This window comes from Vicia villosa, unplaced genomic scaffold (assembly GCF_029867415.1).
Source record: "Vicia villosa cultivar HV-30 ecotype Madison, WI unplaced genomic scaffold, Vvil1.0 ctg.000326F_1_1, whole genome shotgun sequence".
In the NCBI taxonomy this organism is placed as follows: Eukaryota; Viridiplantae; Streptophyta; class Magnoliopsida; order Fabales; family Fabaceae; genus Vicia; species Vicia villosa.
In genome coordinates, this window is record NW_026705146.1 from 1,038,350 (window position 1) to 1,110,438 (window position 72,089).

Below are 72,089 nucleotides of genomic sequence, written 5' to 3' on the forward strand. Positions count from 1 at the left end.
TAATATCATGACGACCATAGTGTATTACTTTACTTTGATCATCAATGACATATATATGCTTTTAATTATAAAAGTATATCATTGGACTTAAAAAAAAAAGTCTATTGATTTCTTAAATTATCTTTGATAAATTAATTGATCAAAATATCAATCTTAATCTCCACTTTACTAAGGTTTTTTTTTTATTACAGATTCCTATTAATTTTTTTATCTTTCCTCATCTACTTTTTCTTTTGTTGGATAAGTTAAATAAAAATTGAATAATGCAATTTTGAAAAATTAGGAAGTTTTTTTTGAATTTCCTTGAAATAGGTATCCGAAAAAATGAGAGGAAAGCGATGGGTGGCTATTAGGGGTGGAAATATGTTAGGTTATGTTAAGTTTTAGAAGATTTGAGTTTGATTTATGATAAATTTAAAAGGTCTGAGTTCGGTCTATAGTCTATTATATGTGTTTTTTTTACCAGGTTTTTTAAAAGTTGGGTCTGGCCTGAAAACCTAATTAAAAGCTTATTTCTCAGTAAGGTTTTTAATTAATTCACATTATTTAAGAAGCCTTATAGGACGACCTATTTAGCATTTGTTCTAATATGTATACATATATATAAGCCAACCTTAGCTTTTTTTCCCCTAATATATATACATATATAGGTCAACCTATTTAGCCTATTTTTAATATATATGAAAATATAGGTCGGTCTATAAGGCTTCATGGACATTTTTAATAGCTTAAACCTGGCCTATTTAAATAAATAGGGTTTTATAAAAGCTTAAGTCTGGCCTTTTTATTAAATAGGTCGAGTCTGGTCTGCCCGTAAATTGGCTGGACTATAGGCCCATGTAGGTCGGCCTGGCCTATTCCCATCCCTAGTGGCTATCTTTATCTGTTTTAATGGGTTTGGTTAGCAAAAAGCTCTAGGATCAAACTCGCTTCACTAATAAAAGTAAGGTCAAATACTATTTTACCCTTATCTTGTATTCGAAGTTTTGTCCCTTTATCTTTAAAAAAATTATTTGATCTCTTAACTTTTCAAAATCTATCACGTAGATATTTTCGTCTATTCTGTTAATCAAAGTTAATTCATAAGATCATGTGACACTACTAAGATATCACATAGCTTAGACTAATTTTATGATTGGTTTAGCGACGAAAAATTTTGTCACTAATTTTTTTTTTAGGTTTTGATTAAGGATGTTCATCTTCTTCTCCAATTTTGCTTGCACTATTTTTAAGGGTTCACTTCCTATGCAACATCTTCCAAACTATTAATATTGAATGCATATTTACAGAAGAATCAATGCTTTATTATTGAAATTACAATATTTTAATTATTTTTCTACTTCAAAATCAACATCCTCCAATTAATTTCAATTTCAATTCATTTGCATGGGCCACACCATTTTCATTACCATTATTCTGGGCATAATCATCCTGCTTCAAGTTACTCTTGTGAATACCACACTTCTTTGCTTTGGCATCCTCCCACCACCATCTTCCCATTTCTATTAAAGGAACATCTTCAACTTAAGAGTATTTTAACAGTGTAAACAACCATATTTTAACGGTGTAAACAGATTTTAAAAAATTAAATTTTATTTAAATACGAGAAAACCCTTTCTTGGTCCCCGACCCAAAGGACATGAAAGCAACTTTCAATGTATAATAATGATGTGGTGTACATCGCAAGTATACGAATCACGTCAGAGTAATACAAAAGATAATCATTTTCACAGAGACCAAATGTCAATCTATCGATTTCTATTAATAAGTTGTTTATCTAAGGCGGATCAAATTAATAATTGAGAACATATAATGAAAGAAAATAAAGAGATACGTAAATTCAGATAAGACGACAGACTTGAATGTAATTCACATCAGTCGGATACTACTCCATTAGTTTCTAAGTAGAACTACTTATGGGGCAATATTTTCTACTCTAAAAAAGAATCAACTTAACGGGAACTTGTCTTTTTCGCGTACTAAGAACCAAACTTACCCTCTAATTAATGTCTTTTATTGTCACTTATAAAAGGTGCTTATTGCGTTAAAGTAGTAAGCCTATTTTTAAGAAATTGATTTCTTGGCTTAGTAGAAATTTGTTTTAACTTGGAATATATAACTTAAAAGATGTTCATGGCTTTCGCTCAATGAACCGAATTTCAAACCTACTAACGCGTCCGAAAATAGTTTCAAAATCGTTTTCTAAAAGCGTTAAAGATTCCTAATTAACTAGCCAAAATGCTTTCGCCCTTTTTGAACATTTAAAAACTAACCAAGTTTAAATTTGAAAATTGGACGGCTTTTGATCTTACCCAAAACAGTTTAGTACATAAAACTTGTGTTAAAAATCAAAACAGCCCCTAAAGTATTTCTATAGATACAATATGCGGAGTACTATCGTGACTATGAACCTTACATTCTAAGCCTTAAAAGTTTAGCCAAACATGAAAACGGAAACGGACATGTTAGAGTAGATCATGGTAAAATAGCAATAAAGACAATTAAGATAGTAAATAAACTAAAACTTAGAACAAGACGAATAACAAGTAAAATACGAAAACTTTAAATATGGAACCTACTCCAAATCGAAGGCTTTATTTTTGTACAACTGAAAGTAAACTTGACTTGAATAAAAATGGCGGCAAGATTAAAAATAAAGTGCTCCAACCTAATAACACTAATGTGCAATAATCTCTTAATGTGAAGAATCATCACTTTTACAAATGGTAAGTATAGGCTTAGTGTTTTGAACTAAGTTGGATAATCAAATATGAAACAAAAACTCCTATTTATAGAGGAACTTCAAATCAGGGTTTTACAAGAGTGCCCTCCAACTTCTTTTGGGAGGGACGACCATTTTCAAAAATGACGGCCGCCACCCTTGCTCGGTGTCATACCCCAAAATTTGCCCATACCACTTCTCTTGTTCAAGGCACAATGTTCAAAGACACCCTCTCCTAAACAAGGTTCAAGAACTAGGGTTTTGTTGTTCTGAGGAAAAATCAATGGATCAAAAGCTCCAAGGCATCCCATATGATCTAGGATACTCCACACTACCTCCATAACAAATTTCAGGTCTCAATTCAAAAGAATGATTACTCAATTGCTCAGAAAGTCAATAGTCGACTGGTTTGACCTAAAAGTCAACTGAGGTCAAAGTACAGTCAAAACTCCTGATTTTTTGTCAACATCCTTATATTGAAGTATCATTCACCATTTGATCAAGAATTGATCATGGTTCATCAAGGAAAGATCAGAAGTCAACAATTCCAAAAGTTTCTAAATTAGGGTTTTCATAGGAGAAAGTCAACTGAACTTTGACCAGCCATAACTCCCACATGGAACATCAGAAATTTTCCACTCAAAGCTCATTTTGAAGGAAATTGAATTCTCTACAATTTTGTCTCTCACAAGCCAAGTCTAAAAATGCTTCGTTTGAGAGATATGGACCAAAACATTATAGGTCCTTTTCAAAAGTCAATCAAAAGTCATTTTTTTCAAAAGAACACGCAAGGAGAATGGAAAATCATTTTTACATGAGACCAAAGACATTGGTTAGAGGACTCTTCATGGTTTCTAAAAAGTCCTAGAACTCCTCCATACCTTTAAAATTGAGGGAGATATGCCTTGTCAAAGTTGGACAAATTTGAGAAGGAAAATGTGAGACAAGAAGCTTCAAAATGGATTTCTTTGCAAAGGGGCCCAATATCTTGTGATCCAAACTTGTTCCTCAAAGCACTAGGACTCTCCAAACCCAATCCTAAGATTATTTGATTTTTATTCTATTTTTATTGAATTTTTATTCATTTAAAAATATAATTTCAATCAAATAATTAAGAGAAAATATAAAAGATGTTATTCATTTTATTTCCAATCAATTTTAATCACCCAAATATCACATTTTTTATTCAAATTCGTTTTAATGGAAATTGGGAAGAAAAGATTGGATTTTGGCCAAGTTTAGAAGGTTTTGAAATCATATCCAAATCAACTTTCAAATCTTTGATTCAAGAGGATTTAGTTGAGTTTTGTTAACCTAATGGCTTGTACTATAAGTACAGAATACGCTCACAAGGTTTAGAGGGGGATTCACAGGTTTTCTGCAGACAAGAGAACCCTAGTCAAACTCCAAAATCCGCAGCCTTCAAGATACTTGAAGGTCAAGAATTCAATCGATCCAGGCCATTCTAAGGTTACCAAACGATTTCCCAGGGCCTTCTGAAGCTAATTGCACCACCTCCATTGATCAACGCACTCAGAACCAATACACTAAGGGTCACGGTTTGCCTCTTTCTTTTTTCTTTCGATTTCGATCATATGCATATCATAAACATGTTTAAATGATGCATTCATGATCGTGAGAACATATGTGAGGTTTCTGGATGATTTAATTGGATTTTAGTTGCAGAATGAAGTAGATGCCATTGTTAGGTTTTTTGAACCTTGATTTAGGGTTTCGTTAAATAGGCAAAATTAGGTGTAGAAATTGATGCCATTGAATTCAGAGGATGAATTACCATCGATCCCTGGTTTCACATTTGATTTCTATTGTGTATTGTGAGTTGCAGGACCTATCGCTACAGTATTTCTCCGTAGGTAGAAGAGAAAGGTCTAAAACAACGGTTGCAGTGGAGAAGAAGGGATGTGTCTGTTAGAACAAGATTTGTTCTGATCAATATTCTTAGTTTTGATGATAACAAGGATATGAATTTTGTGTGAGATAATGTGGTACTCTAATACATTGCAATTTCCCTTTCAGGAAATATATAAAGAGTATGCACAAATCAGCGCTCAGAAGCTTTGTCTCAGAAGGTTCAACATGCAACATCAGAACATGGTCTGGCAAGACATCAGAAGATGGTCAAAGCAGAATCAGAACATGGGTCTATGGAAGCATCAGAAGAACTTGAGATCAGAAGCAGAAGCACTGAAGTTCTCATGGTATCACGCTCAAAATCACTTCAAGGTCAGAAGACAAGAAGATGTTATGCACCAAGCTGTTTGACTCTGATGATATTCAAACGTTGTATACACAAACATCAGATCAGAAGAAAGTACAGGTGGCAGGCTACGCTGAATGACAAAAGGAACGTTGGAAGCTATTAAAGGCAACGTCAGTAGACACAGCGTGAACAAGGCTCGAGGTAGTTGACAAAAGCGTGAAACATTAAATGCAATGCTGTACGGAATACGCAAAGCATTAAATGCTCCCAACGGTCATCTTCTCAAATGCCTATAAATATGAAGTTCTGTTGAGAAGCAAGGTTAACCAATTCTGAACGAACTTATTCTGAAAAACTTGCTGAAACGCTGTTCAACTCAAAGCTCAGAAACTTCATCTTCATAAAAGCTCACTACATTGCTGTTGTAATATATTAGTGAGATTAAGCTTAAACGTTAAGAGAAATATCACTGTTGTGATTATAGCTTTTCAGAAGCATTTGTAATACTCTTAGAATTGATTACATTAATTTGTAAGTAACTAGAGTGATCAAGTGTTGATCAGGATACTCTAGGAAGTCTTAGCTTGTGTCTAAGCAGTTGTAATTAGAGTGATCACGTGGTGGTCAGGATACTCTAAGAAAGTCTTAGCTTGTGTCTAAGCATTTGTTCCTAGAGTGATCATGTTGTGATCAGGATACTCTAGAAGACTTAGTCGCGGACTAAGTGGAAAACCATTGTAATCTGTTGCGATTAGTGGATTAAATCCTCAGGTGAGGTAAATCACTCCGTGGGGGTGGACTGGAGTAGTTTAGTTAACAACGAACCAGGATAAAAATAACTGTGCAAATTGTTTTTATCGTCTAAGTTTTTAGACTACACTTATTCAAACCCCCCCTTTCTAAGTGTTTTTCTATCCTTCAATTGGCATCAGAGCGCCGGTTCTAAGGTGCAAGCACTTAACCGTGTTTAGAAAAGATTCAGGAAGAGAAAAACGCTTCAGTAAAAGATGGCTGGTGAAATTCCAACAGATCCACCCGCATCAACATCTGGCTCTGCTGAGCAATACAATGGTAACAATGGTTATACTAGACCACCAGTATTTGATGGTGAAAACTTTGAATACTGGAGAGATAAACTGGAAAGTTACTTTCTTGGTCTAGATGGTGAACTATGGGATCTTCTGATGGATGGTTACAAACATCCAGTGAAAGCTAGTGGCGTAAAGCTTACGAGGCAAGAAATGGATGATGATCAGAAGAAGCTTTTCAAGAATCATCATAAATGTAGGACTGTTTTGCTGAATGCTATCTCTCATGCTGAGTATGAGATGATATCTAACAGGGAAACTGCCCATGATATATATGAGTCATTGAAAATGACCCATGAGGGAAATGCTCAAGTCAAGGAGACTAAAGCTCTTGCTCTAATCCAGAAATATGAAGCCTTCAAGATGAAGGATGATGAAGATATTGAGAAGATGTTCTCAAGATTTCAAACTCTAACTGCTGGATTGAGAGTTCTGGATAAAGGCTACACCAAGGCTGACCATGTAAAGAAAATCATCAGAAGCTTACCCAGAAGATGGGGTCCAATGGTGACGGCATTCAAGATTGCCAAGAATCTGAATGAAGTTTCGTTGGAAGAGCTTATAAGTGCCTTGAGAAGCCATGAAATAGAGCTGGATGCAAACGAGCCTCAGAAGAAAGGTAAGTCTATTGCATTAAAATCCAATGTTAAAAAATGCACTAACGCTTTTCAGGCTAGAGAAGAAGATCCTGAAGAATTAGAATCTGAAGAAGAAGATGAACTGTCCATGATCTCCAGAAGGGTAAACAAACTCTGGAAGAGCAAGCAAAGGAAGTTCAGAGGCTTCAGAACTTCAAAGAGATTTGAACGAGGAGAATCTTCTGACAGAAGATCTGACAAGAAGAAGGCTTTCTGCTATGAGTGCAATGAGCCTGGACATTACAAGAACGAGTGTCCAAAACTTCAGAAGGAGAATCCCAAGAAGAAGTTTCATAAGAAGAAAGGTCTTATGGCAACATGGGATGATTCTGAATCAGAATCAGAATCAGACTCTGAAGAAGAGCAAGCCAACTTCACGCTGATGGCTACAGAAGATGATGGATCAGAATCTACATCAGAATCAGATTCTGAAGAGGTATTTTCTGAACTATCTAGAGAAGAGTTAGTTTCCAGTTTAACAGAACTTCTGGAACTCAAGGCCCATCTTAGTATCAAATACAAAAAGCTGAAAAAGCAGTTTGAATTTGAAACTAAGAAGCTGGAATTGGAAAATTCTGAACTGAAGGAAAAAGTTTTAAATCTATCCAAAGATAGTGGATCTCCTTCTGAAACAGAAAAATCCATTCCTAGCATGAATCATATTCTGAAAGAATATGACTCGAGCTTCAGAAAGTTCTTATCTAGAAGTATTGGCAGAAGTCATCTTGCTTCTATGATATATGGTGTTTCTGGAAACAGAAGGTTTGGTTTTGGCTATGAGGGTGATACCTCACATAAATTTGAACCTGTTGATGATCTGAAGATCACATACAAGCCATTGTATGATCAGTTCAAATATGGCCATGCTCATGATATTAGGCTCACTTCACATGCACAGAAGTTTAACACTGTTCACACCAAGAAGCATGTGACACATCCTAAGAAATATCATGCTGACAAACCTAAAGAATATCATGTTGTTCCTCCTGTTAAATATTTTGCTAAACCCAAGTTCAATCAGAACTTGAGGAGAACTAACAAGAAAGGACCCAAGAAATTGTGGGTACCTAAGGAGAAGATAATTTCTGTTGCAGATATCCTTGGCGGCAAAGAGGACAAAAAGCAAAATGTCATGGTACCTGGACTCTGGGTGCTCGCGACACATGACGGGAAGAAGGTCTACATTCCAAGACCTGGTGCTTAAACCAGGTGGAGAAGTCAAGTTTGGAGGAGATCAGAAGGGCAAAATCATTGGCTCTGGAACATAAGTCTTGGTAACTCTCCTTCCATAACTAATGTACTTCTTGTAGAAGGATTAACGCATAACTTATTGTCCATAAGTCAATTAAGTGACAATGGTTATGATATAATCTTCAATCAAAAGTCTTGCAAGGCTGTAAGTCAGAAGGATGGCTTAATCCTATTTACAGGCAAGAGAAAGAACAACATTTATAAGATTGATCTTTCTGATCTTGAGAAGCAGAAGGTGACTTGTCTTATGTCTGTTTCTGAGGAGCAATGGGTCTGGCACAGAAGATTAGGTCATGCTAGTTTGAGAAAGATTTCTCAGATTAACAAACTAAATCTGGTCAGAGGACTCCCAAATCTGAAATACAAATCAGATGCTCTTTGTGAAGCATGTCAGAAGGGCAAGTTCTCCAAACCTGCATTCAAGTCTAAGAATGTTGTTTTTTCCTCAAGGCCGTTAGAACTCTTGCACATTGATCTGTTTGGCCCAGTCAAAACAGCATCTGTCAGAGGGAAGAAATATGGATTAGTCATCGTAGATGATTATAGCCGCTGGACATGGGTAAAGTTCTTGAAACACAAGGATGAGTCTCATTCAGTGTTCTTTGAATTCTGCACTCAGATCCAATCTGAGAAAGAGTGCAAAATCATAAAGGTCAGAAGTGATCATGGTGGCGAATTTGAGAATAGATTCTTTGAGGAGTTCTTCAAAGAAAATGGTATTGCCCGTGATTTCTCTTGCCCTAGAACTCCACAGCAAAATGGAGTTGTAGAGCGAAAGAATAGGACTCTACAAGAAATGGCCAGAACCATGATCAATGAAACCAATATGGCTAAGCATTTCTGGGCAGAAGCAATAAACACTGCGTGTTATATTCAGAATAGAATCTCTATCAGACCTATTCTAAATAAGACTCCTTATGAATTGTGGAAGAACAGAAAGCCCAACATTTCATATTTCCATCCTTTTGGATGTGTATGTTTTATTCTGAATACTAAAGATCATCTTGGTAAGTTTGATTCTAAAGCACAAAAGTGTTTCCTTCTTGGATATTCTGAACGCTCTAAAGGCTACAGGGTATACAATACTGAAACATTGATTGTAGAAGAATCAATCAATATCAGGTTTGATGATAAGCTTGGTCTTGAAAAACCAAAGCAGTTTGAGAATTTTGCAGATTTTGATATTGATATATCAGAAGCAGTAGAACCAAGAAGCAAAGCTGCAGAAGCTGGCAGTCTCAGAAGCAATGGATCAGAAGATCAAGTTGCTGCATCTTTAGAGAATCTCAGGATTTCTGAAGAGCCAACAGTCAAAAGATCACCTAGACTTGCTTCAGCTCATTCAGAAGATGTGATCCTTGGGAAGAAAGATGATCCCATCAGAACAAGGGCATTCCTTAAGAACAATGCAGAATGTCAATTAGGTCTTGTTTCTTTGATCGAGCCAACTTCTGTTGATCAAGCTCTAGAAGATCCAGACTGGATAATTGCCATGCAAGAAGAACTCAATCAGTTTACAAGGAATGATGTATGGGACTTGGTTCCTAGACCAAAAGGTTTTAACATCATCGGCACTAAGTGGGTGTTCAGAAACAAGCTAAGCGAGAAGGGAGAAGTGGTAAGAAACAAAGCCAGACTGGTTGCTCAAGGTTATAGTCAGCAAGAAGGGATTGACTACACAGAAACCTTTGCACCAGTGGCCAGGTTAGAATCTATTCGTCTATTAATTTCTTTTGCCACTCAACATAACATCACTCTTTATCAGATGGATGTCAAGAGTGCCTTCTTAAATGGTTATATAGATGAAGAAGTTTATGTCCATCAACCTCCTGGTTTTGAAGACTCCAAGTCTCCAAATCATGTTTTTAAATTAAAGAAATCATTATACGGATTGAATCAAGCTCCGAGAGCTTGGTATGAACGTTTAAGTTCTTTCCTTCTGAAAAATGGTTTCACTAGAGGAAAAGTGGACACTACTCTCTTTTGTAAAACCTTTAAAAAGGATATTTTAATATGTCAAATATATGTTGATGATATCATCTTTGGAACATCTAATGCTACACTTGGAAAGGAGTTTGCTGAGTCTATGCAGGCTGAATTTGAAATGAGCATGATGGGAGAACTCAAGTATTTCCTTGGGATTCAAATCAACCAAACTTCTGATGGAACCTATGTTCATCAAACGAAGTATGTGAAAGAACTTCTGAAGAAGTTTAATCTTTCTGAAAGCAAAGAAGCCAAAACTCCTATGCATCCAACATGTGTCCTAGGTAAGGATGAGGTAAGTAAGCAGGTAGATCAGAAGTTGTACAGAGGTATGATTGGATCTCTTCTATACCTAACTGCTTCTAGACCTGACATTCTCTTCAGTGTTTGTTTGTGTGCTAGATTCCAATCAGATCCGAGAGAATCTCATTTAACTGCGGTTAAGAGAATTCTGAGGTATCTGAAAGGTACTACTAATGTTGGTTTAGTTTACAGAAGATCCAAAGATTACAACTTAGTAGGATTCTGTGATGCTGACTATGCTGGAGATAGAATAGAAAGGAAGAGCACTTCTGGAAGTTGTCAATTTCTTGGAAGTCATCTTATCTCATGGTACAGCAAGAAGCAAGCTACAATTGCCCTCTCAACAACAGAAGCAGAATATGTTGCTGCTGCTGGTTGTAGCACACAAATGCTCTGGATGAGAAGTCAGCTAGAAGATTATCAGATATATGAGAGTAACATTCCTATTTTCTGTGATAATACTTCTGCTATATGTTTATCTAAGAATCCTATCTTACATTCAAAAGCTAAACATATTGAGATTAAACATCATTTCATAAGGGACTATGTTCAGAAGGGTGTTATATCTTTAAACTTTGTGGATACAGACCATCAATGGGCTGATATCTTTACAAAACCCCTTGCTGAAGATAGGTTTAAGTTCATTCTGAAGAATATCAGTATGGATTTATGCCCAGAATGAGAAGATGAGAAGATCTTATGTATGAGTATCTTCTGAAATGAGATTGGATTAGTCTTTTATAAGAAGTTCTGATTGTGATCAATTAGAAGTAGTGATTCTGTTATTACTAACGTTTCATTGTCTAAGTTGACTCAGAATCTCTTTAAAAGTAAAACAGCTGTAACTGGCTATCCAGATGGTAAACACGTGTTCACTATTTCTGGACAAGCGTGCGTGCAGTTAAGGGGACGCCTACTTAGGTAACTGTGCTAATCACTTCTTTTGTCATTATTATCTCTCCTCACGTCATGTAACATTAAATGCTATCCATCATTTCCTTTTATTTTTTTTTCTTTTAATACTCTTCAAACGTCTCTTTTCCCTCTTATATTTCTCTCTCTTTCATTCAGTTTCTTTTTCGCTCTCTCTCTCTCTTTGCATTCATATCATAAACCCTAGCAGTTTTCATTGTCTGTAACTTTATCATGAATCCTTCGTCAAGTTCTGCAAATCAAGAATCTGATCGTAAACAAAAGAGAAAGGCAACTGATGAACCAGAAAACAAACCAAAAAGAGTAAGGATCACCTATGACCCTCTCAAGGTGAATCCCTTTGAAGCTATGTTGTCTGGAAACTACTCTAGACGTGTGTATCAACCCCTTGATGGTATCCCTCAATCACCTCCCTCTTCACAGACTTCCACCACCTCTTCCTCTTCTTTCACTTCTCTGGAACCATCATCTTCACCATCTGATATCCTTTCTCCTGCAACCCATCCCACAGATATCTCCTCATCTCTCTCACACCCTTTTCCCACCAGAACACCTAACCCCTACAGTTTTGTGTTTCCTGACTTCAGATTCATTGTCAACCCTCCAACACCTACCACTCATTCTTTTCTAGAGCTTTTACACTCAGATGTAAATAGCTGGTTGGAGATTATGGGTGCTGCTCACCTTAATCATCTGGATGAGTATGCTACCTGCAACCTCTGGGAAGCCTTTCGCCAGGATTTTCTGGTTAGGGCTACGGATGTCCAGAGAATGATCATGACTGAAGCACCTGGGGCTCGTGGTCTTCTCTTGGAAGTTGGTGAAAGCAGATATCACCATCTCATCAGGAACAGAAGAGTTCTTGAAGAGAGGATACCTGCAGATGAGATGGTAGAAGAAAATCCCTGCAGAGACATCGTGGTATGGAGACCAAGATATCTTGTGCTGACTGGTGATTTTCAATGGTTGTTTGATTGGTTCAGAATGAACCCTTCTGAAAGTGCTCCTCACATGGTCTTTCCAGAAGTGGTTTATCCTGCTGAAGTTGCTGGTCCTACTCCTCCAACAAACCTAGCAGCTATTCTTCAGGCGTTGGAAGTTGGAGCTTCTGAGTTGCCTGAACCAGAATATGCTGAGGCTGCTCCTGAGTCAGACTCAGATGTTGAGATGGAAGGTACAGAAGCTGAAGACCTCCCAGAAGATCGTCCTGCTGAGATTGCTGTCCCTGTTGGCAGAAATTCTGGTGCTTCCTCTTCTGGTGTACCCTCAGCTCTGATGGAGACCTTGGAAGCTCTGCATCAGAATCAAGCTATGCTGGCTTCTCGTTTGGATGCGCAAGAAGCAGCCAACGCTGAGTTTCGCTCCTTCATGGCTAGACAAACTGAGAACACCGCAGGGATTCATGATATGTTAGCTAAGATTATGTCTAAGCTAGGGTTGTAGTCCTTAAGTCCTTGTAGTTTTCTTTGTTTGATTGCATCTGTTATTCTGCATACATCTTTTGTAATCCTGCTTGTTTAATCAATGAAAAGTTTAATTTTGTTTCTTTCCTTTGTCGTTTTCTACATCTGAATCTTTTATATTCTTTTTGATGTTATGACAAAAAGGGGGAGAAAATATATGATAAATGATTTGATTAAATATTATCAGTTACCGGGTAAAAAGGCCCCACATTACTAACAGAACTTGCAAAGTTCTATGCTTTAAGTTGTGTTGTTGCAGGAATTGAAGATTCTCTTTAAAGATCAACATGAGAAGCAACAAGATGAATCAAGTTCTTGGATTCTTGAAGCAAGTTGAGTGCTATGAAGCTTTAGAATCAGAATCAGAAGCAAGAAGGAAGAATGTTCAGATATTCTGATGATAGAATATGATCTGATACATTATGTTTATTTGTTCTGATACATTCTATATGGCTCTGACACATATTATGTGTTCTGAAACATATTCTATGTTCTGACTCATTCATGCTGACTTTTGTCGTTTAGTTTTGTTCTGTAACATTTCAGGATGTAGAGATGCTCTGATGATGCTCTGGTACATTCAACAATGTTCTGATACATTCTAGCATGAAGTGATGAAAGAAGAAATTCAAGCTCTGAAGCTGTCCCAATGGAAGCAAGAATCAGAAGTTGTGGATGTTCTGAAGATCTAAAGAAATTCAAGTTTTGAAGCTGTCCGATGGAAGCAGAAGTCAGAAGCTGTGAATGTTCTGAAGATCAAAGAAATTCAAGTTCTGAAGCTGTCCGATGGAAGCAGAAGTCAGAAGCTGTGAATGTTCTGAGGATCTAAAGAAATTCAATGTTCTGAAGCTGTCCTATGGAAGCAGAAATCAGAAGTCATGAATGTTCTGAAGATCAAGCACTGTGAACGTCTCTACTGAAATACTCAGGGAAGTCTTTTATTATTAAAATTCTTCTAGTATTAATTTCAGGGGGAGATTATTCATCTCAGGGGGAGATTGTTAATCTCAGGGGGAGACATATTCACATGCTTATGCTATAGCTGTGTAAATTGTCTTTAGCCGTCTGCTCTTTCTGATCGCAAATTCATATCATTTATATATGTTTTTGTCATCATCAAAAAGGGGGAGATTGTTAGAACAAGATTTGTTCTGATCAATATTCTTAGTTTTGATGATAACAAGGATATGAATTTTGTGTGAGATAATGTGGTACTCTAATACATTGCAATTTCCCTTTCAGGAAATATATAAAGAGTATGCACAAATCAGCGCTCAGAAGCTTTGTCTCAGAAGGTTCAGCATGCAACATCAGAACATGGTCTGGCAAGACATCAGAAGATGGTCAAAGCAGAATTAGAACATGGGTCTATGGAAGCATCAGAAGAACTTGAGATCAGAAGCAGAAGCACTGAAGTTCTCATGGTATCACGCTCAGAAGCACTTCAAGGTCAGAAGACAAGAAGATGCTATGCACCAAGCTGTTTGACTCTGATGATATTCAAACGTTGTATACACAAACATCAGATCAGAAGAAAGTACAGGTGGCAGGCTACGCTGACTGACAAAAGGAACGTTGGAAGCTATTAAAGGCAACGTCAGTAGACACAGCGTGAACAAGGCTCGAGGTAGTTGACAAAAGCGTGAAACATTAAATGCAATGTTGTACAGAATACGCAAAGCATTAAATGCTCCCAACGGTCATCTTCTCAAGTGCCTATAAATATGAAGTTCTGATGAGAAGCAAGGTTAACCAATTCTGAACGAACTTATTCTGAAAAACTTGCTGAAACGCTGTTCAACTCAAAGCTCAGAAACTTCATCTTCATAAAAGCTCACTACATTGCTGTTGTAATATATTAGTGAGATTAAGCTTAAACGTTAAGAGAAATATCACTGTTGTGATTATAGCTTTTCAGAAGCATTTGTAATACTCTTAGAATTGATTACATTAATTTGTAAGTAACTAGAGTGATCAAGTGTTGATCAGGATACTCTAGGAAGTCTTAGCTTGTGTCTAAGCAGTTGTAATTAGAGTGATCACGTGGTGGTCAGGATAATCTAAGAAAGTCTTAGCTTGTGTCTAAGCATTTGTTCCTAGAGTGATCAGGTTGTGATCAGGATACTCTAGAAGACTTAGTCACGGACTAAGTGGAAAACCATTGTAATCTGTTGCGATTAGTGGATTAAATCCTCAGGTGAGGTAAATCACTCCGTGGGGGTGGACTGGAGTAGTTTAGTTAACAACGAACCAGGACCTTTGACAATTTGCGATTAGTGCAAATTGTTTTTATCGTCCAAGTTTTTAGACTACACTTATTCAAACCCCCCCCTTTCTAAGTGTTTTTCTATCCTTCAGTGTCCACGTCTCATTGGCCAGTTCAAACGTAGCCCATGCGCGCGCGTTTTCCATCACTTTCCAGGTTTTTCTTCATTAATTTATCCGCGCGGTTGTTAAACAACAACATGTGATTGGCGCAGTGGTAAAAACAACCGCCTCTAGGACCTGGGTTCGATCCCAGGGTCCTACATTTTTTTTTCAAATATTCTCTTTGTTGTTAGTTCCTCACAGATTCAGTATATTCAACCTTCGCACGCCTATGACGTGCCTTCGATCTTGGCCATTGATTTCATATCCAAGATTAGATCAGAGGGACTAGAAAGCGTATACATCATGGGACCTCAGCCTGGCTCCACACTAAATTACAAGCTGAGTCTTTCTATATTTTTTATTTAGCATTTATTCAATAATTAAGTTTGTTTATTTTTATTCGATAAATTTTCTTTTAAATATTTTTTAAAATAAAGTAAAGTTTCTTCTAAATTTCATTTTTTTTACAAAATCATTTATTTTAAGAATAATTTATTTTGAAAATAAATTGATGTGATTTAATTATTAATAATATCTTCTACTTGATTAAAATTAATTGTTTAATTATTTAATTGGTTATTATTTTTTTTATTGATAAAAAATATATATTAGGGTTAGATATTTAATCAAATTTTTATTTTCACCGATTTAATTAATTAGGTTAAAAATCAATAATCACTTAATCTGGTTTTTATTTATTTAATCATAGTTAATTTGCGCCCTATACATGATTTACAAGATCATTCCTACACTAAAAATTTTCTGTGCCTTTCCAGGGTTAGCAACAGGATTGCCTCCGACTACAAACCATATCAGATCAAATCAAAAGCTAAGTCATATTCTGTATTTATTTTAAATTTTATTTTGCCTTTTTTTATCAAATTAGGTTTAGCCCTAATTGTCATTTGAATTGATAATACACTCACCCCTTCGTGTTTCTTTTTCATTTTCCAATTTTTCAGGGTTAGCCAACCGTCAAAGCTCAATAGTCGGTAACCCTGAATCTTGACCTCATTTATTTTATAATTATTACTTGTTCAGACCTATTTGGCATTATTCTTCCGCTGGTTTCTTTTTCCCCTTCCCCATATTTTGTAACTGTTTCGAGGCTGTATTGTTTGGCCTTGAAGGCACTTAATATTGTTCATATTATTGTGTGGTTAGTAATCTTAGGGAGTGCAAGCCTGTTAAACAAATTAGAATCACCTAAATTACAAGATAATATGTTTGAACACAATCACGTGATTGTTGCACCCACGCACTTTTTTTGGTAACCTCTCTTGTTACCTGTTGCCTTGTTGCCTTGTGTTTTTCAGTGCAAAATAGCCATGTCCCTCGAATACGAGGATACCTCAGCCATGTTGCCTCGACTAATGCAAAGATCATAAGTCCCTAATGATGCTGCCTTCGATACACTAAATATGATCTCGTCCCTCGGAAGTTGCCTATGAAGGGCTGAGGTATCCTCTGGTTGCCTAAACGAAAGGCTATTCTGATCCTTCCCTTAGACTACCTGCCTCTCTATGGCATGGGACAGTCTTATGGCGAACGACAACTCGATGACCCGTAAACATCCAAACGAAAGACTTCCTGCCCTCTTATGGCATGGATAGACTCTTTCACCCTGAAAGGCTAAAAGAATTTTTTTTCTACAAACATTAAGGTAATTGCTCCTAATTGCCTTGCTCTGGCTTAAATCTTTTTCTTACACTTTTTCATAAACCTTCAATAAGGCTACGCTCATTTACGAGCTAAAGTCCGTATTCTCTTCTTCTACATTTCTTTTCAAACGAGCAAAGCAATTAAGAGCCCATGGATAACCATGGATGCAAAGGGTGCCTTACACCTTCCCTTTGCATAATTACCCCCCGAACCCTGTTTTCTTTTAAAAAGGTTTTTCCTGTTCTTTTAGCCTTTCTGATATTTGGATAAAATAAAAGTCGGTGGCGACTCTTGCTTAACCGCGACATTTCGATAAAAAGTCAGTTCACCGTATTACACTCGGCACCCGCCACCTTTGAAAAATGGTGTGATCGTGGGGACGTGGCAGTTGTCTCTTGGGTGAAGGTAGACACATCATGGCGTCTCCTAGAGCGGCCACCATGTTGAACGCTATGAGTACAACTTTGCTGAAAACTCGGTTTCTTGGCCTTTAAACTGTGTTTCTTCAAGAAGAGGTCTAAATGAGCAAAGCACCTGAAAGTAAGACAAAAACAAACATAACACAAGAAAAAAAACACTAAAAAAATACAAGAAACATGTGCAATTTGAGTCGAATATGTAGTGTGTTTCAGTGTTATCAAATAACATATGTATTTAGAAATTATTTCATTAGTTAACAATTGCTTAAGGCTTTGTTTGCGAGTTTGGAGGGGAAATGAGGGGAGTGATTTGGAAAATAGAAAGGATTGAGTGAAAAGAATAGAAATATTTTGGATATGAGGTTTTGGAGGGTTTGGTTTTAATCATATATAACACCAAAAACCCCATAATATGGATGAACTCAAAAATTGTATTAAAGGAGGATTTTGGAGGGCTTATGTTGACGCAGTAAAGCGACAAGCAAAAGATTTGGATGTATTACTCCGAGAATTACCGTGTCAAAAGAGAATGGTTTGATTAGAATGTCATTCAACGGTTTCTATGTTTCTGAGCTCGGGTTTAAATGAACAAAAAGTAAAAAGATATAAATAGGAAAATAAATATATTTTTCGGAGAGAATAACCTATTAGGCATGAATTACACTACTCGTCACAAACTTAAACCTATCGATCAGTTGTACTTAACCTACGATACTCGTCATTATCATCACATATCTCTCACATTGGTGTTCATGTATGAAGCACCAACGAGACGTATCACAATTGAGGTTATCTCTAATGCAAAGTTGCGAGAATATTTGTATTCTCGCGTCGGCGATCTCTCGCGTGAAACTCAAACACGGAAGCATTAAGCTTCGATACAAAGTGATTGTTAGCTATAAATCCATCTCTAGAGTCTAGAAGATAACAGAAGTCTATCCCTAATCAGAATTTATGAGGTATATCTCTACAGCAACACAAATCCCAAACATGAATGCAAAAAGATTAGGGAAGATAACAATATCGATTAGTAAAGCAAGTTTTATACAATGCCGTGAGCGATAAATATACATATTTTCAGAGTAAATATACAAACAAAACCCAACAAAAGAGAAATACACAAAGAGGAAGAAAAGAAAACCAAACATCTCTGATTGATGAGAAATTCACCTCCGATCATCCAAATGCAAGACCCGATTGTTGTTTTCTTAGCTAATTCAACTAAAGAATGTTGGTTGATGTGAAAGAAAACTAAGTATCCTGAGTTGAAAAAGGGACCAGGATAAGCCAGCTGACCAGGCTAAGCGGGACCACGTTGAGCCAACTCACCGGGCTAAGCCCGCTTACAAATTCTGTAATTCCCCATATTTTACATTAATTAATTTAATTAGAGTTTAAATTATTTAATTGGAATTAATTGAAATTTCGGAATCTGAAGATTTAATTAAGAAAATTATGAGAATAAGGTAATTGGACCAGTGTGACAATTAGTAAAGGGGAGGTGTTAATTAGTGGGTCTTTTACTAAGTTATGTTATTTTCATAAAATAAAGGAAATTGGGAGAAAGAGGGAATAGAGAAGCCAAAAGAGAAGAAGAGGAGATTTGAAGAACACGTGAAAGTGCAGAAGCAGAGGAAGAGGAAGAATCCAAGAATTTGGCTAAGGTAAGGGGGGACTAATTCCGATTATCATGTATTATGGGTTGATGAATGATAGGATTGATTAGTATGTTAGTTCTTCCCAGTTGTATGTGTTATAGGTTTTAGGGTTTTGGGATTTTTAGAGTCAAATTGATGATTGTGATGCAATTGGATGTTTGTGGTTTATAATTGATGTTAGGTAGACTCTTTACATGATACAAATGTGTTAGATTCTGGTATTTGGCTCTGTTTTCGTGTGGCTTTCATTTTGGGTACCAAATGGTGATGTCGGAGGAGTAGAGTTGCTGTCAAAAGTAATTTTTCTGGTGCAGACTGCTCGTAACCCGTTACGGTAACCGATTATGCTGTACGTGAATTTCTAAACATTGTGTTTTGGGACTGGTAACCCGTTACGGTAACCAGTTACACTGCAGCTTTGAAAAAACAATTTTAAAAAAATTTCATATTTTGCAAACTGTAAGTCCGTTTTGAGCGCGGTTTTGTGCGTTGGAAAGATAATTGAATTTTCTATCTATTAAACTGGTGTAATGAGCAGTGACTTGATTTTATTTGAAAAACCCGATTTAATTATTTTGGTGAAGTTATACATTGTGTGCGTATATTGTTAAATGTGACAATGTAGTAATGCGGTGATGATATGATTGAGTTGTTAATTATTGTGATTGTTGTGATGATGTATGATTGATTATTGAATAATGCTGAGACATGTACATACTGAGTTTGGTGTTGATAATTGTGAGTTACGTTGAGATGAAATTATTCATCCTATCGGTGACGATGGTGAGTATGTTAGATGTTTTGCATGCATTCATAATCATTTTTGGTGGCTAAATCCCTGTGATGTTTTGGATAAGTGGATGGCATAATTCCCATTGTGTGGAATTAGTGCTGGCAGGGCCGTATCTCGGTGATGTTTAGATCGGTTGGATGAGTTAATTCCATGAAGAATTGGTACCACATGCATAGTATCAGTGCATGCATATATATATATATATATATATATATATATATATATATATATATATATATATATATATATATATATATATATATATATATATATATATATATATTGTAATAACATGATTGAAGGATTTTCAGTGTTATTTCCTGGTGATGTGATTGATTATAATTGGTGTCGTTCATGAATGTTTTTTGAAAATCTAAACATACTGCAGTTGGGTGAATAATGTACTTATGATGTTTTATCGTTTATAAACTTATAAAAATTATTAATTGTGAATATGTCTCACCCATTACTGTTGGCCATTTTCAGATTGAGGAGTAGCGGCTTTGTGCTTCGGTGAGGATAGCTCGTAGAGCTATTTCGCTTAGTGTCAGTTGAAAGGTGAATAATCCATTTTACTAAGATTTTTTTCATTAAACAGATGCCTTTTAATTTTTTATCTTTCCTCGTCTAATTTTTCTTTTGCTGGATAAGTTAAATAAAAGCTGAATAATGCAATTTTAAAAAATTAGAAAATTCTTCGTGAATTTCCTTGAAATATCAATGGAACCAACGCTCCAAGAGGACAAGAGAGAAAGACGTCACATCTCCATCTAAAATTTAGGTGTTAGGTAAGTGGGTTCTCTCTCATATAAATCTAACATTCCACTCATTCATATACAACGTGGGACTTCAACCACTCACACTTGCACCAAACATTCTCCCCCACAAGTGTTAGTCCCCCACATCCTATAATGGGATCCAACACCGTATCTAGCTTCAGCTCCCCCAACAAGCCGAACCACGACTCTGATATCATTGTTGGAGAGTCTGGGAGAATCGGGAGCACCAATGAAATCATTGATCCAGTATCACAAGAGAGGGAGACGCCGCATCTCAACCCAAAACCTTGGGTTGAGACGCGACATCTCTCTCTAGCGTGATCCTGAAACATTGGTCTCATTACCGTTGCAACTTATGTGTCGGCAAAAATAAATTTTTTCTTGTAGTGAAAAGTTATAAATATAGCAAGGATGTGAATATAGTATCACATGTTTCTCTGTGAACATGCGATAATATTGATTCAATTATTACAAGAATCGAATATATATGAATAAATAAAACATAATGATATGATAAAAAGCAGTACATCGGAATATATTTAATTACATCTAACCCTAATAGGAAAGTTTAGCTAATCATTTTCATGTGTGAGCTTTACAAAAGAACTGGATGAGAATAAATAACATCAAGAGAAATCTCTCGAACTCGTATACAAATCCACCTCGAGCCTTTCGAAAATGTTTTATATGTCAAAATCTTAGCCACTTTCTATCTCTCTAAATGAATTAGTGTGTAAAGTATACATTAATCAATTTTCTATCGTTGATATGTATTTATAATATTCTTTGGAAACCATCATTCGTTAATCGAAGGACGGATTAATTAACTAATTAAGCTTCCTTTGGCACTAATAAAGGGTTGAACTATCTTACATTTTCTAATAAAAATGTTCAAGACGATATTATGATATTAGTTAGTTGATTTAGTGGTAATTGGTGTTAAATTTAATAGGGATGAATATGGTTCGATTTCCACAATTGCGATTGAGAGAGGCTGAAACTATTTGATATCAGAATTGACTGTCAAATTGGACTATACTAGTGATAAAAATCAACCAAAAAAAAACTTGTTATGAAAGAGTTGCTAAATCTAAGATTGATATGTAATTTTTAACATGTTAAAAGGCCATGTGGAGTTTTAGAGAGAGAAGTTCTTCCCTCTCTCTAAAACTAGGGTTTTACTTTGGGGTTCCACAGCGCCGCCGCCGTCTCCTCTCCGTTTTCGGAGCTTCTCTCCTCCATCATGGAGGCTCCCTCCTCCTTAGTAGAGGTTTCTCTCCCTTTGTGGGTTCTCCATCTCTCACTTCCATTCCTTTGAACTATCCTTCTCCTATGGTTTCTTGTCATATCCTTCCCTCAACATCCATCACGGTTTCTTCCCTCTCCGTCAACAACCACCAAGTATTCACAACCGCATATCCATGTCCAGCTTCACCAACCAGGGGGTCAAAGATTTGGAACAGCAACCACGGCAAACGACCTCCACCAGAACCGCCGCCACAAGAAGGTCCGATATCGACGGGAAATGGTGTTTGGGTATTGATTTTTGTTTCTCTGTTTACTGTTATTCTGGTTTTCTGTCTGTTAAAGTGTTGCATGTTATGTGGTTTAGTCTATTTTAAGTGTGTAGTCAAGATGTTTGTTGAATTGCCCCAAAGAGGTTTGGATGGAGACAATGTGTTTTTGAGTAAAACTCTAAGTGTTGTCATTACAAGCCAAAATCTTTCTTCCACTCAACAAATGCTTCTTTCAAAGATGGTGAGTTTTTTCAAGTTAGAGAACCCGTATAATCGAACTGTGCGTGATAAAGTCAGAGAAATGATCCGTAACTGGATAGATCTTAAGATTGTGGTTCCCAAACTCCTTTCTCTTTTGTGAAAGATATTTGATGGGTTGCTTGGATCAAGAATTTGGATTTGTAATGGTCCACTGTTTTTTAACTTCTCAAATTTTGTTGTTGTCCAAATCCTAATTGGCTTATTTATTAGTGTTAGTTTTAAAATGTGGATGGAAAATGCCCTTACACATTGTCTTTCACAATGCTTGTACTCACTCTTTTTCATCTAATGGATGTTTATGTTTTCTATCAAAAAAAAAAATCTAAGATTGATATAAAAATTTCAATCAAAAGTCAATCAATCAAATCACAATAATTAGAAAGTATGTAGCTCAATTTATGGTTAGTGTTCGCTCAAATAGAGTATTGCATTTACAACAAATCAAAATTTGATTTATCATCTTTTTCTCAATGATAATCATAAGATTGACCTTAGATGCAACATTTTGACAAACTACTTATATCATGCAAGTACTTGATTGATTTTTCAAAACCTAGACAAATTTTAATTTATACACCAAACAAACAAACCAGACCATGTTCAATCAACATCATTGACTTATTATCCTAGGATTTTAAACATAAGAATCAAATGCAACTATCTAAAATGCAAAGCAAAATAGCATTGTGTTTCATATCAATTTCAGAAAATATATTTTTTAATCCATCAATCTTACTTTTTCTTATTTCATTTCTACAAAATGTCTATTGGAGATGAACAAACTTAATAAAATATTAAAAATTAATAAACATAATTAGTTATAAATGATCTATTGTATAAGTAAATGAACTCTTAAACAATTTTTTTTCCGTGTTTGTCAATTACACAAGTTAACATATATGAATTGGTGAATGACACACATTGTCATTTAAATGAATTGACGTAAAGAAGTTGTTAAAATAACAGGAGAAGATGGAAATAATTTGGTTGTGTTTTATTCAGAAACATTAGAGCATTATATACACATATACATCTCTCTAATTAGATGATTCTGTTCCTATAATTCAACAATCTATTCCTATTATACTGATATGACAGTTCCCATGTTACCATATTTACAACAAGAATCATGGATGCAATTAACTCTCATAACAACAAGAATCATAGAATATAATTTCCTTTCCTAACACCCCCCCTCAAGTTGGAGAGTGGATATCAAGAACTCCCAACTTGTGCTTCATTGTAAGAAATGATTCCTTTCCTAGTGGTTTAGTGAATACATCGGCTACTTGTTCTGCCGAAGGAACATACTCAGTTGCTACTGAACCATCTTGAATTTTGTCACGGATAAAATGACAATCTATCTCTATATGTCGAGTTCTTTCATGAAATACCGGATTAGACACTATGTGAAGAGCTGCTTTGTTGTCACAATACAACAGTGCGGCTTTTGGATGCAATGTCTCCAAATCCTTCAACAACGAACGTAGCCAAGACAACTCACAACATGCGCCTGTCATAGCTCTATATTCTGCTTCAGCTGATGATAGAGAAACTGTCTTTTGTCTTTTTGTTCGCCAAGAAATTAGTGAGGACCCCAAAAAAACACAATACCCCGTAGTTGATTTTCTGGATATCGGGCAACCTCCCCAATCTGAATCACAGAAGGCACATAAAGATAAGTCATTTTGGGAAGAGAAAAATAAACCTTGACCTGGATTGCTCTTTAGGTACCGCAATATTCGCATGGCAACTTCCATATGAGGTTTGCGAGGGGCATGCATGAATCTACTCAATATATGCACTGAGTAGGTGATATCCGGACGAGTAACAGTCAAATAAATTAGGCATCCTACAAGTTGCCTATATGAGGATGGATCTTTCAACAATTCTCCTTCATCCGACAATTTTACATTTTGCTCCATGGGAAAATTCACAGGCTTAGCTCCCAAACATCCTCCATCTTTTAGAATTTCCAAAGCATATTTCCTTTGCGAAATAAATATACCTTTCTTTGACCGAGAAATCTCCATGCCCAAAAAATATTTCAAGTCACCTAAATCTTTAATCCGGAATTGATTATGCAGAAACTGTTTAAGAACAATTATGGCATTGAGATCATTACCAGTTATGAGGATGTCATCAACATAGATCAATAAGGCAGTAAATGATTTGCCTTTCTTACACGTAAACAACGAGTAATCCACTTTTGATTGAACAAATCCTGCACCTTGAATAGATGTAGAGAACTTGGCAAACCATTGGCGAGAGGCTTGTTTTAATCCATATAAAGATTTGTTGAGGCGACACACAAGGTTCTCCCCCTGTCGCTGAAAACCAGGAGGAAGAGACATATAAATTTCTTCAGAAAGGTCTCCGTGAAGAAACGCATTGTGGACATCAAGTTGATGAAGTGACCAATTTTGAGCGGCTGCCAAAGCTAATAAACAACGTATTGTAACCATTTTAGCAGTAGGTGAAAAAGTGTCATGGTAATCAATCCCTTCAAGTTGTGTGTATCCCTTTGCTACTAACCGCGCTTTATAGCGTTCAAGAGAACCATCTGATTTTCGCTTGATTTTATAGACCCAGCGATAACCAATAGCTTGCTTTCCAGGAGGGAGAGGTGTGAGAAACCAAGTATTATTAGCCTCTAAAGCAGCCAACTCAGATTGCATTGCTATTTGCCAATGAGATTGGGAAGCAGCTTGCTCATAACATGTAGGTTCAACATCATGAGTAATAGTAGCAATAAAGGATCTATGTTGTGGTGAGTAACAATCATATGAGATAAAATTAGAGATCGGATATCGTGTACCTTTACTTGGAAAGGATGGCGAGAATGGCAATGATTCGGGAGAACTTACTTGATTATAAACATAGTCACTCAAGGCTACAGGAGGAACATGGGTTCTTTGAGAACGACGCAGAGGGGCTGTTGGAGAAGCAGGAGTGGGAGTTGCTGGAAAAACAGGAGTGGGGGCTGCTGGAGAGGCAGGAGTGGGGGCTGTTTGAAAAGCGGGAGTGGGGGGGTTAGATTCTTCATGTGTTTGGTGGATGAGTGAGGAATCTAAGACAACAATAGGTACAACAGAATCTGTTTTAGGTGGTGAAGAAGGAATGGATTCGTAGGGAAAAATATCCTCGTGGAAAATAACATCACGACTAGTGAAAATTTTATTAGTTTCAATGTCATATAACTTGTAAGCTTTCTGACCAATTGGATAGCCAATAAAAACATATTTGGTGGCACGAGGAGCAAACTTATGGGGCACATGAACATTTGTGGCATAGGCTAGACATCCGAAAACTCTAAGGTGGGAATAAGAGGGAATTTTTTTATAAAGTTTTTCGAAAGGAGTTTGGTGAGAAAGGATGGGTGTGGGCAACCTATTAATTATATGAACAACAACGGAGACACATTCTGCCCAAAAGTGTAAAGGGAGGTGAGATTGAAAACGAAGAGCTCGAGCTGACTCAAGGATATGTCTGTGTTTGCGCTCAACCACCCCATTTTGTTGAGGTGTATAAATGCAAGAATGTTGGTAATTAGTTCCCTGTTGTTTAAAGAATTCTCGCATAGAGAAAAACTCTCCCCCATTGTCAACCCGAATATTTGCTATTGTAGTATCAAATTGGGTTTTCACAAAAGAGAAAAAATTGGTTAAATTTTTTCGTGTCTCACTTTTATGATGCATTAGAAAAACCCAAGTAAAACGAGAAAAGTCATCCACAATAGTCAGAAAATATTTTGCACCAGATAGGGAAGGAACTCTAAAGGGCCCCCAAATATCACAATGTATTAATTCAAAAGGTTTAACAGAGGAAATAGAACTTGTAGAGAAAGGGAGTCTAGTTTGTCTTGCAAGAGCACAAACAGTACAATTTTTATTTTCTTTGAAAGGGAAATGAAGGAAGTTTTTGGCTATAAAGTCTAATCTAGAAGAGGATAAGTGTCCTAGACGCCTATGCCACAAGATACTCGAGGTGTTTGAAGTGGAGGCAGCTTTGATGGTATTAACCTTGTGTGACTTATTCATTGCAACCAAGTAATAGAGTCCATCTCGTTGTTCACCTAAACCAATCGTCATCCCCGTCAACAAATCCTGCAAAATACACAATTGTGGGTAAAAGGTTATTGAACAATTTAAATCGCTTGTGACTCGACTCACAGACATCAAATCCACCTTACAAGATGGAACCCCAAGTACGTTCTTCAAATAAATAATAGAACTTAAGGGCAAATTTCCAGTATACGTAATTGGAGCTTGATCTCCATTTGGCATAATAATTGGTGGTAAAGAAGTGTTTTCTTTACTGTTGACAAGTAAAGATGGAGAAGAAATTATGTGATTTGTTGCACCACTATCAATTATCAATTTTGGTGTGGACAAACCTGAAGAAAAACTGACATTATTTGCCTTGGGAGCAGCTGATTGAGATGTTCCATTGCCCTGCATAATAGCCAAAATTTGTTGTAATTGTAGTTCAGTAAATCCATTCACAAGGGGCTGAGCATGTGCTGATGTGGTTTCTTTGACACTGTTGGCTGAAGATTGATTGTTGCCGTTGGACTTGAAATGATGGTTCTTTGTCGTGGTATGTTTGGATTGTCCTGGTGGATAGCCATGTAACTTCCAACACGTCTCCTTCGTGTGATGATCTCTGTCACAGTGAGAGCAATGCAGCGGTTTACGATTATTAGAATTGGGACGAGAGTACTGACCAGAATTGTGTCGAACAGCAAGGGCTATTGGTTCCTCTCTTTGGACAGCCATGGCAGAAGCTTCTATAGTCTCTCTTCTTGAACCCATATTTCGTTGTTTTTCTTCTTGAATGATGGAAGAATAAGCTTGTGAAACATCTGGTAGAGGATTCATCAAAAGGAGTTGACCACGAACAACATTATAAGATTCATTCAACCCCATGAGAAATTGCATCAACTTGCGTCTTTTGTTGTTTGCTCCACATGTGCAAATAGAATCGTTGTAGGATCCTAGCTCGTCCCACAATTTTTTTAATTTTGTGTAGTATGCAGCAACTGTCATTTGATCTTGAGTAATGCAAGCAATCTCTCTCTCGATCTGGAAAATGCGTGGTGCGTTGCTTTGAAAGAAACGATTTTGAAGATCTTCCCAAACTTCATGAGCAGTGTTATAAAAAATAACACTATCTGCAATATCAGGGGTCAATGAATTAAGAATCCATGACAAAACCATATCATTGCATTTTTTCCATGCCGCATAGTCTTCCGGTTTTGTTTTGGCAGATGGTGCTTCGAGGGTTCCATCAACAAAACCAAATTTAGATTTTGCATTCAATGAGATGGTAGTGGCTCGACGCCAAGTCGAATAATTGTCACCATTAAGAGGTTTAGAAACAAGAACCATTCCCGGATGATCGGAATGGTGAAGAGAGTAAGAGCTATTGGAATCGGATTAGTTTCCATCACTGGCCATAATGGTTTAGAAACAAAAAAAATAATATTTTGATAGGCAAAAAAATATGGGAAGGAAATGGAGCAGATCGTTACTGCTCTGATGCCATGTTAAAATAACAGGAGAAGATGGAAATAATTTGGTTGTGTTTTATTCAGAAACATTAGAGCATTATATACACATATACATCTCTCTAATTAGATGATTCTGTTCCTATAATTCAGCAACCTATTCCTATTATACTGATATGACAGTTCCCATGTTACCATATTTACAACAAGAATCATGGATGCAATTAACTCTCATAATAACAAGAATCATAGAATATAATTTCCTTTCCTAACAGAAGTAAAGTTGTGAGTTGCCACTTTTTAATGGCAAATAGGATATATGTATAAAAAGAAAGGACGCAAAAAGACCAAAATATAAAAAGATATACCTAACTCAGAGAAACAAAAGCGACAAAACAATTAAGAGCAACAGAAAAAAAAAAACACCAAAGAAAAATCCATACTGAGACAGTAACCAAAAGTCTTCAAAATCACAACAAAGGTAGAGCTCTCTAAACCAGGACTAGCATCAATAACACCAAAAGTTGATGAAACATAACAAGAACACATTCAAGAGAGACTTATCATTATTAGCTCAAGAGGATAATTAGGATCTCAAGGTAAAGTAAGCCGTGAAAGAATAAGATTTGACTACAACTCTACCAATATACCATTTTTAATTGATAAAGGATTCTTGCATCGTTTTATTAGTAGTTTTATTTTGTTATTTCGTTGTTTTTATCTGTTTTTCCTTTTGTTTTGCTATGTTTTATGCTTTGGTATTGCGTTTATTTGGTTTTCAGGTCTTAATAATTATTCCGGATGAAAGAAAGATCAAATCGGATGAAACATAAAAAAAAGGCAAAAAGTCAAAATCTCTCATACAAAAACCAGGGGTTGTTACGGCCACCCGTAATAGCCATTACTGGTCGTAACAACATGGCGCATGATCCCAGTACAAAAACCAGAGGCCTGCTACATCCGCCAGTAACACCTGTTACTGGTCGTAACAGGATGGCGAGAAAACCACTTATTTCCTTTTTAGGCTAGATTTCGTATTTATTTTGGAGTTTTTGAATATTTGGATCTGATTTTATTTGATGTAATGGTCATTTATCAGTGAAATTTTATTCCAATATAAAAACTCATAGGTAATCTTGAGTTTTGATCCAGCTTTTATCATATTTTTAATTTCACACTCTGTAACTCAAGTCTCCATTGGAGCACTAGATCAAGCTTATATTAATTTAGGTTTTATTTATCATTGCTTTACTATTATTTATCATGTTTTCTTCTATCAAATTTGTTTTGTTTGTGCTATTTCTCACCACGAGTGAGTAGTCTTTTAAGGACTAAGGGTCATGAACTCTATCTATCGATTATTCATATGAGTTATCACAAATCGATTACGATAACTCTATCGTTTTTATTTTAAAATTTGAGTTTCAATTCAAACCTTGCTATGAAAGTAGGAGTGTTCTCAGGCATTTACCGTAATTTGAAAGGATATGCGTGAATGCCCGATAGCAGTTTTTAAACAGTCGAATTTGCGGCCACAAAAGTGTTTGGATGAAATTGACAAATGTCCCATCTTTTAATAGTTGTGAAATAGTAGTGATCTCCAACGAATACTTCTGTGCGAGCGAAAGCCGACGAGCGTCTTATTCATTAGACGTAGGATAATGCGCTGGCGAAAGTAGGTATTATCTATAATAGTCTATTTTTCTATAATCAGCGTTGAAATTCTCCTAATAGAAGTGATTTGAGTCTTACGAAGAAGTCGGAAATATGAGTCATGACCCTAAACTCCTACTTGTCTAATTATAATTTCAATTAAGTCATTTTCTAAAAGTGTTTTTTTAATAAATTGTTTTCACTTAAGTGCTTTTTCACTTAAGTTTTCCTCCTTTCCATTATTCGATTTCTCCAGCTTTACACCGATAGGATAGAATTCGATAATTAATCATTGGTCTATGAGGTTCGATAACTTTTCACTACTCTAACAATTGTCGAAAACTTGCGGCTTGTCAAGTTTTTAGTGCCGTTTTCGGAGACCAATTGCATTAATATTGAAATTCTATTTGATCATCATAGAAACTAGATTTTTATTTATGTTTATACGAAGAACGCGTTCTGAAGACAATTCAGTCAAACTCGTTGACTAGATTGAGCGTTTCTTACGAGAAATACGCCGAACTCAGAGACAGCTCATAATGGTTGCCCCTATTGTTGTTACGAAACCTTTGAAATATTACGTGATTCCTACAAAAGAGGAACCGCACTGCAGTATCGTGCACCCGTCTATCGAGGTGAATAATTTGAGCTTAAACCTTCATTGATAGGTATGGTCCAATAAAACCAATTTTCAAGGTTGCCTACGGAAAGCCCAAACTTACACCTGTTAAATTTTGTTGATAATTGTGGTACTGTTAGGGAAAATGGCGTCGAACAAAACTTTATTCGCCTAAGACTATTTCCCTTCTCACTAAGAGACCTAGCACGAGCTTGGCTCCAATCCTTGCCCTCTAGTTCCATTACTTGGGCATAACTAAAAGCTTCTTTTCTTGCGCAGTACTTTCCACCGAGTAAGACAACCCAAGTTAGGAATGAGATAAATAACGTTAGGCAAGAAGATATGGAATCTTTGTTTGATGCATGGGAGCGTTATAAGGACTTATTAAGGTTATGCCCATTCCACAGACTTGAAAAATGGATGATAATCCACACCTTCTATAATGGTCTCCTTTACTCTACAAGGATGGCCCTTGATGCGGCTTCTGGCAAAGCCCTTATGAATAGTCCACAAGATCTAGCCTATAACCTTATAGAAAAAATGGCCAAAAACTATCATTCTTGGGGAAGTGTGCGATAAAACATTGAAAAATCTACCCCTAAAACCGGGGGGGGGGATGTATGAAGTGAATGCTTTCGATCACATGAATGCAAAATTTGATGCTCTTTATAAGAAAATTGACGAGTTAAGCATCAACCATGTTGCCCCTACCCTTGTTGCTTTTGTTGCCTCCCGCTACACTCAACTGTGAGATTTGTGGAGTGAATGAGCATATTTATAATGATTTTCAAATGATTCTCGCCGGAGGATCTATTCACGAAAATATCAATTACTTGAACAATCAGAAGAACAATCCTTATTCTAACACCTACAACCCCGGGTGGAGAAACCACCCAAATTTCTCTTACAAAAACAACCAACCTTAGCAACTTTTGGCACCACCGGGTTTCAAAGAGGCTCCCCAAAAATCCAATCTTGAGTTAATGTTGGAGAACTTTGTGGCGACTCAAGCTCGCAAAATGAGGATTTTAAAAACCAAATCCTCCACATTAGCGAAGTTCTTAGGAAGTTGAGTACTAAAGTTACGGGTATTGCTACACACTTCAAGTTTCTAAAGACTCAACTCTCCCAGGTTGCTCAGCAACAAGCATCCGCCTCTGTCCCTCCCGGATCATTCCGGGGGTAACCTGAACAAAATCCTAGGGGACATTTAAATGCCATAACCACCATAAGTGGTGAGAAAATGTTTAGTCTTAAGAGGAAGGAAATAGTGGTTATGGAGAGTTTTGGAAAGGGAATTGATGAAATTAAGAAATAAAAATCAATGCCACCTAAAAATGAGGCAATTGAAATTAGGGAAGAAGCCCGTCTCAAGAACTTTGTCGAGTTATTAAGAAAATTCTATATTGATATCCCTTTTTCTAAGACTTTATCTTGGATACCCTCTCCTATCAAAGTCTTGAAAACAATCCATTCTAAGAAAAGGAAGTTAAAGGACTATGGGACAATGAAACTTACTGCTAAGTGAAGTGCTTTAATACAACATGAAACCCTGCCTAAGTTAGGAGATTCGGGGGACTTCTCAATCCCTTGTGAGATTGGTACTCTAAAAATTGATAGTGCCCTTTGTGACCTTGGTGCTAGTGTTAGCATGCTACCCCTATCTTTTTACAGGAAGCTAAACTTAGGAGGACTAAAACCCTCTAATCTTTCCTTACAACTTGTCGATGGGTCAGTTAAATGAGTGTTAGGAGTTTTAGAGGATGTTCTCGTAAAGGTCGGGGATAACTACATTCCCACCAATTTTGTGGTGATGGACATAAGAGAAGACTTTAATATCCCTGTCATTTTAGGTAGACCCTTCATGGCCATAGCCGGGACACTTAACTATGTTAAACAAGGGATGCTAACTTTTGAAGTAGGGGAAAATAAGTTAGGATTCTTCTTCCCCAATGAATAGGCCCTCTTTGATGCCCAAAACTCTTGTAAAAAACCTTAACTTTGTACGATAAGATGTTATATGCGGGAAACCTAATAAAAAAGAAAGAGACAAAGAGGAAGTCCGTGATGGAATGGACTTGCAGTTTGAAGTTCTGCAAAGGAAGAAGAAGAATGGGTGTATGACCTGGATGAAAAGAATTGGTTGGAGTTCTAAGCTAACTAAAGAAAGTGCTAAGGACCAAAGCTTAGAGATGGAACCACCACGAGTGCTTGCACTCATGAAACGCCGAGCCATGCGACGTTAAACGAAGCCCGACGTGGGAGGCAACCCATGTTTTTTTGCTAATTTATTTTCTTGTTTGTGTATTTTTGTTTTCAGCTAATAAAATGGCTTGCAAAGGATGAGCATGAAAAGGTGAGTGAGTTCTACCCTTCCTCGCTTGCACCAAAACATTGAGGACAATGTTTAGTTCATGTTTGTGGGAGATTTACTTTCTTTTTGTTATTTTCTTGTAATTTATTTTTGTTGGTTCGTTTGCTTTCTGTTATTTTCTTCTGTTAATTTTTCCATAAGACCACTCTTTGAAGTCTTTCCCAAAATTTTGACCAAAATAATTTTTTTCAAAAGAGCTTTGATTTTGAGGAAGCCGGGAATAGTATATAGAGTTATAGGGATGAATGATTGAGGTTAGGAAAACCGAAAAAGTTTGACAAAAAAGGGCTTTGCTTGAACACCATAAGTTCCCCAAAGTGAGATACGAGTCTAATGTGTAGATTTGTACCATAGTAATTGGACCTTCAGAAGTACCTCTTGATTAGTTTATCTTGACAGTCTAGCATAATTTAGATTCACATGCATGCATGGTTGATTGAGAAACAAAAGTTTATAGCACCAAAAAGATGAAAAGGCGGTAATAGGCAACCAAAAAGTTGTTGAACCCCAACGTCGTCCTAATAAGGACAATATACAAACTAAAAAGTTATGAAAATTTCATCGATGGATAAACATATAAAGTATAGCATATCTAGTGATTAAAAGAAAAATTCTCGATCGACCTTGTGCGTGTGATGATTATTATAATTCTTATTTCCTTAATTTGATTGTTCGAACAAAAAGGGAGGAAAATCATAAAAGAGACTTAAGTACAAAGCATAGTTAGAGAGGTATTCCAAAGGGAAACGTGGGCCCATAATTTCATTGCGGTTTGTTTTTTTGTAAAAACTCTTGGAGTCGGATGAGTACCGGAAGAACTAATCCTTAACCATTTTGAACAAAGACTCACATATGAGTACCGATTCACTTCATATTTCATGAGCTCTTTCATTCGATGATTTTCTTGGTCCAAAAACCTGCTATGCAAGCTATGTTGCTTGAGGACAAGCAACGGTCTAAGTTTGGGGGAGTTTTATAAGTTGTTTTTGCATCGTTTTTATTAGTAGTTTCACTTTGTTATTTCGTTATTTGTATCTATTTTCTATGTTTTATGCTTTGGTATTGTGTTTATGTTGTTTTCAGGTCTTAATAATCATTCTGGATGAAACACGAAAAAAGGCAAAAAAATCAGAATCTCCCATACAAAAACCAGGGGGCTGTTACGGCCACCCGTAATAGCCATTACTGGCCATAATAGCATGGCGCATGATCTCAGGACAAAAATCAGAGGCCTGTTATGGCCACCCGTAATAGTTGTTACTGCCACCAGTAACACCTGTTACTGGCCGTAACAGGAAGGCGAGAAAACCACTTATTTTCTTTTTAGGCCCGATTTCATATTTTTTGGAGTTTTTGAAGATTTGGATATGATATTATTTGATGTAATGGTCATTTATTAGTGAAATTTTATTCCAATATTAGAATTTTATATAAAAACTCATAGGTAGTTTTGAGTTTTTCTCTGTAACTCAAGTTTCCATTGGAGCACTAGATAAGCTTATATTAATTTCAGGAATTAGTCCTAAAAACATCAAGAAATTATGATCTCAAAGATGGACTCGACAAACAGATTTAGAAAGCTCTGAATCTGATCACCACAGTACATAATGTGCTCTTATAAATCATGAACGTTGTGTCAAAATTTCAGGATGATCTGACCGTTGAATTTTGCACAAGCTTCAATTTTTTGGGACTGATCTGTGCAGAATTATGGGCTGCGGGATATCACTCTTCTCTCTAATTGTTCTTGTTGTATCTCTCACACAATGAATGAATAACTTAATTTTTTTTATTGGATAATAGCAAATGTTTACACACACTTGAGTCACTAACCCACATCCATTTATGTTTCTCCAAATAGGAGGGAAAACCAAACAATAATGATCGTGGCTATATGCATTAGAATTAGAATTATGTGTGAGTGGAATTTTAAAGTAGCCATTTAAAAATAAATTATTAGGGAATAAAGATGAATAATTAATATAATTAGTGAGAACTAAGTAAGATGATGATAAATTGATAATATGTATTTATAATTAACTATTAATGAACAAATAATTGAGATGAATAGTTAGAAAAATAGTGAGAACTAAGTACGATGCTGCTAATAATATATAAGTAAAATAATTAATTATGAAAAAAATATTAATTAGAAATAATAAAGCTTATGTGTTACCAATTTCATTGAGGTGGTTAGTGGTGGTGTGTAATTAATTATGTAATTATTAATGAATAATTGAAGGAGAATAATATTTTGGAGGGAAATTTGTTTGATAGTAGTTATGTGTTGCCAACTTTATTGAGGTGGTTAGTGGTAAGTGACGTTGTTAATTAATTATTAATTATTAATATAAAATTTAAATTATTAATAATTTATTATTTTATATTTAATTAGTAATTTAATCATTAGTTATTGGAATGAAGTTATTAAAAGGATAGCAAATAGAGTTAGTGGAATTTATTATTTATTATTCTGATATATTTAATTATTGATTAATAATTGAGAGAATAATATTTTGATGGAAAATTTAGTAGAAAAAGTTGTATGATTATATAATGTAGTACGATGATTATATGATTTATTGCATATATTAACTAGTGTTGCCCAGTAGTGTAGCGACAAAAACATGCATATAATTTAGTACGATGATGATATCATTTAAGATTATAAGTTTGATTAGGTTGAGAGATAATTTTTGTTAATTAATTTAAAAAACAAGCTCAATAATGAATCGGATCCCATTTTAAAAACCGGATCAGACCGACCGGTCGGACCGGTTGAACCGGGAACCGGCCAGATAATCGGTCTGATTCGATTGCTGGATCAGATATGTCATTGAACCGGTGTGAACCGGTCAAAACCGATATAAAACGGTAAAATCGGAAAAATCGACGGTTTTCCAGAACCGGTGATTTAAATACTTTTTTTTTTATTTTAAAAACTTAAAACAACATCATTTTAATTATTTTGATAAAAAATTAAAATAAAAAATAAAATAAAAAGTAAAAAATAAAAAAAGAAAATAAAAATAAATATAAAGATATTTTGGATGCGGTTAATTTTTTTGCAGATGATTTTGATATTGAAGAAGGAGATACCAACATTGAAATAATTTTTTCTTTAAAAATAAATTTAGTAGACAATGAAGTTATTTTATTGTAATTTATTCAATTAGATTATTTTGCGATCAAATTATATACTTTGTAATTTTGTACTATTTTATTATGTGTGATACATATGTTTAAAATTTGAATTTAAATTATGAACTTGTGAATTTATTTAGGATATGATATTTTAAAAAAATTTAAGTGCCAGTTATATATTGTAGAGACTGAATCATCATGTTTGACATGTTTTATATCTATATAGTTTTGTTATAACGACCGATCTATTCAACCGAGTTATCCGGTTTAATCCGGTTCAGTCATGCGGTTCGACCAGTGACCCAGTGGTTCGACCAATAAATCAGTGACCCAGTACCCTCACTGGTTTGATGTCCGGTCCGGTTTTTAAAACAATGCCCCGATATCATAATAACAAATAACGCACTAATGGTCTACAAATTCGAAACACCAACAGTGTTATGAGCTAAATTCTAGCATTAAATTTCGACTGCATATAGCACTTTAAAAGAGCGGGGTATCTCTATACAGTAAAATTGGTATTCGTAGCTGCGAGTATCTCTATCTTAATAATTAATAAAATTACTTAAATATTAATTTATTTAATATTTATTATAATATAAATTTATTATTATTATTATTATTATTATTTAATATAAATTTAATTTAATAGTTAAATGCACCATAAAGTGCATGTTGCTAAAATAGACTTTCATAAAATCAAGTGGGTCTACGTGGATATCCATTATCATCCCTACACACGAGTTCCCAAAGCCTCTGTCTAAGTGATTTGTGGATAAGTGATTAATTTCTCTGACCTTTCTTTGATGTACTTATAGTTGTTCAAGCTTTAATTTGACCATCAAGACTTTAACCGTTACATATGTTATATCGTTAGTATTCTTCATTGTTTTGTTCCTTCTTTATTTAAGACTTGAGTGTGCGACCAACTTTGATTACTTTTACCGTTAAGTCCATTTAACCATTACACACATCCCTGTCTTGTTCTTTTGTCTGGATTTCAACTATGTAACTTCATAATCTAAATTTGTTGTATGCCTAAAAGTCAAGTAGACCTCCTAGTTTGACTATCTCACCCACACAATATGTGGTGGCGAGCTCGTAAATATGACTTAAGGTTGGGTTCACCATGGTTATTCTAGTTTAATTACTATATGAGAGTCTAGCATGTCCTAGAGCAAATGGTTTAGGTCTCGTCGATGTCTGTCTTGGGCCATTGTAGACATATTAGTTCACAGTCTCTCAAACACGAGGTCTATAAAGATGAAGTGATTAAGCAATATATCTTATAGTTAAAAGTAATTGAAGCAGGAGGCTTGTAAATGAGAAGTGATTTAATAAAATATATGATGGTTTATAGTCTCTCAAACACAAGACCTATCAGGCAAAAGTGTTTTAAGCAATATATTTGATAACTCATAATCTCTCAAACACATAGCCTTAGAAGCTAAGTGATTATTGTAGGAGAATTCGCAAGATTGTTAGTTTCATATGATTAAGGACATGGTTTATCTAAACGTTTGATCCTTGTGAGAGTGTTCGATATACTAAATCAAAAGATTTGGAAACCTATGTGATCTTCATTTTAAAAGTCGTGATGATTAATTTTATCTTGAATAAATCTGAATCTCTTGATTATTTTTGTTGTATTTCATTCAGATCATATCTTTCAAAAATACTCATAATTAATCCAATCATCATTATGAAAATTAAGATCTTTGATTGATACAAATCTCAAACAAATAAGCACATCAAAAGAAATTTTGCTAAGAACAAATCTTTTCCAAATCCAAACACATGCTCGCACACTTATATCTCTAATATAATAGAAAAGAAAACAAATCTAAAAGGAAGATATATACTTCGATTTATCTTGTGCTCCCGGTAAACTTCCCATGACATGTTAAGACAGGATGTCTGGGACATTATGCTCAACATCTTGCTTTCCCTGAATCTTCATTAAACACTTCCAAAATTGTCTTTACTTGATATGACTAAGAATGCTAATCTCTTCAAGTGAAGTATTCAGAATGCAAACTCTTCCATCAACTCAACCACACTTTAAATCATCTTTAATAGAGATCGGAGATTTTATCATTAAGTGCAAATCCAAATCTTATAATTAAAACAAATCCAATTAAATTTTTTCATGGAATATTTATTTAATCAAATCTTCACTAAATATCTTGCAGATCAATTTTAACACAGTCTTTTTGATAAAATAGATATGCACCAAATCTTCCTTTAAATCATATTCAAATAAAAATTATCTTCAATGCAAATCCAATCAAATCAAATATTCTTATTTAAACTAAATCCAAATCTTTTAATTTAACCATATCCAATTAACTCTTCTTCAGAATTTATGGATTATGATTTAAAGAAATCTTTTAATCGTACCAGAATTAATACATATTTTCTAACCAAATGCTGAAGCGGTTACTTAATGCATTACAAGCATTATGAATGCCAATAAGTCACAGAAAATGTTGAAGACATTTTCCTCACACAAGAACTCACTATGATCAAAAGAGAATCTGATCAAGTAGACTATGGACTCTGTATGAAGATATATTATGAACATTGTGCAAAAGACGCTGAACTTCAACAGACTCTGAGACAGGGTTATAATATGAAGAAATATTTATACAATGGTCAACCCTCTTAAGCCTCTGGAATTTGAACTTTATGGACTCTTAAGTCTAACTCTCTTCAAGTTTTGAAGCAGGCTCTGGATTCCGATCAAGCTTCAAATATCCTTATATATGAAGCCAATAATTAGAAGATTGATTGAAAGAATATTACTGAAAAATAGTACAACATTAAAATCGGAAAAATCAAATGTTCCCTAAAAGGACAAATATGTTTATATCCTTTCCACTACCTTGGAATCCAGGAAAAAGGATTGTACTATTCGTACAAACGTCGTTCCCATCCTCACGCCTTGTTGCAAGCACCTTCATACAACTGTGGATTTTGAGAATATTCCTATTCCACCCACCAACGAATCTACTCACAATCTATATAAAGAGGTCTTAGAAGTTTGAAAAGAAAAAAGAAATACAAACGTGAAAAGAAAGAAGAAAGAATAGAGAAAAAGAAAGAAATATCTTTGAGAGAAAAGCTCTTTCACTACAATTTAAACTTATCATTGTATATTTTCTAAAGTGTAAAGGTCTTAAATAAATTTTTGGGTATCAACTTTTTTAAGAAGCAATTTGTAAACATAATTTTTGTTTTGTAACTCTGATTTAGTTCCTTGAGAAACTAAGTTATAATAAAGATTCTCAAGAAGTGTTTGATAGGTTATCATTGAGGTTGTAATCAAATCTTTGATTAGTGGATTAAATTCTTATTGAGAAGGCAAAATCATCTTGGTGGATGGACTGGAGGTAGCTTCGTTAACAGCGAACCAGGATAAAAATACTTGTGTCTTTATTTTTGTTATAAGCTTTGTTCTTTGTGTTATTTGGTGGGAAAACGTTTTAATATAGAAACCCAATTCAAACTCCTTCCCCATTTATTGTGTTTCTTTGCACCTTCAATTGGCATCAGAGCTCCTATTTTGGTATTGATTATTTGATATCAAACACTTAAACGTGTTAGATAAAGATCCATATTTGAAAAACAAAATGGCAACTATTAAAAATGATAAAGATCACTACTTTGCTAAACCTACAACCTTTAATGAAGACAAGTTTGATTATTGGAAGGAAAGAATAAAATTTTTATTCCTTAGTTGTGATGCAGACTTATGGGATATGGTCATAAATGGTTATGCATATCCCCTTAACACAAATGGTACTAAATTGGAAAGAATCAATATGAATGAGCAATAAAAGAAAGATGACAAAAAACACCACAAGTCATGAACCATCATGTTGAATGTTATCTCATACACTGAGTATGAAAAGATAATAAATAGAGACTCTACAAAGTTCATATTTGATTTTCTTAGAATGACTCATGAAAGAAACAAACAAGTAAAAGAAACCAAAGCTTTAGCCTTGATTCAAAAGTATGAAGTCTTCAAAATGGAGGATGATGAAACTATTGAGGACATGCTATCAAGGTTTCAAATGCTTGTAGTTGGATTAAAAACTCTAAACAAAGGCTACACTACTGCAAATCACGTGAAGAAGATCGTCATAAGTTTACCAAAGAAGTTGAGTTCTATGGTGAGTGCTCTTAAGGTTTCCAAGAATCTGAACAATATGAATCTGGATGAGCTTATAAGCTATTTAAGAAGTCATGAGATAGATCTATAAGAGGATGGGCCTTAGAAGAAAGGAAATTTTGTGGCTTCGAAGTCAAAAGGCAAGTGAGAAAATACTATAGCTCTTCAAGCTGAAAAAGAAGAATATGAAGAAGAATCTGATGAAAAGGACAAGGTGTCTCTATTGTCCATAAGTGCTAACCAACTCTAGAAGCAAAGATAAAAGAAGTTAAAAGACTACAGAAGAACATGTAAACATTTTGATCAATCTTTGGGCAGAAGAAGTCTGAAGCTGACAAAGAAGTTATCTGCTTTGAATATAAATAGTCAGACCATTGCAAGAATGAGTGTCTCAGAATCATCAAAGAAAATCCAAAGAAGAAGTTTTTCAAAGAAAATCCAAAGAAGAAGTTTTTCAAAGAAAATAAGAAGGTTTTGATAGTATCGTGGGATGACTCTGATTCTTCAGAAGATGATTCTCAAGAAGAGCATGCGAATATAGTACTAATGGCTAGCGTTGAAGCTTCTGAATTTGAATTAACCTCAGGACTTGAAAAGAATTAAAGACTCCATAAGAGATACAAGAATATGAGAAATATTCATGTAACTAATTTTGGAGCCCATAGTGAGCTAATGAAAGAAAATCTTATTTTAAAAGAAAAAGTAGCTTGGAAAAAGAAAACTCTGATCTCAAAAGTAAGAGCGAAATTTTAGAAAAATAAACTCTTATCAATTCTCCTATGAACATTGAATACACTTCATAGAAATATGAAATTTCTTTTCAAAAATTTCTAGCTAGAAATATAGATAGAAGCAAGATGGCTTCCATGATCTATGGAGTAAGTGGAAATGAGAAAAGTGGCATTGGTTATATTACACCAAGGAACGAAATGCTTGATCCTAAACCATAAGAAATGTTAATAAAACCAAAAGCTTTGTGTCGCGGTGGAAAAATTAAGATTAAGCTATTGATTAACTTAGCTCGAAGACAAGAGTCGCCACCGAACTTTATTGTTTCCAAAGGAAAGGGAAAATATTGATAAAATCCAACAAAAGAAATATCTGGATACGGGGGTTTGTTATGAAAGGGGAAGGTATTAGAACCCCTCACATCTATGATACTCCATTGAAACCTCTTGAAAATTTGTGTTATGATAAAACCAGGTTGTTTGCAAAAAGATTGGGGAGATGGGAAAATAAGTTTTTTTTTTATTATTTTTGTGTGCTCGGCAAGACATCACATCTTGTGCCTACATACCCCTTCCATGCAATAGTGAAGTTAGAGCATTTGTAGTTCATATAAAAAGAAAACACGAAGGTTTGTTTTTTTTAATGGAAATGACATTTCGTCGCCTGCGAGTTGAAAACACTACAAGAATTAGACTAATGCTTTCCTTTCTGAAAAGGTTTTAAAAAAAAGTGCACAAAGGCACAAAAACAAAGTTTGATGATGTTTATCTTTGTAGACTTTTGAAAGTGTTTGAATATGCTTAAGTGTCTTAGCATTTATTAAGAAAATATTTTAAGTCACTTGACAAAGTCAAGGTTTATTAATAAAATAGTTTGAAGTTTGAAAGAAGAAGGTTTTGAAAAAGAGAGATGCTTTCAAAATTTAAGAATGGGGTAGGAGATGAAGAGTATATCCTTAAACATAAAGATAAAATATAGGAAATAAAAGGTTTCATTGTAAGGTAGCCCAAGAGAAAGCCTTTATGTGTGCAAGTGAACTAACCATAAGATGGAGCAAGCATTTGACATTAGTTAAAATGAGCATTCCTTTCCCTTTGGATTAAGCCACAAGATAAGAAACAAGCAAAGCATATGATAAGATGAATCCTTAAGCAAGCAGATGAAAGATAAGCATCAGATGAAATCCCAAAATCACAAGTGTATCAGATGAAATTCCAAGTATCAGATGAATCTTATGATCTCAGATGAAAACTCCAAGCAAAGGGAAAACATCTTAAGTCTAAGTCTAAGTCCAAACTCCACCAGAACATGATAGTATCTAATAGTTCTCAAGAGCGCATCAAATTTTTTAGGGTTTTACCTTCATTAATGTTTTTGATCTTTTGAAGAAAAGAAAAACAAAAGCCCACGGGGAAAAAGGAAAAAGACATAAAATTAAAGAGCAAGAAATGTAAAATAACATGAATGTGAATGACTTGAAATATAAATTGCATTAAAGTAAATGACATTAAAGTAAAGACATAAAAGATAAATATTAGAATTTAGTACAATTATTAGATCATAATGAGTATTAATGAAGAATCAACCGAATCATGACAATTTAGCGCTATGTTAAGCAATCGTAGGCGTACTTATGTAGAAGTAGCACCTATATGAGACCGGTCAATAGCAATTTATGTGCCATACCTGTTAGAGAAATGATATGGAATCGTTTCCATATATATATATATATATATATATATATATATATATATATATATATATATATATATATATATATATATATATATATATATATATATATATGTGTGTGTGTGTGTGTGTGTGTGTGTGTGTGTGTGTATGTGGGCGCGCGCGCCATACATGTTATGTATATATGAAATGTTAAATATGTGCCATACATGTTATGTATATATGTTATGTATGTAAATGAACAGTATTGTTGTGATGTTTTCATAAACAAATTATGAAAACATCACCCATATAAAAAAATGTAATGTTAAATATTATTACTATTAAAAAATTATTTTTTTAAAAAACAAACTTTTAATATTCAAAATAAACTTTATTATTAATAAGTTAATTTAGAGAAAATATCAGTGAATCAAAGTTCTAACATAACCAAGTAATACCATATAATAAATATGGTTAGTTAATAGTGGTTTGGTTTGGTAAGTTTTGGTTTCGTTAACGGTTCGGTACAGTTATTGAACTGTTTGATAAATTGTGGTTCGGTTCATTAACCAAAGGGAACAATTCACTTTTTTAACAACGGTTCGGTTCGGTTTTATGGTCAGTAGAGTTTCATGGATTTTTTGAAGAAACCCTAGTCTCACACCTAATGCTTGCTATTTAAGGAACTATAGTGTTGGTAGTGGGTATTATGTGTGGGTCAAGAAAGGAACTAATTACGAAGGACCTAAGGCACGTCGGGTACCTAACAAAACTTAGTTTTTTTTGTAGGTTTGCTTGAAGACCACTATAAATCTATGATATCTTGATAGTGGTTGTTCTAAGCATATGATGGGAGATATAAACAAAATTTCATTTCTTGTTCTAAAGGCCAATGGATATGTCCCATATGGAGACAACAACAAAGGAAAAATTCTTGTCATAAGAAAAGTTGGAGCACCACCTTTCACATCCATTGAAGATGTACTTTATGTTGAAGGACTAAAGCACAACCTTATAAGTATAAGCCAACTTTGTGACAAAGGCTTCAAAATCAAACTCACCAAGGATGAATGCTTGATTGAAGATGAAACCACTCATTAGGTAAAACTCAAAGGTAAAAGAATTAATATTATTTTCATGATTTATTTAGATGCTCTATCTTTGAAAGTAAAATGTCTTATGGTAAGCAACAACAACTCATGGATTTGGCATAAAAGAGTAGCCCATATTCATTTGAAACATTTAAACAAACTATTCAAGCGCAATCTTGTCATTGGTTTACCAAAGGTAAAGTTTGTCAAAGATAAGTTATGTGATGCATGTCAAAAAGGGAATCAAACCAAATCAACTTTCAAGCCAAAGAATGTGGTATATACTACAAGGCCAATTTAATTGTTGCACATGAACTTGTTTGGTCCATCAAGAACAAGAAGCTTTTGAGGTAATGTATATGATCTAGTTATTGTTGATGACTTTTCTAGATATTCATGGACATTATTTCTTGTGCAGAAAATCGTCACTTTTAAGGCATTCAAGAAGTATGCAAAGCAAGTACAAAATGAAAATCACTAAAGATTGCATCAATTAGAATTGGCCATTGTGGAGATTTCCAAAATGCATCATTTGAAGAGTTTCGTGAAGAACATGGAATCTTTTATAAATTTTCAGCACTAAGGACTCCACAAAAAAATGGAGTGGTTGAAAGAAAGAATCGATCTCTAGTTGAACTTGCAAGAACTATGTTGAGTGGCTCAAATCTACCAAAATAATTTTAGGCGGATTCGATTAGCACGACATGTTATGTAAGCAATCGAGTTATCATTAGACCAATCTTAAAAAAGACTCCATATGAACTTTTCAGAGGAAGAAAGCCAAGCATTGCTCACTTTCACATCTTTGGATGCAAGTGCTTTATCCTTAACAATGACAAAGACAACCTTAGTAAGTTTGACGAGAAATCCAACGAAGGTATATTTATAGGTTAGTCTCTCACTAGTAAGGCTTATAGAATTTATAATAAAAGAACTTTAACTATTGAAGAATCAATGCATGTTTCTTTTGATGAATCTAACACCTCTAAGGATGACATAGTTGTTTGTGATGATAATGCTGAATTTTTAGAAGTTCCTATGGAAGACGTTTCCAAAAATGACAAAGTTGATCAATTGGAACACAAAGAGCAAACCATTCAACAAGAGCAAAATCAAAGTGATCTTCCTCAATAATGGAGAACCCATCGTGATCACACTATTGACAAAGTAATTAGTAACATAAGTAAAATATTTTCAACAAGGCTAAATCTCAAATATGCTTTCTTGAATATGGCATTTGTCTCTCAAATAGAACCTTCAAAAATTGATGAAGCCTTAGGAGACGACCAATGGACTCTTACCATGCGATAAGAATTAAATCAATTCGAAAGGAATCAGGTTTGGGAACTTATTTCTAGGCCAAGTGGTAAGCATATCATAGGTACCAGATGGGTGTTTAAGAACAAACTTGACGAGAATGGTATAATTGTTTGAAACAAAGCAAGATTGGTGGCTCAAGGCTACAATCAAGAATAAGGAATCAACTTTGAAGAAACGTATGCTCTGGTTGCAAGGTTAGAAGCTATTCGTTTATTACTTGCTTATGCTTGTTCATTAAATTTTAAGTTATTCAGAATGGATGTCAAGAGTGCCTTCTTGAATAGATACATCAATGAAGAAGTCTATGTCAAACAACCTTCTGGTTTCGAAGACTTCAAGAATCCTTCATATGTCTTTAAGTTGAGAAAGACTCTTTATGGCTTGAAGCAAGCACCAAGAGTATGGTATGATTGACTTAGCAACTTTCTATGTGAAAGAGGATTTGAAAAAGGTAAATTTCTTTTTTATTGAAAACTTGGTATTAGGCCTTGCGACAGACTAATCCAAGAGGACCAATCCCACCGCCCACTAGCGGGGGCCCCATTTAAAGCCAGAGTAGAACTATGTATGGACTAGCCCAACACAAGGATTGTTAGCACGTAGCTCGATTCGAACTCAGGACCTTGAGAGGAGCACACTCTCAATACCCAAGCCTCCACCACTAGACCAACCAATGGGGGTTTGAAAATACTTTGTTTATTAAGAATATCAAAGTCATACTTTATTGGTTCAAGTATACATCGATGACATCATATTCAGATCAACAAACAAAGATCTATGTGAAGAATTTTCATTGATCATGCAAGGAGAATTTGAGATGTCCATGATAAGTAAGATGAACTATTTTATTGGACTACAAATTAAGCAGTTAAAGAATGGCATTTTCATCAACCAATCCAAGTATTGCAAAGAATTATTGAAAAGGTTCAATATGGATAATTGCAAAGAGATGGTTACTCCAATGGGCTCCAAAACATATGTAGATCAAGATGAATCCGGTGTTTCGATTGATATCACTAAATATCGAGGTATGAATGGTTCGTTACTTTATTTGACGGAAAATCATCTTGACATTATGTTTAGTGTTTGTATTTTTGCATGCTTTCAAACAAATCCAAAGGAATCTCATCTCACGGCCGTGAAAAGGATCATGAAGTATCTGAAAGGAACAAAAAATGTTGAGCTATGGGATCAAAAAGGTAGTATATATATGATTTAGTTAGTTATTTTGACTCGAATTATGCAGGTTGTAAAACTAATAGAAAAGTCACGAGCGGAACTTGCCACATCCTATGAAATGCATTAGTTTCTTGGTCTTCTAAGAAACAAGCATGTGTTGCTCTTAGCACCACAGAAGCAGAATACATAGTAGCATGTAGTTGTTCTACTCAAATTCTATGACTTTAGCAACAACTTCCAGATTACGGACTTGATCTTAAATGCATTCCATTAATATGTGACAACACAAGTAAAATCAACATCACAAATAATCCATTCATGCATTCCCGAACCTTCATTATAATCAATTGCTCAATAATTTTAATCGATTAATATGGATGGAGAGTGTAAATTTGATAAGTTGGTAGCTAGCACTTGTTTTACACAATCAATTACTATATTGTGACAATCGATTGTCATTGTATAAAAAAAATTCAATACTTTTTCAATATTTTAAATCATTGGTCAATCATTCAACCGTTTCCCCTTATACAATCAATATGAAATTGAACTTCCCTATGCTTGCTTTATATAAAAAATTATAGCATATTTTGGTGTAAATTTTTCAAATGAAAAACATGTTACGATGGGAGATAATGTGATTTATAATAAGATGTGTAACATTAAGATGGGAGTAGACTGTGATTCAAATAAGAAATATATCACTTACATTAGTTAAGATGTTCAAGATCCTCCTCCAACAAACCAAGAGCAACCATTAAATCACCAACTTCTTGACTACATGGCATGCTTTAACACATCTATTAACAAAAAATTCTCATACCTCTACTTAAACATGAATATTTCCCCGTACCAAGTTCCACTATATCATTACCCCCATTACCAACCACAAGAAGATCAAGTAAACATGCAACAATTCAATCAAGATCCCTTGAACCAATAAGACTTTGGAAACCAACAAAATTTCAACAACCAAGACAACCTTTAGAACCTAGACAATTTTGACCAAGACTTCATGAATGATGAACAATTTTAGTCTTTGTCTCTTTGTCTCTATGTTATTTTTTGTTTAAATTTTAATATTGTTTAGTCTTTCTATGTTCTAAGACTTTTAATGGCTACTTTTAGTTTATGTTCTATTCTACTTTGAATTATGTTTCACTTTTGTACTATATGTGTAATATTATGGTTATGCACTTTGTTTTCATTAAGTAAAATCTTATTATTATTTTCCATTGTTATGCGTGTTTATTCTTAATTTTTATGTTACTTTACTCATCTTTCGCTTCTGTTTTATCATGTCATAATGAGAAGAAAGGTGTATCTAGATTACTTGTGTTGCTTGTTTTTATCTCTCTAGATTCATAATAACTTCTATGAATTCATCCTTTGAAAGACGCATATAGTAAGGGGGAGTCATCCAACTTAGAGGGAATTTTTGAATTTTCAAATTCTTGTCAAGCAAGCGCAACAATCATATAATGATTTGTCAACATAAAAAAAAAGAAAAAGGGAGAATATAAATTCAAGCCATCAATGAAGATGTTTTGATGAAGACAATCAAGATAGTGAAGACATTATCAAGTGATAAAGAATGAAGAAACTTCTCAAATGATTAAGTTATGGATAATAAAGCAAACATGGTATAATATGCTATCTCGTGATTATATATGTTAAGTGCTCAAACATATAAAATCAATCCAAGACATTTTCATTAAAAATCATGGCATTGCATTTTTTTACTAAGACAATATTTTGCATAACTTTCCTTTTAAAAATATTCAAATTTCAAACCAAGCAATCAATTGCAAGGCCATGACAATCGATATCCTCCATGTATTTTTGGAAATTTTAAAGCCAAACAATCGGTTGGTGGACACGACAATCATTTTCCATCATTTATTTTTCAAATTTTTTTTATTTGCATCAATCGATTGCTGTTGGAAATCAGATTTTAACAGAGCTACAAAAGTAAGTGGAGGAATGTATTTTATTCGATTAATCAGTGGCTAATATATAGTCATCTTACAAACAAAAGGAAATAACCAACTCTACTCTTAACATGTCTACAGAGTAGTAAAATAAGTAACAAACCCTATTTCTCCTAAAGAATAGGTCTTATTCAAATAGACTAATAAAACAGTAGACTAAAACAAATACTAAAACACTAATACGTGTCCACCTAACATTCTCTCCCTTAAACTAAAACACATGTATTTTAGTTTAAATCCGACGCACTAACCATTCCAAGCATACCACGGAGTTTTTCAAACTGTTCAAGTTTGAGTGGTTTTGTCATCAAGTCTGCTACTTGCTCCTGTGAGTTGCAGTACTTTAATTCTACAACACCTTCATTCACTAAATCCCTTAAAAAATGAAACCGCACATGAATATGCTTATTTTTTCCGTGAAAGACCGGATTCTTAGCCAACTGAATGGCAGAGCTGCTGTCACATTGAATTATAGTTCCTTCAACCTGCTCCACTCCAATCTTTCTCAAGATTCTCTTTAGCCATATACACTGACATGCACATAAAGCTGCTGCGATGTATTCGGCCTCGGTAGTTGATAAAGTCACCACATGCCGTTTCTTTGATGACCATGATACAGCTCCAGTTCCTATCATGAACACATATCCAAATGTACTTCTTCTATCATCAAGATCACCCGCATAGCCACTATCTGTGAATGCTAAGAGTTTTGAACAACCTTCATTCTTTGTGTAGAAAATGCCTAGCTCAGTTGTCCCCTTTAAATACCTCAAAATTCTTTTGGCTGCCAACCAATGTGACATGGTTGGTCTAGACATGTACCTGCTTATGAGACTTACACCATACATTAAGTAAGGACGAGTTATAGTTAAATACATGAGACTTCTAACCATTTGTTTGAATAATGTTGCATCAACTTTAGTTCCTCCTTCATCCTTTGACAACTTTGTTCCTGGTACAATTGGATTTTTCACACTATTGTGATTTTCCATTTCAAATCTTGCTAACACTTCTCATGCATACCTTCTTTGACAAATAAAAATACCATTTGAATTTTGAAGCACTTCCATTCCAAGGAAGTGTCTCATTCTTCCTAAGTCAGACATATCAAACTCTATCATCATTGACTTTTTAAATTCCATACACATGCTCACATCACTTCCAGTAAAAATTAAGTCATCTACATAAAGGCTAATTATTAAAATTTTACCTCCTTTTGACTTGGTGAACAAAGTATGCTCACTGGAACATTTCTCGAAGCCTTCACGCAGAAAGTAAGCCTCAATTTTGTTGTACCACGCCCTTGGCGCTTGCTTAAGGCCACATAGAGCCTTTTTTAGCTTGTAAAACTTCCATTCTTCTCCCTTCTTAACAAACCCTTCAGGTTGTTGTACAAATACTTCCTCCTCGAGTTCACCAAGAAGGAAAGCACTTTTTACGTCAAGCTGAAAAACCTCCCAGCCACACTGTGCTGCTACTGCAAGTATTGTTCGAATGGTATCGAGCCTTGCCACTGGTGCAAATACTTCGGTGTAATCAACTCCATACCGTTGTGCATAACCCTTAGTTACCAATCTCGCTTTATGTTTCTCGACATCCCCATTTTCATTAAGTTTGGTCTTAAAGACCCACCTAACTCCAATAGGCTTGGCATCCTTAGGAAAATCCATCAATTCCCATGTTTGGTTCTTCTCTATAGCTTTCATTTCTGCTTCCATAGCCTCTTTCCACTTCTTGCTTTTGACTGCCTCTGCAAATGAAAATGGATCATTCTCTGTTACCATCATCATTGCATGCATATCTTCTTCTTCTTCTTCTGAGAGACCTTCTCCTATTTCATAGTCCGCCATCCATACCGGTTTTGTTCTGACTCTTTCACCCCTCCCTTCATCTGCAACTTCTTGAATGTTTTCTTCATTTTGTGGTGAATAATCAGAAGTAGTATTTCTGCCCATGACCTCCTCAATATTATCCTCGCCGACATGCTCTTTTTCACTTTCATTATCATCTTCTAGCACATCCAAATTAAGTTCTTCTTCAGTTTTTCCCCAATCCCAGCTCTCCTCTTCTTCAAATTGAACATCGTTGCTGATGATGATCTTCTTAGTGGTTGGATCATATAATCTATAGGCCTTGGATTCATTGCTAACACCTATGAATACACACTTCTTGCTTTTGGCATCTAAATTGCTCCTCTTTTGGTCTGGAATATGAGCGTGTGCTATGCAACCGAACACCCGAAAATAAGTTGCTGTTGGTTTCACTCCACTCCATGCTTCCTCTGGAGTTTTCTCTTTTATCGCTGCGGTCAGGCTCCTATTTTGAACATGAACACACCAATTTACAACTTCTAGCCAAAGCACTTTTGGAACTTTCTTATCAGCTAATATTGAACGTACTACATTCATGATTGTTCCGTTCTTTCATTCGGCAACTCCGTTCTGTTGTGGAGTGTATGCTGCTATCAGTTGCCTGCTTATACCATGAGATTTACAAAATTCTCCAAATTCATTTGAGTTAAACTCATCTCCTCTGTCTGTTCTCAAACAAGTTATATATGCACCAGCCTCTTTTTCAATAAATGCTTTGAAATTCTTGAATGCACTAAAGGCTTCTGATTTTTCATGTAAAAAATAAACCCAGGTTTTACGTGAAAAATCATCAATGAAACTAATGATATACCTTTTGTTACTGTTGGAAGCAGGTTTGATAGGCCCACACAAATCAGAATGCACGAGTTGAAGTTGCTTTGATGCTCTCCAAGAACTTTGTTTTGGGAAGGATCCTCTATGCTGTTTGCCAACCAAACAAGTTTCACATAATTTTTTTGGAACTTTGAGCAGCGGCACACCGTCTATCATTTTCTTGTATGCAAGTGTTCTTAATCCTGTGTAATTCAGATGGCCAAATCGACGATGCCACAGGTGTGATTCTTTCTTAGAGGAAAGTTCACCCTGAAGACACATCGAATTTTCTTTTGCTGCCATAGATGCTACCATATAAAACATTCTATTTCCACTCATGTTAGTTTGCATAATTAACCCTCTTTTAGGGTGATAAACTTTACAAGTCCCTTGTTGAATTATAATAGCAAAACCCTTCTCCTGAAGTTGCCCTATGCTCAACAAATTACTTTTCAACTCAGGTATGTAAAAAACATTTGAGATTACCTGAATAATATCGTTCACTTGAAGCCGTACACCCCCTTTAGCTACCACAGCCATTCTAGTGTCATTCCCAAGCTTCACAGTTTGTTTAAATCCTTCCTCTAGCTCCGATAACCATTCTTTATTTTCGGTCATGTGATTCGAACACCCAGAGTCAAGAAACCAAGCTTCTTCTATTTTGGTTTGATCAGCATCAACATAAGACATCAACAAAACCTCTTCTCCTTCTTCTACATATTCAGCATAGTTTGCCTGTTTCTCCCAATCAGGACACTCATATTGAAAGTGTCCCAACTGATGACATTTGAAACATTCTACAGTGGCTTTATTCATAGATGACCTCCCTCTTCCTCTACTTCGACCCCCTCGGAATGAGCCTCTGCCCCGTCGTGGCTTGTCGTCATAAGAAATTCTTAATGCTTGTTCTTCCTCCTGATTCCCATGCATTCTTTGCTCTTGAACAAGTAAACTTCCATGGGGTTCATCAATAGTCATAGTATCTATGTCATTTGACTCCTCAATTGAACATACAACATAATTGAACTTGGGAGTCAAAGATCTCAAAATCTTACCCACCATTGTGCTTTGCTTCATATCTTCTCCATTCACTTTCATTTTATTTACAACCATGAGGGTTCATGAAATGAAGCTATCGATCTTTTCTCCTTCTTTCATAACCAGCATTTCAAACTCCTTCCTCAATGCCTGCAGCTGCGCTCTCTTTACTTTGGTTGATCCCTTGTACTTCTGTTTCATCGAATCCCATATTGCCTTTGATGTTCTTTTGTCAAGAATGGTTTCCATGATCTCTCTGTCAATTGCTTGAAAGAGATAGTTTTTAACTTTCAGATCTTTGAGTTTTGTTTCTTCGACACTTTTCCTCTGAGCCTCACTTGCCGCCGAAGTCCGGATTGCTGGTGCTGGAATACCTTCATCCACCAGGTTCCACATCTCTTTGCTCCTCAAGAAATTCTCCATCAATATCGAACAATGATCGTAATGGCCGTCAAATCTTGGAGTCACAAATTTCTCAGAGTTTGTCATGCTTCACTCACTCTCACACTCCTATTTAGTCAACCCCTTTTGAAAGCTCCCAATACCAAATGTTGGAAATCAGATTTTAACAGAGCTGCAAAAGTATGTGGAGGAATGTATTTTATTCGATTAATCAGTGGCTAATATATAGCCATCTTACAAACAAAAATAAGTAACCAACTCTACTCTTTACATGCCTACAGAGTAGTAAAATAAGTAACAAACCCTATTTCTCCTAAAGAATAGGTCTTATTCAAACAGACTAATAAAACAATAGACAAAAACAAACACTAATACGTGTCCACCTAACAATTGCATGGTCCTTAAAATTGATTGACATAATTCTAAATTTCAAATTTCTCAAAGATGCAATTGATCGCCCCCTATCTCAATCGATTGGCACTGTTCTTTTTCTTAAAAAAATACCGAACTTGAAACATCTCTTCATGGAACCTATTTCTTGTGACCATCCATTCAAACTCATATGTAATCATGATTTTTTCAAGAGTTATAATTTGAATGAAAAGCTGTAAGGTGCACATAAATAATTTTTATTTTTCATTATTTGAATTCACCCTCTTTCAAATTCATTTTTCCTGAGTATTTTTTCCCTGCTTCTATATATTGTCATATTTCAAGAACTTCATATATCATTTTCATATTCAGATAAGTGAAAGTTCTTGAGCACGCATGTTTATATAAATTGTGAAATATCATTTTTGAAAGGTACGAAATTCTACAAGTTAGGATTTATTATATCGTACTAATTCAGATTTATTCTTATCGAAAACTTAGATATTTGTATCAACACCTTATTGTCAAGGATTGTTGGAAACAAAAGAGTTGAAAAAAGAAAGGATTGTTTTCTTTTCCTGTGTTGTAAAATCACAAGGCACTTTTTCTTGGTGATTAAGTTAGAAGATTGTGTATAAAAGTCTAGGCTTAGGCTTGTACAAAATTCTAACAATATTGAAATCTCTTAAAGATAAGGAGACTAAACGTACTCTCAAAGTGTGAGGGGAACTAGAATAAATTCCTATGTTTGTTACTTTATGCACTTTACTGCTTTTATCCCCTAACAATAAACTAGAAATAAAGAAACATTCATCTCTAAAAACCAGAAAAATTTTAGAGCACTTAATTCACTCCCTCTTAGATGCACCATGTACTTACAAAAGGTTCTTAGTTGCATTCGAACGGAAAAATTTGCTTGCTACCCAAAACATGGAAGAGTGAACATTTGCATCACATAAAGAATGAATAAAGCATTGTTTACTACTTACACATAGTAGGAACAAAGCATTGTTTGCATCGTCAGAAAATGTACGAAGCATCTTTTGTTTATGAAAAGGTTTGACATTGCACTAAGGTGGAAAAAGACATTTGATGAGTTGGAATATTTTTATGGGGATGACAAATATTCAAATAGTAAGCTCTATAACTAGTATCCAAGTATTCGAAGAAGAAAGAGGCCTACACCCAATCAAACCTTCTCACACCCCATTTTATTGCAAAATACATGAGGCGGGAAAAGTCATTATTCCTTAATGAAAGAAACGTATTCGGACACTGAGCTCTACAATAATATTTAAATACTCAAGGAAGGAAGAGGCCTACGTTTAATCAATCATTTTTCATCAATGAAAGAATGAATTAAGCTAGTTTAATTATTGTGTTTTGGTTTAGAAGACGAGTACTTAAATAATGAGCTCTACATCAATGTCTAAGTACTCGAAGAAGGAAAAGGCCTACGCCCAATCACTCCTTTTTTCATTTGATTTATTTGAGAAAAATATTTCGAAACGATTTGACTACGCGGGAAAAGAACTTGGTGTTGACCAAAAATTTTGTTCACATTGGAAATGATTCAAGCGTGAAACGATTTTGAAAAGAGCTTGATGTTGATCAAACATTTGATTTGCGTTTATATGGAATTCAATTTAAAAAGTTTGAATTGATTGTGAAATGAACGTTAATCGAAAATTTGGAAACTTGTTTGATGTTGATCAAACGTTTATTATTATTTTTTGAAAATATTAATATAATTTAATTTTTATTTTAACTTGTAAATGATTAATTAACTTAAAACACTTAATTATCTATCATCTAATTAAATAACTTAATTGACTCATATTAAATTAATCAAGAAAAAAAAAAGGTTCAAATAAGTAGAAACAATAAAAAGAAAAACAAATATGATTAAAGCACAATATAAGAGGCCCAAAATAAAAATGAAACCAGACTAAGGGGTGCACTAGCAAATTTTTATGTGTGCAAATATTAGGGGGGAGGCCCAAAACTTAAAACCCAAATCAGCAGTCAGGATCATTGACCCCACCCGATCTATTGGATCTAAATTCCAATGGGGTCAATAATGATCCATGGATAAGGTTGAGGGCGCATAGGTGGGTGTAAACCGTGTGCACATGAGAAATTGTACCATATGTATAGCTCACATGATGTATATTGTAAAGAAGGATGTAATAAAATTCATTTTGCTTCAACTTATTTCTTGTTGAGTGAACTATGGTTGATGATATTGTATGAATATGAATATGGCTTGAACGGAAGTAATTAAGAATGCTTTCACTTGAACTTTATTGAACTTGATAATTAATGAAACTTTGAGGCATTAGATTGGTGATGTGGCCAAGTGCAAATGTCCAATGTAACCTCTTTTGTACAACTTTAAATCAAATTTAAAGAAGAAGTTCAACAAACTTGAATTCAAATTTTATTTCACTTGTTTATTTTATTTTGAGATTGATTTTGCATTTGAATTGTAAAGATTAATGAAATGTCACAAAATTCAAATCAAGTTCTTCCCACTTTATTAATTGGTTAAAGGTGTTGAAAATATGAATTTGTTAATGAAATGGATCAAGAAATTCAAATTCAAGTTGCAAAAATACTTTGGCTAAACTTTCTCTTTTGTTAAATGGAAATCCCAAATTCAAAATTTGAAAATGATAAAACATACTAGTCTGTCTCTCTCTTTTTTCTTATCTTTAAGTGATTCTGAATTGGATTAGTCAAGCAACATATGAATTAAGTTAATTATACTCAACACAATGTTTTTATTCTAAGTCCTAACTATTATACCAAGTTTAAATGAAAATGAATGACCAAGCTTAAATGAAAATGAATGACCAAGAGCAATTTGATGGTGAAAATATGCATGGAATAATGTAGTGAAAAAATCTACAATTAACCTCTAAACTCAAACCAAATGACTTGACTTTCAATCTAATAAGCTAAAAAATTATTAATATCAATAAAATGGGATACTGTCCAAATGACTAAGTCAAAGAACTATGTATAATGTCAAAGGACTATGTATAATCTATTTTTTTTATTTGATTGATGAGTGCACATGGGAATCAATGAGCAAATGGAATGGTCATGATATGATAAGGCAAATGAACTGAAATGCAATTAACATATGAGAAAACACAAAATTTGGGGTACGACACTACTCATGGCCAACACCTGTGAAGGAAACCCGTTGTGTCAACAAAGGTATCATGATTCAGGATGCTCTAATCACATGACATAATATAAGAAATGGCTAACTAACTTGGATGCAAGAAAGAAGACTAGTGTCAAACTTGTTAACAAGACTTACCTTACTGCAGAAGGTATTGGTGATATAGTCATAAGAAGGAAGGATGGAAGGAATGCCTTGATTGAAAAGAAGATCATTGTACTATGAATGAAGTGTAACCTACTGAGAATAGGACAATTGGTGGATGAAAGGCTTCTTAGTCTGTATGATTGGTGATGTACTTTAACTGTTAGATAAAAGGAAGAGGTTGATCCTAACGTCTCAAATGTCCAAAAATATAACTTTTGGATGAACCATTTGACCTGGAAAGGAAGTATGTCTATCTATTATTTATGATCTAGAATGGTTGCGGCATACAAGGTGTAACATCCCGATTTTTCTATTTTATTTATTTGATAGCTATTTTATTATTAGTATAATTATTTAATTATTATTTGGTGTGATAATTATTTAATTGTGCGTTATTAGGCTAATGGGGTTAATTGAACTATTAGTAGAATAATGAGATAATAGCTATTTGGCCTAATAATTGAGAATAAAAATAATAGAATGGAATGGGTAGCTAAGCCCATTAACTTAAGAGAAAGAAAGTAAGGAAATAGGGTTTTAGAGACATAATTATCATTTGGAAAAGAAGAAAAAAGAGTGAGCTCAAGAGAAAGAAGAGAAAGAGGGAACTATAATAGAAAGGCGATTTAACCTAAGGTAAGGGGGAGAATCCTTATTATTGTGGGTATGGTATAATATGTTATAGGTAGTAGTATACTTAGGTTTTCATCTCTCAATTTCTCATAATTTCAATTGTTAGGGTTTGTGTTGATCACATGAAATTGTATGATTAAACCATGTTTTTGTTGTTATGATTGATAACCTATGGTAGAAACATGTTTAGGAAACCTTATATATGTGTTTATTGGTTGTTTGGTGGGTTTTGTTTGGAGGAAAATGATTTTTTGAAGTGCTGTCAAAATGGGTTTATCCCAATAATCGCAGAGCGTGCGCCGTGCGGGGTCTAGGGCGCGTCGCGCGAAAACTCCTGAGTTGGATCGCGTCACGGGGAACAGGGCGCGCCGCACGGCCTGTTATGAAAATTTATAATTTTAATTCATTGACTTGAAATCTTTTAATCTTATACATGAAACTTATACATGTTTTAATAATCCACGTGTTTTAATATTTATTCAATAATGTTTGGATAGGTTTTGAATCGAAAATGAACTTATACATGAAACTTGTGTTTTGGTTATGTATAATGTGAATTTGTGAATTGGGTGGATAACATGAATTGGCTTGTGTGCTATATGTTATATGTGATCATTACGTGCTATGTGAATGCTTGTCTAATGATAAATGTGTGTTGTGCAACATTTTGATGGATAATTCGAACCGTGCAAATCATTGTGATATGCTTGGATAATTAAGATTGTGTGATAGTCTTAATTGCATATATTGTAAATTGTTGTGCATTCATTCATGGGGAGTTGGAACTCTGGTTGGCTTTGATCCTTGTGTGGAAATAGAGGTGTGCTTGTCCCTATCATGGATTGGAAGCGGTAAACTATATATTCATATTTTGAGGGCTTTGGTCTTGTACGGATCGGAAGCGTGACTCTGGTTCTTGTGTATGGAATCGGGAGCGATGAGCTTGATACTCACATGGTACCACATGCATGAGTCGCATTAATTGCATTTCGAGTCACATTATTTGCCTTGTGATTGTTTCAATTGATATGTGCTTGTGTGATAATTGGAAATGTGTGTTATGTGCAATATTTATGGAACTCATTTAAATAATGAAGAGTGATGGATGATTATACTATTGTATGTTATATTCATCGTCGTATTATATATATTCATAATGATTTGAATTCTCACCCTTCTGTTTGAATGAGTTTCAACATGACATTGTGCATGTTCCGACAAGTAGTGTGATTGTACAAGGATTTAGCCGAGGAGCTTATCGGTTATTTCATTTTGATTTAGATAGTGAGTCAATGCTTTGATCATGTAACACTAGGGGGGTACCTGAACTCATGTTTTGGGTGTTTAGATAATGTTATCTTATTGTATTTAACATGATATTATGAATGTATTATGTTGATGGCTATGTTGCCTATGGTTGGATTCATATGAAATTTAATGATGTGATAATGTTATTATGATTTGTTAGATGATTATAGTATGGGATATAATCATTGAAATGCTGGAGAATTGTTATTCCGTTGCGATATGCATATTAATGAAACATGAATTTTTTTAAATTGTGTTATAAATACGATCAGGTGCATGTTTGTATGTTTTATTCTGGGTTTTCATTACTATGGGAACAACATGTGACGCCCTTTTATTATATGCATGTTATAATACTCTGTGAATATATGTATTTATTTGGGGTTAGAAAAGGGGTGTTACACAAGGTATATACATATGAACTTTAGAAGCTTAAGTGAGTTAAGCTCTAAGAACCTGGTGCATGGTTATCTTGGATTGAGTACATAGTATGACCTATGAGACATATCTGAGAAGCAAGCGAAGTAAACCATCTTTTGATTCATGAGTTCCTAAGAGGTTGAGAGATTCCCTTGAAGTAGTGCACTCTGGTATTCGTGGTCTGTTTGAGGTACCATCCTTTGGAGATAGTAGATATTTCATCAACTTTGTGGATGAACACGCAAGGATGTTGTTGCTTTATACCCCTAGTCTCAAAAGTGAAGACTTTGAAGTCTTCAAGAAGTTCAAAATATTAATTGAGAAAGAAAGTGTAAAATAGTTAAGGTTTTGAGGATATATGGAGGTGGAGATTATACTCCAGAGGAGTTTGAATCATACTGCAAAAATGAAGGCATAAAGCATGAAATAACCTCGCACTATACACCACAACACAATAGTCTTACAGAAAGAAGGAATATGACCATTGGTGGCATGGCTAGGAACATGCTAAAACACAAGAATTTTCCATATCAGTTTTGCGCTAAAGTAGTTAACATTGCCACTTATATACTCAACAAGTGTCCAACTAAGAATCTTAAAATGAAAGTACCAAAAGAAGCTTGGTGTGCAAGAAAGCCATCGGTGAAGCATCAAAAGGTTTTTGGACCAGTCTGCTTCAAGCACGTAGCTAATCAAAGGAGGACCAACTTTCTAGACAAAAGTGAAAATATGATATTCATAGGATATCATACAATAGATGATTACAAGCTATATGATATTGTTGATAAAAAGGTTCACATCATCAGAGATTTGGTCTTTCATGAATATGAGACTTGTTAATGGAAGAAAAAAGATATAATGAAAGGTGAAGTCAGACACATTTGTGTAAGATATGATAAGAATGAAGAGTCTAATGGTGATACAAATAGTGGAGACAATGGAGTTGGTGATGTTCACAAACTGAATCCCGTTCCCATGAGAGCGTACAAAGGATAAGACAACTACCAAGAATATTAGAGGATTGTGATGTATTACTTGATAGTACAGTTAGGAGTGAAGGAGACTTGATACATTTTGCCTTTTTGGCTGATGCAAATCCAATTAGTCATTCAGAAGAAATGGAAAACAAGGCATGAAAGGAAGCTATGAGAGAAGAATTGAGGTTAATTAATAAGAATCAAACTTGGGAATTGACACCTCTACCCAAGAAGAAGAAAACTATTAGTGTGAGATGGGAGTACAAGACTAAGTTTAATCCATATGACACCGTTTCAAAACATAAAGAAAGATTGGTGGCTAGAGAGTTCATGCAGAAACATGGCATAGACTTTAGTGAGGTCTTTCTATTGTGGCAAGGCTCGAAACTGTAAGATTAGTGGTAGAAATAGCTAGTAGTAAAGACTAGTCTCTGTACCATTTGGATGTAAAGTTTTCTTTCTTAAATGGTCTACTAGAAGAATTTGTATATGTAATTCAGCCTCTAGGTTTTGTGACAAAAGGAAAGGAACATATGGTATGCAAGTTACACAAGGAATTATTTGGTTTGAAACAAGCTCTACGAGCTTGGAATAAACGAATTGATCAATTTATTGTTAACATGGGATTCAAGAAATGCATTGTGGAGTATGGTTTATATGTGCAGGAATAAAAGGAAAAAGGCATCATTGACTTGCATGTATGTAGATGATTTTCTTATTAAATGCAGCCATTCATGTGCTTTAGAGAAGCTAAAGGTTGAAATGAAGGAGGAATTTGAGATGAGACACCTAGGAAGACTGTCATACTTTTTGGTACAAAATTTAAGATAAAAGAAGGAATGTTCATGCATCAACAAAAGTATGGGAAGAAATTGCTTGAAAAAATTGAGATGACTGAGTGTAAAGTAGTCACAAATCCTGGTAAGACAAAGACTAAGCTGGATGAATGTGCAAGTAAAGAAGAGGTAGATGCCACATTATACAAATAAATGGTTGGCTCACTAAGATGCTTAAGCAATAACCAGGATAAAAAAATGAAGAATCTTCTAATAACAAATAACCTGTTTGATGTCAGGACGCAAACAACTTTCTAACTTCACACACTTGGAACCTTCAACATCATTGTAGTGAGGAATTATTCAAATTTGGTTGCATAGTCAGCCATAGTCATATTACCTTGCTTCATCTCCAAGAATTCAATCTCCTTACGATTACTGTTAGTTCTCTAGTTTTAGAGTTGGTTTAATTTATGTAAAACAAATAAAAGAACTTGTATGCATAAATATATAAGAACAATGATCGGTCACCATTTCTACTTAATTTCGTCATAAATTCGGCATAAAATCGTCATACTTGGTAACACTTTGTGGTTGTTTTTAAGTGTTTTTCTTTGATTCATCTAGTTCTAGTTATTTTGTGTGCATTTTGTTTTTGTGCCATTTATCTTTGTCTATTAGGTGCTTTTGATCTCTCTACTTGGTGGTTGTAGGTTAATTCTGGATCAGATGGAAATTGCACAAGTGTTGGTGTAAAAGAAGCTGAAAATCGTGACAAGCGTGTAGTATTTTGATCATAACTGGAGCTTCGTAACTCGGAATGACGCGGTTCTGGTGGAATAATTTAGCTAACGAAAAGGGCTACCACTTTGATGTTGAAGTCAAATCCAAATTATGAAGTCAGAGGCCGACACGGTCAGACCGTGTCAGATGACACGGCCGTGTCCAACCTGCTGAAGAATTCTCCCCAAAAGTGGCAGAAGCTGACACGGTCAGCCCGTGTCAAGTGACACGGCCGTGTCAGCCTGTGCGGATAGAAATTCTGTATTTTTTATGTTGTGATACTTTTAAAGTCCCGGGGGCATTTTTGGTATTCTGGCTGGGATCTGAAAACCTAGAGAAGTTAAAAGTGATTTGAGAGACAAGGAGAAGGCACTTTTTGCATCATACGCTAGAAAACCACAGAGGAGAGAAAATAGCTTCATCAAGGGTTTCGGAGACGGAGAGATTCAACGGTGGACACCATTGAAGATCAAAGTTCCCAATTATCTTTGTAATGTCTAAATTCTTTACTTTGTCTTTCTTGAATATTATGAGAGGCTAAACCCCCCAATGCTAGGGGGTGGTCCTGATTTGGTTTTTGTAATAACGATGAATTTGTGATTTCGTCAATACATTGGTTTATATTATTCAGTTAAATTATGCAATGTTCTTCATGTTTTCTTTATCGGTCAAATAAGGATTAATCCATGGCTAACAAATACAGGACTGTAGTTGTTAGGGTTTGTGCATAATTTGATTATAGTAGATATCGCCTAGGACTAGGGATACCCTATAATTACCACATAATCTTGATTATATAAAAGCTTGGTTTCAATTTAGGTTCCTAAGGACTTAGGATTTAGGTTGGAAGACCAAAGGTTTTCTCACTAAGGACTTAGGAGGAAACACCCTAAGGATGTGGTAACTGAATGTTATGAACTTGTTGAAGAGATCTTAATTGTGAGTGTTACATGCCAAATCAACCACTCACCCTAGCATCTCATATATTTGATAACAAAAATCCATTTATTTTCTCGTTATTTTTTCTGTGCAAGGATTTAATCCACCAAAACCAAAACATTAGTTTTTTTGTTCAATTGAATTAAACTTTAAGAATCTGTATTTCCTACGCAGTCTTTGAGATCGACATTCGGGGAATTTCCCCTATTATTACTACAGAGGCAAAAATAGTACACTTGCTATTTTTTCTGATCAAACAACAGGTACGACAAAGAATCCCACTGGAATGATAGAACATGTTATGTTAGAGCAATTCAACATCTGGAAGAACATGTCATATGGGATGTTACGACATCATGCCTAGATGAAGTGAAGAATTAAATCTATGTGATTTAATTACAACAGAAGATTGCATAATATTCAGGGATATTGTGCAAATCAAATAAAGGCGTGATATATTATATGACAGGTCTGAAGAATCAATATGAAGATTTGAAGAATCATTCAGGAGAATCAAATCAGAATATTGAAGATTATATAGTTTCTAATTATAGAGATATTCTTGGAAACTAACAGATTGAAGACCTTGATTGTAGCAGAAGTTACTGCCATATTGGAACAACAAATTTGCTGTGATTGAAGGCCCAAATCCAGTTGGGTATATGTTATAAATAGACGACTTTGTAAGTTAGAAAAGTAAGACAACCACCGAGCATAAAAGATATAGTCATTAGGGTTTGTCAAGGTAAACCTCATGGCATGTGGGAAGGTTACCTATGTGATCCTCGAATCCTGTAGGCAAGAGGAGTATTGTTCTTGGAGGAAGCTTTGAAGTAACTCCAGGTTCGTGGTCATAGTCAAGGTTCTTGGCTAGGGATTGTCATGGAAGTATGTCTTCCAAACCTTTAGATATTTGAGACTAGAAGGAGATGGATATTAGGTCGTTGCTACAACTCCTGGGACTAGAGAACTGTACAATATCATTGCGATGATTGGAATTGGGATGGGGATATTCCATATCTAGGGAGGACCTAGGTAGAAGGGTCATTGGATAGGGATTAAGTGAGGGGTTTCTTGGGACTAGTTTAACTCTGAATTAATACTGCTGATAGTGGACTTCATTCTTGGCTTGGTATGCCCCCAGAGTAGGTGTGATTTCACCGAACTGGGTTAACAATTTCTGGCGTCTTTTATCTTTCAGTTTGGCTTAATTATGTGTATATCCTTTGCTAATTGTTCTTGACAAATCACATGTCTCGACATCTGAATCTATTACGCCCGAATTTCAATTATGAACATATTTTGGGAAATACTTCTCTAAAAACTCTTGAAATTTCCCCAATTGATGGTAGCGCCTGTTGTTTCCAATAGCGAGCATTAACCCACCAGTACTCATCCTCTTCCAGCTAACATGTGAGTCTCGAATAATACCTCCTACTCACCGTGCAAGTCATTACCCTGGAAATTTTCTCAATCTCTTGAATCTAGGTCTACCACCATCAGTATCATATATTCCCTTCAATGTAGGCGGGTTATTCTTTTGAAAATTTGCCACACATTCACGTTGAATGACCACATTAAGGCTTTCATGAGAACTCTATCAAAAGTTAGACTTATGTCCTAAGGTTACATCACATTCGATTTTTTCGTAATAGCATTATACAATACATATCAGTATCATTAAACATTACCACAAGATATGTCTTTGCGTTAGCTTTCTAATGCACCTGGGTGCATCCCAATTGGAGTTTCTAAATACTCTTAGAAAGTGTTATTTGAGAAAACTCTTTTGATAATGCTATAACATTTGAAGTATTTATAATAACATAATCTTTTTTTTTGGCTTTCGCACTCTGGTTTTCAAGGGAATGAAGCCCTACTAAGCTAGAGCTCGTGTCAAGAAGTATGGGCACTGACAAAATATTATTTCCACAAGAAATTAAACTTAATATTTTCCGAAACTTCGTTCCTTAGCAAGAGCTCGTTTACCACTCGAGTTCAAATATGTTATTTTATAATAACATAATCTTAAATAGTACGGTTAGATGCTAAAAGCCAAAGAAAAATAAATAAAAATAAAGCATAAAAGTCGCATATATTTTTTTTTTGTAGTGTTTTAGGTTTTAATTTGATTTAATATTATTTTTATTTTAAATAAGAGTTAAATAATATCAAACACGTAGATGAAAAAAAAAGTGAAAACAAAAAATAAAATAAAAGTTTAAGTTAGAATGTTAAATCAACATATTTGCATAGGTCACATGCCACGAGAAACTAAAAATTGAAGAATCTAAAACTAAATAACTTTTTTTTGAATAAGGTAATATATTTAATAAATAGAAATGGTACAAAACGGGGAACCACTTAGCCCCAAAATTACGAGAACCTAAAGGAAGATATACATAACATATTCTTTACAAAATCATTCCAAATTCTTAACGGGATGAAATCTAAAATGATGGTAGAGCCAATGTCGAGCGCTAAATTAGCTAAAAAAATCGGCACAAGAATTATCTTCTCAATAGATGTGAGTGATAAATATATGCGAAAAGTTAGTGTGAAGGACACAAAATTGCCAACGGATCCTATAAATAAAAAGAACTAACTTATGGTTGGAAAAAACTTTGACAACCATGATAGAATCAGTTTCTACCCAAAGCTTATGCCAACCCCTAACATTAGCTATCTCCATAGCACGGATCACGGCCCCAAATTCAACATGAACCGAAGAATTGCACTGAATATTCTCCACAAAAACAAGGATAAAGTCTGCTCTATAATTACGAAATATACTTGCACCATCCGCATTGGATGAATCATATAAGAACGCGCGCAGTTGCACTTGATCCATCCAAAAGAAGGAAGATTCTAAATCACTTCAATAAATTATGGGAGCTAAAACTAAATAAATTATAGGAGCTAAAACTAGACTTTTTCCATAAAAAAGAGGGGTTGTCACTTTAATCTTTTAACTATTGTGATTTGTATAATTTTGACATAAAATTTTTATTATGATCAATATTTTTACTCTTTGAATTTTCTCCTGTGATTTGGTAGTCTTTATTTCAATGTCTTCCAAATTTGTATTGAGGTGTTATAATTAATTAATGTGTAATGTGGTTTTATTTTATAAATTAAAACTAAAAATACCAACAAATATTTGAAAAAAATTGAAACTTTATTTAAGTAAAAATATGAAACCAAGTATGTGACTATTGTATCGGCACAAATTTTCTTGCCTTAATATTTACTTGATTTTGTGGCTGTTTGAACCCTCTCAAAATACAATAGCTATTTTGATAAAGGAAAGCCTGACAGTTTAAACCGCCACAAAAAATCAGAAATAAAATTTGTCTTTACTTCTAATATTGCTTGACAGGGAGATTACCACATTATAAATAGAAAATATTAGTTAAAATTTTATAAGAGACAAACATTTTATAAGGGATAATTGTTAATTGAGAGTTTTTTTCTGAAAGTTAAAATATAATTAAGCTTAAACTTTTCTATATTACACTAAGCTTAAACTTTGCCGTTTCATAAGTAGAATTTACATTAAATAAGAATAAAGTGAAAAAAATGATATTTAAAATCGATTTAATTTTTTTATTTCTCTCAAAAAAATTATATTCATGTTCTTACCAACCAACTCATTTAATCAAATGTAGTATCATATAATTATATGTGGACCTGTTTTATTTATTTATTTATTTTAGTATGGCTATAAATATCATATTTTTTATTTCTCAATTTGCTTAATTGGTTGTCCTTTGCAATGTGAATTTTTAACATTATGAGATTTTGTCAATTTTTTTGTTGTATAGAGTTAATCCTTTTTTAGTGTATTGAATTTAAATTGCCATGAAAAATAAAAATACAAGATTTGAATATATTTTTTTTCGTTTAAATAATAATCTTTTTAACGTGTTCAGTAAACCCTTTCTTTCTTATAATTTATACTTTATTTGAGTAGTGATCGGATAAAGTGTGAAATGTAAACTTATCTATTTATGATTTTTTACTCTCAAGACTTTATTTAATTTTTAGTTTTATAAAATAATTTGAGTCTATATATTAAGAGGTTTTGTTCATAGTTATTAGATGCAAGGCTGTTAGAATCAAGTTTTTATCTTAATTGTTTTGTTTGGGTAAAATCGAAGCGTAAAATTACAAAATTTATCTCATGTTCAAATAACATTAAATTTATATACATGACACACACAAACACACACGTGCGGGCACGCACGCGCACACCCTCATGTTATAATAATATTAAGTTTATATACATGACACACACACATATATATATATATACACACTTTTGTAATATTGTAATTGCATCAATAATTTAAAATAGTGTAAGTTAATTATAAAGCAAAACATAGTATATTGCCATAATAAAGTGTAAACTTGTATCAAACTACCTAAATTATCCACCAAATAATAAAATGTAACATCCAAAAGAATATCTCAATAAACAAGAGTTTCGTATGCTTTTCAAGTTCAAAAAAACAAGTATTTTCATCTTCATCTATATCAAAAGTTCAATTCTTTTACAACATCATCTTCATTAATATATTAATGTTCAACTTGATTAAATTCATCTCTAGATGATAAAAGTTCTTCAATAATAGAACCAATATATGAATGTGAATAAAATTAAAAAACGTGAAAGAAGTTTTAATGGGGCAAAATATAAAATATGCTTTTTAAAATTTGACTAGAAAAAGGTAAAATTAGGTCAAAGAGTAAAATCAAACGATTTTAAACTATTTCACATATTTTGGAGTGATTTAAATCCTTAAAATCGTTTCATAATAGATTTTACATAAAAAGGTTTTTATTTGCGATTTAACACGAAATGCTGACCTAAAAACGTGAAATCTATAGAGTTTAGGTTTTAAATCGCGATTTTAACAACCTAGATTACATGCATTATAAACACTCTCTTTCAAAAATTTCTTTCTTTCAAGCTTGTTACAACAATGGTGACCAACTTCATACAAATGGTAATGACAGTTATTTTGTGCACTCCTTTGTTTGTACAGCCGATTTCAGATCATGTCTCCTTTAAAGAGGAGTTTCCAATGTGGGTGGAACAAAAGACACCATGCTGCTCACAAATGATGATGTTCATGTTGATATGGTTATTGTTGGTGATGGTTTGGGGAATTTCGTTAAAGTAATGGATGCGGTGTTAGCAGCGCCAAAGTATAGCAAACATTTTGTGATAAAAGTAAAGAAAGGGATTTACATCGAAAATGTGATTATTGGTGCAGATAAGTCGAACCTAATGATTATGGGAGTTTTTTTTTCATTTTCTATTGTTGCTTAAGTAAGCGTTTTTTTTTTATCTTATATGTTAAAAGAAGTTGTATTTTGTTGCCAACAAGGTTGAACCAATGAACTTTACAATCACAAAATTTTCTCATCCATTAGGTCATGCTTTCTATTTGTTTACAATATTGCATCAATAATATATATTACATAAATTTTTAAAATATTTAATAAATTACTTAATATTTCAACTATTAATAATTAATTAATTTATTTAAGATTAAAAAATATCGCTGAAACTTTAATACTTAATACTTAAATATTACTCCCTCCGTTTTTTATTATAAGTCGTTTTAGACTTTTCACACAGATTAAGAAAAATAATAATTATTGTATGAAAATGAGAAATTATGAAGGTTTTTACAAAATTATCCTTTATTAATGACATGTGAAAGATAAATTTATATAATTGAAAGCAGAGAGAATAATAAATATTTAAGGATATAATAGGAAAATAGCATTAATTATTCATTGGAATTGTAAAGCGACTTATATTAAAATACAATTTTTTTCCAAAACGACTTATAATAAAAAACGGAGGGAGTAAATAGTTGAAATAATATAATCATTAATAGTCAACTATTAATAACATCATTAAATAATTATGATGCACTTATATTGTGTAAAAAGTTTTACATTGTCAGTGCATGAAATTAATCTCATATTAAATTATTTAGTTGAAATATTATATAGTTAAACTAATTTAATTATTTAATCATTAAAATATTAAATAGTTTATTAAAAAATAATTTATTATAATTATTACATATTATTTCAACTATTGAATTAGTAATTTAACTATTTAATATTTCAACTATTCATATCTCAATTATTAATGTTTTAAATATTTAGTTTATTGAATAATCAATTTATTGGATTATTTAGTTGAAATATTAAATAGTAAAAACAATTTAATTATTTAATCATTAAAATATAAAATAATTTGTTAAAAAATTTCTTTAAGATTCAAATTTTTCTTCAAGATTCGAAATTATTTAGTTATTTAGAATTTTAACACAAAATATTTTGATTATTATTTTATTATATTTAAAATTTTAAACAAAAGTTAACTTTACTATATAAAAGAAAATTTACTACTTTAAAATAAATATTTGTTGTTAATATCCATTACATACATATGCATTGCAAATTTTAATTAAAGAATAGAAGTGGCGTGTTGGAGAGCAATGCATGTAATGTAATGAGTAAGAGGTCCTAGGTTCTAACCCTTTTGGAACCAATTTTTGAAAAGATTAACGTCAACAAGAATGTGAGATATAGGGATTCAAACAAAAAAATATAGGGATCATAAAATTTTATTGTTTAGATGATATTAACTTCAATTTTTTTTATATGATCAAGGTGTTAGTGTCGGGCCTATGAAAGATCAAGCTATTACATTAAGGTCAAGTTCAAAAAAATCCATCTTTTATAGGTGTAGAATTGAAGGTTATCAAGATTGTCTCTACGCTCGCTCTCAACGTCAATTTTATCGAGAGTGTATAACAAGTGGGACGATTGACTTTATATTCGGGTATGCAGCTGCCGTTTTTTTAAATCGTGACATATTAGTGAAGAAAGGATTACCAGGACAATATAATACTATTGCCGCTCAAGGACGGGAGTTTAAACCTCCCGTCCCATCCGATAGTTCATTTTACTAAAACCTATCTCAGTAGGCTATTGCACGCACACTCGAAAATAGTGTTCATGTAGTCTATTATAAGTTGTGTGGTGAATCCAGAAGGGTGGTCTGAATGAGTTGGGAAACCTGAAATTTCTGACACCTTATATTATGCTGAATTTAAAAATTATGGACTAGGAGTTGTGCTGAAAAATCTTATAAAATAGAGAGGTTATCATATTCTTAACGATTTTAAGGAGGCTATTAATTTTACCGTAGCCCAATAAATTTTTGGAAATACATGGATACCTTCAGATGTACCATTTACTACTGGGTTTGGATAATGGATTTTTTTTAATATGCAAAAATCCATTAAAAAAGACTATAAGGGATACTCCACTGACAATACACGACAGAAAGCCTCTACATCCTAAAACAGGAGCGGTAGAGTATTCCAAACGTAAAAATTACAACAAACATCAACAATGCAAAAGGAACACAACCACGTCCAAGACCTAAGAATAATGGTCGTCATACACTCATCGAAGTTGAACACGCCGCCTTTGAAGATAAAAACATTACGCATTAACCAAAGGCTCCAAACCATAGCAAGGCAAATCACCGCGATGATAGTCCTCTTCAACTTGCCCTTCACCTTCTCATATTGGAAAAAGAAACTAGTAAACTCTCCTAAAGACAATTCTAAAAGGTTGTCAATCCAATCACGAACTTTAACCCAAATTGTTTCCACAAATGAGCAAAGACCAAAGAGATGCGAAATCGATTCCTCATCCCTTTCACAAAAAAGGCACCTTGAATCTTCAATGTTTGTCAAAATTCCGTGTTTGTAAAGCTGGTTGGTAATCTATTGATAATAAATCTCCAATCGAATAATAATAGATTCGACGACACTTTAATCTCCCAAAAAAACTTGACAATTTTCACCTTATCCTCGATTATAGTGGGCACAAAATTTCCTGCACTGAAAAGAGCATAGCAAGATTTTATTGAAAAGGAACCATCCTCTCATATCGCCCAAACATGATTATCGATCGCAAGTCTATCCAGCTCGACATCAGGCAAAGTATCCATAAATTCCATCCACAAACTGTGCTCTAAATCATCGATTATGTCCACTAAACCCGACCAGTTCCACTCCCAAACACACCTGTTCCAATGCCAAGCATCTGCTAAACAGATATCCCTTCTGATGGCGCAAGCAAAGATTTCAAGAAACGCTGCCATCAAAGATTGATTGTCCAACCATTTAGATTGCACAAAATGAACGCCATTACGATTAGTATGAAGTTGGTCACCATTGTTGAAGGATGCATTATAGGCTGTAACAAGCTTGAAAGAAAGTAAATTTTGATAGAGTGTAAGTGTTTATAATACATGTAATAACAATAAACAAAACCTCTTAATTTATAGACTCCAATTATTTTTAAAAATTAAAAATTAAATAAAGTCTTGAGAATAATAAAATATAAATAGATAAGTTTTCATTTCACACTCTATCTCATCATTAACAAACAGTGATAAATTAAAGGGAAGGGATTTACATGGCAACACGGCAAAATTTAAGCTTAGTGTAATATAGAAAAGTTTAAGCTTAATTATACTTTTGGCTCTCAATTATCATTTATCCCTTATAAAATTGAAAAGTGAGGGTGACATTCATTTTAAAACAAATTTTATTTATTAAAATGACATTCATTTTGAAAAGGGGGGGAGTATGTTTTTATTTTAAAAATAAATAACTTTGTTGGTTATTATTTTATCTTTATGTTTTATCATTCTTATTACATTTACACACTTGTACCAGAACGCACGGGTAACCAGACCAAAAGTGCGAGCGCACGAGTTATTATATTTTTTGTACAAATAAATAAAATAAAAAATAAATACCTTTAAAATAATGTATGAATCCAAACACGAAAAAATTGTATTGTTTTTAATTTATTTATTTCACTAATATTTTTAATTTTATATTATTTTTAATTTAAGATACAACATATGTTATGATAATATAGATGGAAAAGTGAGGTATATATTATTAAAAAAAAATATTGATGGCCTATTTTTATATTATAATTATTTATATATAAAATATTTTTAAATATTCACATAACAATCAAAATATGAATTTTTTATAAATGTTCCTAATGTTATTAAATGATAAAATTTGAAGGTGTAACAAAATAAATGTTACTTATTTTAAAATTACATATTTTATGCTGTGTTTAATTAAGTTTTTAATAATTGTCCTCTAATTAAAATGAATAGTTTAGACAACATTTTATGGTGTGTTTAATTAAGTTTTTAATAATTGTCCTCTAATTAAAATGAATAGTTTAGACAACATTTTATGGTGTGTTTAATTAAGTTTTTTTATTTTACCAACTTAGATTTTTTTTTTAAATTCATGATTTAAAAATGAGAAAAAGATTATTATTGGTACATAAATGTTCAGACAATATATTTTATAAATAAAAAATAATATATTGTTGATATAAATATTTTTATAAACAGAAAAAAGAGTATTGTTGATACAACTAGTTTTATAAACGGGAATAGTGTATTGTTAATACATATATTTTTATAAACTGAAAAAGTTTAGTATTGATTCAGAAAAATTTATAATTGAAAAAAAGTATTAATGATACAAATATTTTCATAAACGACAATTTATATCTGTTAAAAAGTGTGTGTACCCGATCAGTACCTGTGCAGACGCACGGTATCCTACTAGTATTATAATGAGGTTAAATCAGTTAGTGTAAACTAATTTTATATTATCCTCCAATAGAATTATAAAATTCTTCAATTACATAATAGTATTTTTAAATTAAAGTGTGACTTGATTGAATATATACCCCTACATGATTGACAGTATAAAAATATTTTATACGGTCGTTATATATATTTTTTCTCTATTATAATATGCTTTATTGATTATAAGTAGGATTTTAATTCCCTAATCTAAACTAGGAGTAACCGGTAAATTTGTATATGGTGTCTACCCTATCTATTTTATATGACTTTGCAGCACAACTCCTAGTCTATAATTTAAAAATTCAGCGTAATATAACGTGTCAGAATATTCAAGATTCCCAACCAAAAGAATTGTTATTCACATCTTGTTGTTGTTGTTGTTAGGGCTGGACAACGGGCTGGGGTGGGCGGGTTCGGGCCCAAAACCTCCACCCATCCCAAACCGCGGATAGCAATAACAGACCCATTTCCGCCCAATTTCAAAGTCGGTTTAGACGGGTTCGGGTTATTACGAACGGATATTTCGGGTTAATGGACTGAACCAATATTTAGGCCCAAAAATATTTAAACTAATATAATACTAATTTAATTCATATTAATTTAATACACACTAATTCAATACAGTTCCCATAGTATGATCAAATATTATTAATAATCTATGACTTTTAATGTTAAGCTAATCAAATATTAAACTGCCAATCCAAATAAAAATAGTAGATCCAAAACTACAACATTGAAAAATAATAATAAACAATTAAACACTCCATTAATTTTGGATAAGAGTTGCACTTCTTCAACTTTGCATTATTGGTTCTTCTACATCGATCTGAAAAATGAAATAATGCATTTGTGTCAAATAGAGAATGTTCAATTCAATTGTACAAAAACTAGTTTCCAAGGTAATACTAAAAATCTCATTAACAATTACTCTGTTGTGAATATTCTACATCAAATTGTAACAACAAGATTAAAATCATCAAATTATTTCAGACATGCAGAGATGGATCAAATGATTTGCAAATTGATTTATTTTACTTACGAAAATTGAATCCTTTATAAATTTTTTAGGAAAACATACAATACAATGAAATAATATTTAAAACTCCATGTAAACATACAATAGCATGATCAGTACAACAACTGCCAAGCAAAAGAAT

The 72,089-nt window shown here is 34.0% G+C and overlaps 1 non-coding gene across 1 annotated transcript; it reads right to left on the reverse strand.

The window, feature by feature from the left end:
• Positions 1-30,149: 30,149 nt before the first annotated feature.
• Positions 30,150-30,256, reverse strand: LOC131626856 (small nucleolar RNA R71). Its single transcript, XR_009291334.1, has one exon. It is a non-coding gene; the product is annotated as a small nucleolar RNA R71 (small nucleolar RNA).
• Positions 30,257-72,089: the final 41,833 nt, after the last annotated feature.